Raw genomic sequence first — 71,841 nt, forward strand, 5'->3', positions numbered from 1 at the left:
AAGCATTAAAATTACATTCAAGACACGAATATTTGAGGCAGTATTAAAGCCATGCAATAAACTAAATGGAAATTTTGTTGCATTACTAACTTATCATGTATGTGTACATATTCCCATTCTCTATAGTAGTATATCCTAGCCATTCACCGCACAAAACATACAAGCTTTAATTAAGCTTAGGAGGTTTGGTGGGGGAGCACTCCTGTGATGGAAGATGCAGACAATTTTCAAAACGATAAGTACTTATGTTAATTAATATTTTTTGCGGGGGAAAAGCAATTCATTACTTAAGTAATAATGTTCTTATAATCATTCATGATGATAGTGCTAATCTCCTAAGGACTATTTGCTAACCAACATGTCGTTTTTTGTTGTTGACGTCCAATGGCTGCCATGGCAGGCTCAGCCCGGTTCTCTATTCTCTTGATTTTTCTTATTTTAGCTTGCCTCTTCTTCAACGGTTCTGCTATTATAGCCATCTGATACATATTCCTCGAACGATCAAGTGACCCTGCATTCAAGTATATTACCGCGGGATGCTCTATGCAAGCTTTAACTAAAAATAAAATGCTATTTGTATCACATAAATCAATATATTTAGCTTCCAAAGAGACAACTTTGATGAATTCAGTAATAAGGTTGCTTGAGATTAGACCCCAAACTCTTCCACAACCAAGGTTAATGGTACTAGTGGAGGTCAATATTGGTTAACCGATTATCCCAGTCACGCATTCAATCAACCATCATTGTGTTTTGGCACCGTGAACTATCAGCTGAGCATGACGGGAGCATGTATTACATATATTTCAGACCAATGATGCTGCGATTACCTCAGGCCCAAATATTTGTTGCCTGGAATTCATGTACTTTTAACAGGAAAACTTCGCCGAAGTTGGTCAATCTCTCCTAATCAATCCTTTCAAAAAAAATTGTATATACCCCTGCACTTCGATCATAACAACCTCTTGCATCCGTACTTCGCATAATCCACTTGAAGCAAGAAGAAAAAACATGAACGCATTTACAAAAAAAAGGATCACTCGCCAATTATTCCCTGGCATCCACTCTTTGAGATCCATGGATGCAAAAGGAGAATAGATTAGAACAAACTCAATCCGTTAGGGACGATAACTCACACAAGTGAAATAATCCGGAATGAGATCCGAAGAAATATATATGTACGGAATTACAATGCGCAACACGATGCTGTACATGAGGAAGAGCTCCCGGTTGTTGCGCACTGTGAGACATGTGAATATACCATCGGATCAATAAGACTGTACAATACTAGTGGGTTTTAGAGCTTATCCAGGTCCCAATGAACATGGCAATAATTTGGGGATTTGGGGGCTTTGATCCGAACGCATATTTCTTTGGACAATGCTAACTTCTAAACGTTCTGATTTTAGTGAAAGATCTGAACGGCTCGTTCCTCACGTGATCGCTATCGTCCCACTCTCAATTCCACCGATTTTTTTGCTTCTCTCAAAATCAATTCAATAGCTATCGAGCCCAATAACCAACTAAGCCACATTTAGTTGTTGTTTATTATACGTAAACAAGGGTATTTGAACCTTTCTTTTTTCTTTCATATCAGCAACAATAATAATTTTTGGCTTGGTAGCTTTGGCATGACCGGCGCGATAACTATGAGATGAGCAACATGATAACTATACCATGATAAGCCTCTTAACTACAGTATGAGAAGGTTAATGACTATATCATGAGAAGCATGATAACTTTAGCATGGGGCAGTATGGTAACTTTACACTGGGGTATGTTTCAACAACTTTTTTCCCTGGATGAAAGTTACCATGGTGTTTAAACTTAAGACATTAGGTCTGTGGTGTGTAAAATTACCATAATTTTACATGGAAATAGCAAGAGAAATTATGTTTCAACGTTTTTTCCTCGAAGTCAAAGTTACCATGATAGTTGAACCTAAGTTATGAGGTCCCCGGTGCATAAATGACCATGCTATTTACATAGTAGTTATTGGGGCATGTTTCAAAAAAAAATTCCCATGGGTAAAAAGCATGTAAGTTATCGGGTGTTTGTTGTGTAAATTACCATGCTATTTACACTTAAGTTGTCAGTGCATATTTATACAATTTTTTCCGCCTATGATGAAAAGTTATCAATGTGTTTATATGTAAGTTATCAGGTCTGTGGTGCATAAATTTCCATCTTATTTACACAAAAGTTACTGGGGGTATGTTTCAACCACTTGGCTAAGTTTAGGGGACGTGCCAGACGACGCGATAGTCACGATTAGGATATACGGATTTCTTGATTTCATTTAGAGTGAAAAACACTGGCGTTAGGCGACGGCTGTATTTTGCGATTTTAGATTATTTCCCTTTTTCCTCTATAGATTACTTTTAGCGGAAGTTTTAATCATTGTTTTTGTAGAAATCAGTTGTTTCTCATTCTTCTCTGCAGTAGCACTTTTAATGCAACCATTTGTAATGTGCAACTACATTGATTGTTTGTTCCTAGCTTGATGTTAAAGAAACCCACCATGGATCTACAGACAGATACATGCAGTATACTAATTCTAGCCTTTGCAATGTTCGAATTCACATTCAGAATCGTGCATGGCATAATATTCACATATGCTCCAGCAACATTTGTAAGACTTTTCTTGGGAAAGACTTCATTTCCCCGAACAAAAAGGATTTTTTTGTAAGACTTCAGTGATAAACCGTGTGTTTTCTTAAGTAAAAACAGTTCTTCTCTTTAAAAAATGGATTGTTACTTGTGAGTTGCTGGAAATTAGTTTTTCCTAACTCAATCAGGTTATATTGTATATAGTTTTTTATATGTGCAATTAGTAAATTGTTGTCAGACACAAAAAATGAACGCTAAAGATAACCGGTAATACTTCCTTTTGCAAACTCCTAAACTCGCTGGGAAGCTTGCTGAAACTATCTCCTAACTTTGGCGGCCATAAATTCGGCGTTTGCTCCCTTCTGTATAATCCAACTATAGTTGCTTTGACGCGCGCATCCTTTTCATGTCCGGGTATTTGAACTCACGTCAGATTGTTGTTTCGTACCATAGACGAAATCTAAGTGTTGCATCGTAGAGTGATAGTAGCTCGCTCGATCGGTGATCAAGTTCAACCGGTGCGCGCCGAGGCCTGGCAGAAGACGTCAGTGGCATGGAAGATGTATAATTTTCCGAATCCTGATTTCTTCGTGTTCTTCTTTGCTGAACAGAGCACTACTAAAATTTCAGATTTCCCAGTAGGCAAATTTGACAAATTTGACCTATAGACGAAATCAAATCACAGAATGAACTGTCCGTGAAACTATTTCACGCGGCTGACCCGTGGCGCCTAGCTCTCAGGCGCTGCATTAGTGCAACGCCTGGGAGGTAGGCGCTGCACTAGTGCAACGCCTAGGAGCTAGGCGCTACACTGTATAGTGTGGCGCCTACCTCTCAGACGCTGCACACTGACTTAGTAATTTTCTGATCACACGGGTGCGACGCTGGCCGTGTAGCGCCTATCTGTGAGGCGTTGCACAGTGTAGTGTGGCGCCTTCGTGTCGGGTGTCACACAAAAAGGTCAGCCGCGTGAAATAGTTTCACGGATAGTTCATTCTGTGATTTGATTTCGTCTATAGGTCAAATTTGTCAAATTTGCCTTCCGAGTCCCGGTGAGATGTGACATCAGAACAATCTTGACAAGCGATAGCCTCTAAGTATTATACTCGAAGTCACACTTATCACTTATATTTCTTTTCAGTGACGAAACCATGATTATTATTATTATTATTATTATATTATTTTTGCATGAAAACCAAGATTATTGTATCGCCTTTCTTATTCATGTACAAATTTATCTTTGCTAGCCCTGGACGAATGCAGCCAATGGATATGTTTTCATATTTGTTGTACATTCGAGAGCGGCATTAGAAAGGACGTGCTCCATGGAGCCACTTTTTTGAAAAATAATAATCAAAACACATTTAAAAGTTTTAATAAGTAATTCTACAAATACATATGCTTGTTCTTCAAGTATGTAGTCAATAATTTGCATGCTACACCAAAAAGACAAATATTTGGCCCAAATACAACAAAGGAAAGCCCATTTTAATCTATGTATTTGTATTTTCTTTCTACATCACATATGAGCATTTGTGTTATAAAAAATGGGGCTCATATGTGTTCATGACAAATACTATATGTCTATGTGTACTTCTCTTTCAGATTTTTTGAAGGTGTGAAATAGTATTTTTCGTCAAAAATAAATAAATAAAGAGCTCCATGTAGCTCGGCCGCTGCATGCACTTTTCGTTGTACATACTCCTTGTACACCAGTGGTAGTACATACAACGGTACGCAACTCAACCAACGCCTTTTGCAACTACACTGTTCACGTGCTACATCATTATGCTTGGAAACCAAGCAAAAAAGTAAACAAATACGAACGCGTACAGGGATGAGCAGTGATCGTATCTTGTATAATGGTGTCAGGTCACCGTCGGTACGCGGCGTATCACTCGAGTCGTCGACGGGTAGACCGTACATGTCAATCCTTGCATATGCACAGGCGCGTCTCCATATATGGTCCTGCTTCTTTCCAGGAGCGACCAACTAATTAACATGCCTGCACAGTGCATATCGTGATTTATCTATATTTCGGTGTATGGTAGAATGCCAAAAAGGCAGAAGCGTGAGCGCGTGTTGTGTCAATTAATCATGCGAAGACGCTTTTACACGTATTTTTTCTCTTAGATTAACTCAAATGATAAGTGCCACACGACAATCACGTTCGGCCACTTTGCAAGAAATGATCTCCTCTTGGAGTATACAGAGACCACACGACGTGTTCCCTTGTAGGTTTACCATGTGATTCCGGGCTTTGAACAGTATTGCTCCCTAGCTAGCTAGGATAAACCGTTATTGCGCACATACGTCCATCTGCACCGACGATACACATGGACAGGAGACGACTCACAAGACAAAGGCATGGTCGATCAGCGGTCACGTCCGGACGTGGCGCTAGCTGCCTCTTCCCTGCCCCGCTCCCGCTCCACGACGAGCGGGCCGGCGAGCGACGACGAAAACGTCAATGAGCTCGCTCGCTCGGCGGTCGGTCGGAGTACGCTGTGTCGACGCACTCGAGTGCATGCGCGCGCGTTTCATCCTGTGCACGCGCGTTTCATCCTGTGCACGCGCGCGCCCGGTCTCGGCGGCGAACTGGCGGTGATGATGACGGCGCGGCACGGGGCCGCTCCCTGCGAGAAGTGGTGTTGGTCAGTAGGGGGCAGCGGAGCCTGTTCATCCCTGATTGCCGCTTTGCCTGGTGAGTGAGGTGCTATACATTATGGATACCCACTCGTTCCCAAGTGTTGTTAGCGTGTACCGATCAGATTCAGGTGGGTGACCGAAAGCAGAGGCTGGGAATAAGCGCGCGTTCCCGTCGCTGCGCTTGATCATTGCTTTTTTTCTTTTTCTTTTTTCTCTCTATGACTCTATCCTCTCAGCAATCGCTTTGTTAACTGCAATAGACGTTTGTACCTGCGCTCTAGTCTCATGATAGTCGGTGGACAGCGGGAAAATATCCAGTGCTACGGGAGCACCTCACATTATGTGCTTCCGCGCGTTCTCGGCCGTCGATCTGAGATCCAACGGACATCATCACGGGATGTGGACTAAAGTGTCATTTTGAGAATGTTTGAGGGATTTTCGCAAAACATTCATGTTGGATTTGTCTTTTTTGTTTCTCAATGTGCATTTCGAATTTTGATTTAAATTTTCTAGGGATTGTACATTGATGTGATGCTAACATCCATTTTTTTTTTGAATTTGTTGAAACATTTATATATGCGTTTTGAAAACTGGGAGCACCTAATGTGAGATGCTCCCGTAGCAGCAGATATTCACCCGATGGACGGTGATAGAACTGTGACCTGTTTTGCTGGGCCACCAGGACCTAGATGAAATCCGGTGCAGCCCCCAAAGAGTCGCGAATTCCAGGACCAGGTGACCCAATCCAGCAGCCCGAATAGCCAGCCACGCGTCCACGAAACGAGGAACACCACGGCCTCGGCCAACAAAACTCGAAATCACTAATTAAGAGATACCCTTTGCAAAGGTCATTTCCACCTCTATGGTGTTAACAAGTGACGTACCATATGTACGACATTTATCACAAGTTGAGAGGAGTATATTTTTTTCTTGAGCATTCATTTTTTTATAATGTTCTCTTGAACGTAGGTAAAAAAACATGAAAATGAATCACAAACGACTAACAAAAACATTGCAACCTCCGAAAACTAAAAGAAAAACAACCAAAATGGGTGCATGGAAATACCGCATTCCCGTGAGGCACGCCCAGTGTGCGACATGTGGTAGCGCTGGGGCACATCCACGAGCGTCCGCCTGAGTAGCCCCTGAAGTGGTATGTGCTGATTACTGATAAGGATGGCAATTTTCCCATGGGTACGGGTACCTGCGGATACCATATCCGCATGGGCAGGATATAGGCACAATTTTATACCCATGGGTAGTACCTGTACCCTACCCGTTAAGTCATGGGTAGGATACGGGTATAGCTTTGTACCCATGGGTATGCCCATATCCTACCCATTTATACTGACATGTGGACACTTCACATATGCGCAAGGGTCGGTACCGTCAAAGGAGCTGAGCGACCCAACTACTCCCACAATTAAGCCACGCATCATCACACAAAATCTTCTCATCTCTGTCGAATGTTTTTTTTGTCAAATTAGCTATCAATAAATGTAAAATTGTGAATAAGTTGTGTACTGTTTGATCTACCCGTTGGGTACCCAATGGGTATGGGTACCTGTCGGGTATGGATACAGGTAAAGTTTCATACCCATGGGTACGGGTATGAATAGAAATTTGTATCCATTGACTACACGGATACGAGTATGGTATTACTCTACCCGCTTCATACCCTACCCATTGCCATCCTTAATTACTGACTCCATTGAGAGCTAGCAAATCCTATTTTCACACTCGTGGTGTTAAAAAAAGGGCAAATCATGCATAGCAATTTGGGCCGCTATAGTACGCACTAAATCTAAATGGACTGCGTCGGGGTCCTATTTGACACAAAACGCGTCATATAGGAGCTCCCTTTTTTTTTGGTTTATGCCACGGGCTAGTGGTTCCATGCGGCTTCCTTTTCTGTTTGTCTGTGTTTTTTGTTCTTTTCCCTTTTCATGTGTTTTTTGTGGTTTCAATATGTCTTTTCAATTTTAGTCTTTATTCCTTTTTAATCCAATAACATTCTTTAAAATACGTTTTTTAAATTCCTGAACAGCAAATTTCAAGTATATTTTTTTAATCCAAGAATATTTTCTGAAAGCATGTATATTATTTTTACTCAAGAGTATTTTCTAGAAACATGGATCTTTTTTAAAAATTAAACAATTTCAAAATTCAAGATATTTGTATGAAAATAGTTTTCTTATTTGAAGATTTTTTAGGAAACTTGTAAGTTTTTTTATTATTATTATTTTATTATGAGTTAAGAAAATTACAATATTTTTTAAAATTTGAAGGAATTTTTAACCTTTGTACTCAAGGCAGTGTTTTCCAAAATCGGCTAGAAAACCAAACACACGTAAAGAAAATTATTGTGACTCACTACTGTGTGAAACGCCAAATATGGGCGGCCTAGTCGCTGGCCCTCTGTGTGTCTGCTCGACATTTGTACTCATAGAGTGTCGAAGAGGGATACTCTCGAGCGCAGATGTTCTATCGACTAACATAGATCTCACTAAAGGTTTTACCCCCGCGTTGTAGCTACTGGACCAGCCGATTTTCATCTCTTTTTCCCTTCGCTAGGTTTCGATTTATTTTTCGCTGACTTCGTTAGTTCTTGCTCAAGTTTTTTCTTTTCCTTTTTTTCTTTGTTTTCTTTGTTCTTCGCCTTTTTTGATTTCTTTTTTTTCATCGGTTTCCTCATTTCTTCCATCGTTTCTCACCCGTTTTCCTTTTTTGTTTTATTTGTTCTTTCTCGGTGTTATAATTTTTCTTTTTTGTTTGTTTGTTTCTTTAGTTTTCTTTTATTGTTTTTTTGGGTTTTCATTTGTTTTCCTTTATTTATTTATTGGTATTCATCATCTTGCTTTTTGTTTCTTTCTCGGTTTCCATTCTTTCGAATTGGTGTTGTCAGTTTTTTTAATTTTGTGTATTTCTTTTTGTTTTTGGTCTTACTTTTTTTTTGTTTCTTGTCCTTTTTCATCGTTTTCTTTTTCTTTCAACACATGTTAACATTTTCAGTACACATTCAATATTTTTCTATACATCTGAAACATTTTTTATATACATGATTAACATTTTTTGAGAACTTATAGTTTCTTATGTCTACTTTTTCACATACTCATTGTATGGATATATCTAATGCATTTTATTAAAACATGCTTAATATTATTCAAATACAAGTTTAACATTTTTGAATACGTGGTTAATATTTTTATACACAGATGTAACATTTTTTCAAATGATTAATTAACATTTTTCAAATACAAGATTTTTTTAATACATGGTCAATATTTTATCTATGAACATTTGTTTTTCAAATGCTTGATTAACATTTTTGAAATACAATATTACCTACATTGTCAACTGTTTTTTATACACATTTAATATTTCCAAATGCTTATTAACATTTTTCAAACACTTTATTAACATTTTGTAAAATGTTTGATTAATATTTTCTAAATACATGATCAACTTTTTCACACACGTTGTATATTTTTTCATATACGTGTGAAACATTTTTTATATACACATTTAACATTTTTCAATTGCTTGGTTAACATTTGTTTCAAATGTTTTATGTAATAAATTTTATTTATAATATTTGCAAGTATAAGCAATAGTAAAAAGGAAAGCAAAAAACAAAAAACAAAAAAGAGACTGTGGCCTCCAGCGCACCTGGGCCGGCCTATCTCGCGCTGTCCTTGACGCGAGGGTTCCCTATGTCTCGCAATAAGCGAGACATAGGGTCGCCCGTGACTTTCCTCTGCCACCTCCTCTCTCCCTTTTCTCAGCGGCGGACCAGGGTTTCCCTCCCCTCTCTCGGCGCGCGCGCTATCCCCTCGTGGCCTCGATGGGGGCGGGGCGGGGCGGCTACAGGATTCCTTCTTCTTCGGTTGGCGGTTGGCGTGGCGTTGTAGGTGAGTCTTGAACTGATCTCCGACGAAAACCTAACTGTCGGTTGCATAGATCTGTGGCTGTCTGCTGTCTGCAACTCTATCTAAATAGTAGCTGTGGTAAGTGAACCCCCTGTGATGTGCTTGAGGCAGCTCCGTAGCTGCTTGCTTAGTAATTCACCTCAATCATTGTTATGCCTATACTGTTCCCTTGGTCGGAAAATTGGAAACCTTGTTTGCAGCTATTAGCAGCGCATACATAGATAGCCGATTTTGAGTTCTCAAATGAATTCATAGGAAATTTATAATTTTATTTTGCTGTTTGCCTGATTTGAAGAACATTTGGACCACATGTTATCTGTCTCACTCGTTTTTGTAGGTCACAACCCTTCCTTCACTGCACTATGGATACACATGCATATACTTCTTCCGCGTTGGAGGTACTTGCTCTTCTTACATGCATGTGACTATGTGAGATACTAAGAAGGGCGATAATGAGTAGGGCGTTTCGGTGCCCAGGCTCATCTGCACCCGGTTAGAAAAAAATTCAAACAAAATTCAAAAAATTCCAAACAAATTTGTGCGGTAGACAATTTGATGCGTGAGGCCCGCTCCAAATTTCAAGTCATTTGGACATCTGAGGAGCTCTCAGCAAAAAAGACAAATCGGGCCAAAACAGTACATGAACAGTAAAAAAATTACAGACCCCCAATTTGTCTTTTTTGCTGAGAGCTCCTCAGATGTCTAAATGATGTGAAAATTGGAGCGGACCTCGCGCATCAAATTGTCTACCGCACAATTTTTTTTGGAATTTTTTGATTTTTTCTAGTATTTGTTTTGATTTGTTTCGTCAGCGCGGGTGCAGATGAGCTCGGGTGCAGAGATGGATTTTCGGATAATTTACTACTAGAACTTGTTATCATGCGTGTTAACGACTGTCTGAGCTTTGTTTTTTCCGCAATGATTCCGTTACTCTCACTGCTGCTTTTATAGTCTTATTTACGCTGCTAGTTTATTCTTTCCGTATGCATACAATTGATGGTCCCATCCTCACGTAATAAGCACTGCAGTTTTTTCTCTGTCTAATATTCTTATTAATGTTTGTGCATCCTATTATGGGCCAAAATATTGGTGTGAGTCCAATTTACAAAATATCACATTCTTCTCTGTTTAATGATGGCTGTGTAACAACAAAGAAGTTTTTTTTATTGAGCCTTGTTTGGAAATTCTGCATGTAACAGCAGTTGATTTCTTTAATACCAGTTATACGCAAAAAATGTTGTATGGAGAAAATAATGTCATTCGGTCTTAACTGGCTTGCTCCGATTCACATATGCGCAACGGACCGTTGGAATGGTTGTGAACATTTGTTTACCATGAACCTGTTCAGTATTGTCAATTCTGGCTATCCACAAACTATATGGCATGCCAAACTATATCACCCAATCATCAGCCCTTGTAAGTGGAAACTTGTTGGCAGGACTAGTGTCGATAGGTCAGCAGTTTTCAGCATAACGTTATTTGTAGTGGAACAGACTTGTCGTGCACTTGGTGCTTTGTTGTTCCGGAGTAAATGCCACCTTTCTGCGGCACGGTAGCCTTATTTTCATTGATATATTGGTTCAATTCCTGCTGCAAGGCTTTGGTAGTCTTTTAGTTTCTTAACTGCTCCATGTGATCATTGGAAGATTTTGATTTACTGTACAACATGCAGTTGCTAAATGATAACTGATATTTGCAATTGTTGTGTTACAGGAAGAACAGGAGGCTTCTCGGAAGTTAAGGTTGCATTTTAGTGAGATAGAAGCAGTGCAAAAACAAAATCAAACTGTATGTTACCCATCCGTTCCACCTCTCTTTTTTCCCTATCTGCTTTAAAAGTAATGGAACCGTGTTATTTGCAATCCAATGCGCAATGAGGAATGAGAGAACAGCCAAAATATCACTAGTGAAAACGAAAAGTTCCAAAATACCACTAGTGAAAACCAAAGTGCCAAAACCCATATCAGTTTTTTCATGGCAAAATACCACTGGTTACTAATTGAAACTATCATGCTCAAAGAAAGACATATATGCCCTTGCACAATGTTTTGTTCATCAATACAAAGTATCTATCTCATACCAAATATGTAGGTGCTGCTGATTTTAATTTATCTAGCTGCCATGATGGAGTTCAATGAATGAGTATCTGCATACACGTATGCAACTTCTATCATGGCAACCTCCAATCCCACTTCATTTTCTGTTAGGCTTGAGTTTTGTCAGCTTCGTGGTCATGGCATGCGTTGTAGTTGTGGTCTGCTTGTTGCTCCTCTTGTCCCCGTCAACTCCGGGCTACCACTATCCACACCCAGTCCGATAGGGGTGTTGCGGCGGCGTCTCGGACGGCCGGCCCTTGGGCGCGGCGGTGCGTGGATGCTGCGGCGGCTGCGTGGCGAAGGTGGCGGGGCGGGCCGGTGCGGCGTGATGGCGGGGCGGCTGGTGTCGGTTCCGTCAGATCTGGCGCTTGGAGTCGCGGGCTGTGAGCAGCGAGGACCGGTGTCCTCCGTCGTGGCGGCGATGGCGTCGGCGTGATTGAGGCAGCGGTGTGGCGGCGGTCCTTTTTCTCTTGTCGCATCACAGCAAAGATCTGCATGATCGGTCCTCCTCGATCTGCATGCTTCCTGTGGGTGTAGACTTATCTAAATTTAGGACCCAAATGTGCATTTTCGTACTTATAGGACCCAGCTGACACACTTCAAATACTTTTAGGATCTCCGATGCATTTTGCGCTTTTTATTAGATAAGGCCTCTAATACACCGAATATTTGAGTTCTCAAAGGTTCGCTTTCTCAATGTCCCAAGGGCTTAAGTGGCTAAATCTTGCCTTTTGCAGTTGGAGATAATAGCATACTACACTGAAAATTTTGTTAATTGGTCCTTTATAATCTTATTACTGCTCTAACTTTGTTCTTCCGTTGACTGTATTACAGCAAAATGAGCCAACGTTATTTCTCGACTGTCTTGTGTATGGAGAAACATCATCACTGGGCACTGATAACAAAATATGGATAGGTGCAGAGACGAGTGACGGTATAAACTTTAAAATCTCATTATGCACTGAAGCACCGCCTGTTTTTTCTCATCTCTTTCTTAAGACGGATGATGCAGTGGCTGTTACCCCCACCAGCACCGTGTTTCGTGACGGTGTGAAAAAGAAGTTGCGTGCTGAAGCCCTGGCATCTTGTTACAATGCTATTCTGATGCAGACTATTGTTGATACTCAGACCTATCCTTATTTCTATCACGATTATTTTTTGCTTAAGAATGATGTGCCATCTCCAGTTATATCTCGTCTTCCTGAGATTCCTGGTGGTCCTGACCTTAATTTTGGCCTCCTGCATCAGAGTGGTCATTACACAGTGGCTGTGTTGAAGGAAGGCATGCCATTGACAACTGCAAGGTCTTCTTCCGTATATGAAAGGAGTATGGCAACTGAAGGTCCGCCATGTGTATGCATCTTATCTACGTCAACAGGAGAATGGAAAACTAAGAGTGTCTCTCTCCCTGATTATCTTACTTCCTGGATGGGACATTCATACAGTGCTTGCAAATGAAAATAGTTTTTGGTGGGTGGATTTGTGCTGTGGAATCCTCTCTTATGATCTTGACCAGCACCAATCTGCTCTTGGGTTCATCCCAGTTCCAACAGCATGTTTAGAGGATGGGTACAGACAAGATCGTTTTGTCAGCATCAGCACAGGAGAACTTAGGTTTGTCCATATCTTTAGGAAAGACGATCTTTTCTGTGATTATGGTATCAAGTCACAGCAGTGCGAAGATTATGTCAAGACTTGGAGTTGGAGAGATGGGCAGCGGGTTGAAGAGTGCGAGATGAAATTTGCAGATTTTTGGGAAGGCACAAGCTATTCTTCAAGTCGTCTACCGAAGTTTGTACCATCATATCCTACTGTTGATCCTTGCAATCATAATCTGGTAAACTTTTACTTACCAACTGGCCAACGTTTTGATGGTCATGTAATTTGTGTCGATTTGCCCTCTATGGAGATCAAATACTGTGGCAAAGTACGCGAGGGCTTACTTCACGGGCTACGCCTAGAAATATTTGAGTTTTCAGGTGTTTGGAATGTGTATGAACTTTTTTTCCCACCCACATGATTTACTTGCCTTTGCCATGATGCACTTTTGATCTCAAATTTTTGTAAGTTGTATAACGCTGCTGCTCATTATTGCAGAAGAAGGAGCAAAGGAGGATCAGCAGCAGCAGGAGTCCTGGGAGAGGTAAAGAGACTGCACTGAAAACAAAGCATCGTCGGCTGGAGGCCTAATTGGACCATTCTTATCCTGCTTTGAGTTGGCCCAAACAGCACACGGGAAAACGGGCTAGGCCCATTGAATAATGTCTTCTAAAAAAAGTGATAAACAAAAAAAATTATATAGTACAGAAAAATACAGGGAAACAAAAATTTGCAACGTGCCATGCTCTATTATATAAAAGTTTCCATGTTATACAATTTGAAACTGGGAAAAAGTTATGAATTTTTAAACATGCCACGCGGCAAAATTTACACATGTTTTGTAATGTACATACGACAATAAATTTCATGTTTTAAGATGGAAAATTTCTTGCATTTTGGTGTATATGACAAGGCAATTTTCGGAATTTTTTCTAATAGTCAGTTGGCAAATTTTAGATTTTTTATTTTTAATAATTTTTTCTACACATGGCAAATTTAGAATTTTTCTCCTGGTCACAAGGAAATTTAATGGCAAATTTAGTTCTTGTAATTTTCCTATGGCAAGCTTGCGTTCTTTTTCCCCCAGAACCATGACAATTTTGGAAAACGTTTCTACTTTGTCACATGGCAATTTTACATTCTTTTTTGCTTTTTGCTAAATTTGTAATGAAGTTAACACGAGGGAATTTCTTTTAAGTAAATTACCAAAAACTGAATTTGCCAAGGCGGTGAAATTAAATTTGCCATGGTCCAGAGAAAAACTAAATTGCAATGGCTCTTGAAATAAATTTGCCATGGTCTGTCAATGCAAATTGCCATGATCTAGCAATGCAATTTTCATAAAATTTTGACTTTTTTTACCATGGATGTAAAACTTGCCATGGTCTAGCAAGGCAATTTGCCATGGCCCTGAAAAGTTTGAATGTAAAATTTGTTTAATTCTTTATCAGATCATAAAAACCTACTTTTCAAAGATTAACTAATCTAAAGAAAAAACAAACAAGGAATTATCCCCTCTTCTTATATTACTGCTTTTCACTTTGTTCATTGGATTCATAGGCCGTGGTGAAGGAAAAAGTCAATCATGGCAAGATTTTGAAAAAATTGTAACAAGTCACACAATTAAGCGAAAATTGCTCCTTAGAATTATTTTTTTGTCTTTCTGGCATTTCTTACAAAGACGAGAGGGAAAAGAAAGAAATTGCAATAAGAAACACAAATGGAAGGAAAATAAATACCTTGTGCCCTGAGAAATGAAAGAAAACATAAAGAAATGATACAAATGGGTAGGCCAAGTGTAAATAATCAGGTACTTGGCTTATATTATTTGCACCTAAAATAAAGGAAACCCTATACTGGAAGCCAAGTCGTCGTTACAAAACACTCGGCAAATACGCCCAGCCGTCACGGAGCGTGCTGTCCATGCCGAGTGCTTTTTAGTCTGCGCTCAGCAAAGTCCGCTCGGTCAATTTACACCGAGTGTTCTCTGTATGATACTCGGTATATAGCCTGTATGCCGAGTGCCCGAGAAATTACACTTGGCATGTCCACATACTAGGCGAAGTGTGTTTTTCCCGTAGTGTCCGTTGCTGTATTGCAGATTGCAATCGCCAAATGAGACGCAGTTCAGAAATCAGAAGCTACTTTTTCCTTGCTCTCATTTCTGAAGCTCCTTTCTCCTGCAACTTGGTTTAATCACATTGTTCCAGGCGACACTCAAGTGTGAATATTCGTCTTCTAAAAGAACAGTGTGAGTATGTGCGGCTAGTTTTTCTTTTTTCAGAAGAAAGATAAGAAGCCAGGAGCAGCTCCACTCAACTTATTCAGCACTGGCTTCTCCGGTTTCTGCTGAAAAAAAAGAGAAGTTATGTACACTGATACAGATGGCCGAATCTAAGGATTTTCTCTTGACTGTCTCCCGAATCAGCAAACCATGACTAGAAACAATCTCGACTTATTCAGTGCTTGCTTCTTCTTTCTACTCTAGCTAGTCCATGACAGGAGATAAGTGTTAAAACTGACAAGGTCTTGCAAGATTTGCTGGAAGACCATGAGCACAGAGAACACCCCCATCCCCACCAGCACAGGCTTTGCAGTTGCACCGGTGAAGTTCACTCTTTCTTTGCCAGCCGTGGATGCTGCTTCTACTTGTCCAAGCCCAACTTTTTGATCGGATAATTTGGAGCCAATAGACCAGGCCATCAATGGGGGGAGAACACCGTACAAGATGGTCATGCAGTAGCCCCCCTGAACATGTGGAAATCAGACGAGCAAGCTGTCAATCAATCAATCAATAATTCATGACTAGAAATTTTGCTTATGTGTTACTCCTCCGCCAAGCCGCGGCTCAGGAGCTGAAGGGTGCGTGCATGCTTTGATGTAAACTTACGGCGATGTCAGTGGCTATGGAGAATGAATCTGGAACAGCAGCTGCTATGAGCATGGTTGGGACAACCACCACCCCTGTGGCAACGAAGCTGAGCCTGTTGCTTTCCAGCAATGTTGGCCAGCCAAGCTGGCTAGATCCTTCTTCCTCAGAAGCGTCCTCGTCAATCTGTGCCTGCACTTTGTCAGAGCACTTTTAACAGATGGTTCTCCATGTAATTTGATTAGTGGTAAAAAATGCTAGTAGGTCGAAGCATACATCTCCCTCGGCTGAGGATAGACTGGTGGTCATCTGCTCGATGAAGAACTGCGACGCTGCAAGCAGGGTCCCGATGAGAGACGTCCCGACAGCCAGGAGCGAGAAGGTCTCGACCACCGCGTAGCTCCACCTACACAAAAGAAGTGCATGATTCGCCGACGGGGTTGGATTCATTGCCTCCAGCGAGACGGCATGCATGCAGATCGCTGAACGCTGACAGATGGAGGATGTACGCGCCCGTCCTTGGGTACGGCGGCGGTGCTTACTCTGTCTCCAGCATGTCGAGGATGCCGAGGCCGTTGGGGTCCGTGGAGGAGGCGGAGAGGGTGAGCGCGACGTCGTCCCACACGAGCAGGGAGACGAGCGGCACCAGGCTCCCGACGAGGATGGAGAGCCGGATCCTCGCGAGGTCCCCCTCCAGGTACGCGCAGATCACTGCATGCGCCAACCGCAATGCATTATGTTCAGTACTGGCTTGGTTTGGTACTACTGTCTGGTGGCAGCTGGAGCATGTGTGGAAGTCAATGCGCACAGTGCATGTGGTTTCTCTTGGGTACGTACGTACCTGGCGCGATGTCGTGGTAGACCAGCGTGAAGATGATCACCGGCAGCGTCGCTGGAACCTGCTCCCAGTGGGCGTTCGCTGGCAGGCTCAGGCCGCCGCCGAACGCCACCGCAGAGACTTCAATCGTCAGCAGTAGCCCTGCATCAGCAGGCAGATCAGGGCGATGATGGTGATGGTGATACACACCAGTACCCAAGACTTGTTGCCATTTTGTAAGGTGTATCTGCTATTCTAGTCTGGGTTGGGACGCTACGATATGAATTCCATGTGCAATGCTAGATGGAAATGTTGAGACGGCAGAGAAAGCAACGGGCTGGCCGGCTCAGAGCCAAGATTTGTCCTCCGCTCCTAGGTGTTAATGCAGATCTCAGTAGTGATATATCCGCTCTTAGTACTACAGTGCTACTACTACTCTACTAGGGTACTGGCCGTTCATCCAAGTGACAACTCACATACACTATACGTAGTACTACACTGGCACTGGTAGCTGTTGCGTACGTGCGAGCGAACAGTACCTATCATGAAGAAGGTGAGCACTTGGTTCACTTTGGCCGTGACGCCCGTGCCACCGGCGGCGATGAGGAGCGCGAGGGCGGCGGTGAAGGCGGCGCCAGAGACGGGCTCGGGCACGCCGATCGCGCGGGAGAGCACCTCGCCGGACTTGGACGTGTAGGCGACCATGGAAGTGTAGGACAGGAACAGGTAGGCGGTGGCGGCCAGGTTCCCTCCCCACTCGCCAAGCGTCGCCTGCGCCATGCTCTTCATGGATATCACCTCCAGGCCTGCGCCATCGCCGCCGTCTTTCTTGCTCTTCCGACGCAGGTGGACGTTGATCTCGGCGATGAGGAGCGCTTCGGCCACCAGGAAGGCCCAGCAGACCACCATGCACACGGCGCTTGGAACGAAACCCTGTGAATTGCCGCAGTAGTAGCATTATTAAGGACAATTCTGTTCTGTCATACTGATACTGCCTTCATTCACAACATATACACTTGCTTCACTGCTTATTACTCGATGAAAGGAAGAAAAAATGCGAGTGAAATTATGTGGCAGCATTGCAGTTCGTACTAGGTCAAATACTTGACGCGGCTCGTTGTTCTGTTGCTGGGTATCGTATTTTCAGATCGCGAAAGCTCAAGTTGGAACAATTTAAGCAGACAGAGATTGATCCCGCCAGCCAACAATGACGAATGAGACACCGATTGAATGCACACAGCAACGCCAGTTGGCGGTCATGGCGAGCAGGTACATGTGGCTGCTCTCAGATGTGTTCAATGAAAACTTCCATATGGGGGCCTCCGCGCTGCGGCAATTCGCTGTGCTGATATGGGTGGTAGATGCGCCATTACTCCATAAAATGCTGCCCTTCAGGGATCGTTGTAGGTGGGACTGTGCATGTGTGGGCGAGCCTCAGAGGACAGTATAATAATTTCGACATTTCATTCAGTACACAATTTACTGGCCTCCATCGTTGGCTGACTAATTCTGTTGTGCCGCTGTAGATCTCACGCTTGACCATTCACCGGTGAAATTCTCTACGCGGCGGAATAAAGGGAAGAGAAACTCACCGCGGGCGCGGTGCTCTGCGGCACGGCAAGGATGCCTGACCCGATGCTTGTCCCCACTATGAGCGCAGCGGCACCAGCCACGCTCCCTCTCTTCGCCCCGCCACCTCGTGGTGGCGGTGACGCTCCGACGGCATCCTGCAGCGGCGGCGCTCGGTCGCCATCTCCTGCCACCGGGCCGCCGCGAGCTCTCACCGCGACGGCCCGCGGCCTCTTGCCCGCAGCGGCGCCGCACCGTGTGTCGCTGCCGCCGCGGAAGCAAAGGCCTCTGGATAGGCTGGACGGGACGTGGCGGTGGAGCTTGGCCGGGCAGAGCGCGCGCCTGATGACGATGCCCTGCATTCGGCCGAGCTATGGCTGGCTTGATGGCGGGCTCGGAGTGGGATTCCGGATTCGATCTGGTGGTGGTATATTCATCTCATCACTGGAGTGGCATACAGAATCTTGAGCTCGAGTGGCTGCGGTCGTCGTCCGCGGAAAAGCTGAAGCTGTGGTGCACAGGGCGAGGGCCGAGCGGACGCTAGTCGGAGAGATTCTGGACCGTGCATGTCTCAACCTTTGCACCGTACGGCAAATTTGACAATTTTGACCTATAATCGAAAGCAAATCACAGAATGAACTGCTTGCGAAACTATTTCACACCCCTGACCCTTTTGTGTAGCGCCCGCCACGCCGGCGCCACACCCTACGGTGCAGCGCCTAGCTCCGGGGCGTTGCACCACTGTCCACCGTGGCAGCCCACGGGCCCGCACCCAGCAGTGCAACGCCTCCGAGCTAGGCGCTGCACCTGTACAGTGCAGCGCCTGCGGGCTAGGCGCTGCACTATGACTTATATGCAAACGCGCCAGCCCTCTCCTCCCCCACCCTCCCCATTGGCAGTTACAGAAAAAAGGGCGGCGGCCATCTGCACTCCCCCTCTCAATCCCCTCTCCCAAATCCTTCCGATCCGACGATTTGGTCCGTGCATTTGTTCACCAATCCATCGTGGAAGGTACTCTCCTCCGATCCCCTTCGTTCTATCCATAGAAAATATTATATTTTGAAGAATTGGGGAACCCTTGTTTGAATCTTGCATGTATTAGATTTGGGCAACTTTTGTTTGAATCTTGCATATATTAGATTTGGGGAACCCTTGTTAGATTAGAATGTGGTTTGGATAGATAGGTTGACATGTTATTTATATAGTTTGGATACATAGATTGACATGTTTTTTGTATGGAGAAGTAGATTGACATGTTATTTGTATGGAGAAGTAGATTGACATGTTATAGTTTGGATACATAGATTGACATGTTATTTGTATGAAGTAGGCCCAAGTAGGGGGAAGCACCATATGCTTTGGATCTTGCATGTAGTAGGCCTACTTTAGTTTTTTTGAATTGAAAAGATAATCGTGTTGACAAGAATGCTTTGTTGAAATTGTTAGGATGGTTTGGCTTCTCGATGATCACTGGGACCATCAACACCGGTCGTACGCTATGTCGGTGCAGCAGCGGGTAATACTGAAAGTGGCCGGTGTTATGAATTTCGTATGTTTGTTCAAACACAAATGCCCCATATGTAATGTTATGATTTGTTTGTTTGTAGGAGCTTGCACCTCTGAAGCTTCGGTCTCACGGGATCAGCCTTGGAGGGATGAGCTATGATGAGCGGTACACACCTTATGTTAGGGAGGCAGGACTTCTCCCTTTCATTGAGTTGGTCCGCCGGTCGACGCCACCCAACAATGCTGCAGCACTCACCGCGCTTATTGATCATTGGAGGCCGGAGACACACACTTTCCATCTTCGGACCGGGGAGATGACCGTGACGCTGCAGGATATCGCTATGATCACGGGTCTTCCTATCGATGGCAATCCTTTATGTATGAACACCGATTCTGAAGGGTGGCGCGCGCAGATGCAAGCCCTTATCGGTATGGTTCCTCCGGAGCCTCGGGAGCCAGAAAGGGAAGATAAGAAGAAGGAAAGAGTCGCAGCGGGCGCTACTTTCACGTGGATATCATCGCACTTCGCTCATTGCCCCGATGATGCTAATGAGGACATGGTGAAGACTTATGCTCGTGTCTACATGTGGTACGTGGTATCGAGGACAATGTTTGCTGATGGCACAGGCAAGAATGCTCCATGGATGTGGCTGAAGGCGTTGACCGTCTTCGATAGCAAATGGAGTTGGGGTTCGGCGACACTAGCTTACTTGTATCGACAGGTATGAAGTTGTTTCCTTTTCACTTCATTGATACATTATCAATGCGCTCTTGCGGCAAATTTGACCATGTTCTTTTTTGTGTGCAGTTGGACGATGCCAGTTGTAGGCACACTGGAGGTATTGGTGGTTGTCTGCTCACACTTTCCATATAGAGCTGGGAGCGTCTGCCGGTTGGACGACCTAAGACCGTGAAGTACGAGGATTGGGACGATAAAGACGACCCACTACGGCTCCCCACTAGGGGGGAGAGTGGGAGAGGGGGCAAAGCTTGGGGAGAGAGTGAGAGAGTGTGTGGTGGGGGGGTGGGGGAGGGGGGCCCAGCCAAGTGGCTGGATAAGTCACAGTGCAGCGCCTAGCCGCTCGGCGCTGCACATTACACGTGCAACGCCTAGCGGCTAGGCGCTGCACATTACAGATGCAACGCCTAGCTCGGAGGCGTTGCATGGCTGGGTGCGGGCCCGTGGGCTGCCACGGTGGACAGAGGTGCAACGCCGCGGAGCTAGGCGCTGCACCGTAGGGTGTGGCGCCGGCGTGGCGGGCGCTACACAAAAGGGTTAGGGGTGTGAAATAGTTTCGAACCCAGTTCATTCTGTGAATTTATTTCGTTTCGAGGTCAAAATTGTCAAATTTGCCGCACCGTACGGGAAAAGGATGTGATGTCTGCTACCCGACAGACCGGGAAGAAGATTTTTATTGTGCGTGTCCAGCGGTAGGGAATTTTATTCAAGCGAAACAGCCCCAGCAGTATCGGGAAGGAGCCCACCAAGTTGTGGGTCGAGAGTGGGAACCCGTGAGATGAGGAGGACCTCAACTTTTTCTACGCCTGTACCACCATCACGGTTGAGAATGGTGCGAAGACTCCATTTTGGGACTCCCTTTGGCTCCTTGGTCGCAAGCCCAAAGACATTGCTCTGCTCATTTACGAGACTTCCTCCCGGAAGCGTTGGAAGGTACAGGAGGCCCTCAAGGACAACGCGTGGATCCTCAAAATCAGACCGCCCGCATCGGTTTTCATCGAGCATGTTGCGCAGTTCTTCACCCTTTGGATGCTACTGCACGAGGTGCACCTGGATGAGCTCACTGAGGATGACATCCTATGGAAGCACACGAAATCTGGGCACTACTCCACGGCCTCCGCTTACAGGGCACAATATTTGGGCTTGGTCCTCTCCCCAATGGACCAAATGGTTTGGAAGGCTTGGGCCCCATCGAAAGTCAAGTTCTTTGCTTGGCTCGCGCTTCAGGATAGGATCTAGACTGCCGACAGATTGGAGAAGCGAGGATGGCCTAACTGTGGCCCTTGCCCCTTGTGCCGACCGGTGCAGGAATGTGGCCCTCATCTTTTTTTCAGATGCCGCTTCACTCTCAGGCTTTGGAACATGGCTATTCAGAAATTTCGCATCCACGACATGGACACGTCCACATGGCACTTGTTCGACTCCATTCAGGCCTAGTGGGCGAGCACATGCACCACGGGCACCACCGACAGAAAAGCAAAGGCATCGATCACCATGCTAGTGTCATGGGTCATCTGGAATGAGCGCAACGCAAGAGTGTTCAGGCAAAAGAGCGCACCTCCACAAATCTTGCTCAACATCATTGTAGACGAGGCAAACCTTTGGATCAAAGCTGGGGCAAAGAAACTAGGGTTTTTTTATTGCGAGAATAATTGTCATGCGGTAACTTGGGTGTGTGTTGTAACAAACTCTCTCTCCTCCTTATTTAATATATGAGACAAATCTTTTGCCTCCGTTTAAAAAAAAAGTCTAGTCGCAAGAAAGTTAGGAGTAAGCTCTAACCAGCAGCTCGTCAATTACATACTGAATAGTAAAAGAACTAAAATGATGGGAGAATATCCAGTGCCACCATCCATCACATACTCCCATGATACCACATTTCAAAACTTTTATTTATTTATTTTTTCTGAAAAAAATCTGAATTTTTGTGTGGATGTTCATGAGATGTGTCTACCACCTTAAAAATTCAGATCTAAATTCGAATCATACATCGAGAAACAAAAAAAGACAAATCTAGGTGTGAATAGTTTTTTTGGCTTTTATCTTTTTGTGACACTATTCATGGTGGATTAGTCTTTTTTATTCCTCCATGTGTATTTGGAATTTGGAACTGAAATTTTTATGAGTTGTAGACTCATGTCTCATAAACATCCATAAAAAGAATCAGATTTTTTGAAACATTTTAATTGTAGTTTTGGAATGTGGTATCACATGAGCATGTAATGTACACACTGGATATTTACCCACATTTCATTCAATTGATATATTGAGGTGGTAAGATAACATTGAAGAAATATTTGGTCTCTGCATAGCACGATACACACATCCAACGTGTCCAATACAACCAGAAAATAAAAGAGCGTTTTACAGCAACCAGCCTAACATGGGGTAGATCCTATTCAGAGATTACACCATCATCCATGAAGGAAAAAAAACCTCCCTTACCATATGCCCCAGCTGGGTAAACGCCATCATAAAAAGGTCTCTGTCCTCCGGCCTCTATAGGATAGACGAAGTACCGGGCCATCACGTACATGCATGAATAATCCTACACATGTGATGAAACACAATTATTATTAAAAACCACATCATTCCTAATAAGTCATAGCACCCAACATAAGTCAGCCGCCCCTACAATAATATGCGTAGAAACTTTTTTTTAATACCCCGCAACCAATTGCTGAACATATTACGTACACCACGTGGGGGGGGGGGGTAAAGATTTGAAGCTACTTGAACTATGACCCACATTACACGAGCAAACTTACACTAAAAAAATAACTCGTCATATTGGCAGAAGATACATGTCTTTCTACCTTGCCAATTGCGGCATGCTAGGTTATCTCTAGTTAAGATCACACCCCTGTTTATTAACCAGGGGAATATCTTCACTTGAAGAGGAATTTTGAACTTCCACGGTTTGTTGTTATCAACCAGAACGCTATGGGCAGTCACATCATACAAGGACTTGGTAGAAAACCCGTTGTTGTACTGCAAGTTCCACCGTAACTCGTCCGGTTCGTTTGATAGGTGAATGGGCTCCAGACGCGTGAGCATTTGATATCCCTCAAGTGCACAGGGTTTATGAAAGAGCACGGTGCCCCCATGTTTGGTTTGGTAATTGATGACAATCCCTATGGACTAATGGTTGCCTTGAGTTACATTTGAAGGGTTTGTCCATAGGCTTTGCTTTAAGATCATTCGTTGGTTTCAAGGCTATAAGTAGAAGATTATGTGTTGACCAAGGTGGTATTCAAGGATTTATCCAAAGATTGGTCATGTGAGAGTTGAGCTTATTGCAAGCATGTCTTGAAGAAGAAGTTTGTGTGAACATTCATGTTTACCTTCAAGACATCTTCTTTATGAAGAGAGATGATATCACACAAAGCATAGAAGATGTACCGAGTGGGATCAAGTGATCCCATGGTATGGTAAGCATTGTCCATTACGCTTTGTGTACTAACCCATGATCCATGTGAGTTTTCCTCGTGGGGTTAGGTATGTTTCCATGGGCGTGCATCAAAACGAAGATATCATATAACCCATGGAGGATGACATCAAGTGGTGATCATCATCAAGATTGCGGTGAGCAGGTTCAAGTGGAGCATCACAAAGAGAGCATGCTTGAAGCTTGCGGCCCATTGTGGTGACAATGGACTTGTGAAGATGTGCCGAAGAGTGGCTCACCCATAGTGGAGTATGAGGGAGCGATCTACTAATCTTCATCGAACATGCGCAATCAAGAAAGGTGGTCCAACTTGAGGAGCACAAGATCATCATCATCGAGCTCAAGTGGATTATGTGCAAGACAAAGGTTTGTCCTTGATAGGTGATACGTCTCCAACGTACCTATAATTTATGAAGTATTCATGTTGTTATTTTATCATTCTTGGATGTTTTACAATCATTTTATAGCAACTTTATATCATTTTTTGAGACTAACCTATTGACCCAGTTCCCAGTGGCCAGTGCCAGTTGCTGTTTTTTGCTTATTTTTTACATCGCAGGAAATCAATATCGAACGGAGTCCAAACACCGCGAAACTTTTTGGAGATTTTTTATGGACTAGAACACCCAGGATGCGCCAGAGCAGCACCTTGGGATTGCCGGGGGGGGGGGGCACAACCCACCAGGGCGCGCCTCGGGGCCCAGGCGCGCCCAGGTGGGTTGTGCCCACCTGGGTGGCCTCCCGCACCCCCTCTTTGCCCTATAAATTCACAAATATTCCAAAACCCTTCGGGGTTAACCTAGATCAGAAGTTCCGCCGCTGCAAGGCTCTGTAGCCACGAGAAACCAATCTAGACCCTTTCCGGCACCCTGCCGGAGGGGGGAATCATCACCGGTGGCCATCTTCATCATCCCGGCGGCCACCACGATGAGGAGGGAGTAGTCCACCCTCGGGGCTGAAGGTTTGTACCAGTAGCCATGTGTTTAATCTCTCTCTCTCTCTCTCTCGTGTTCTTGAGATGTCACGATCTTGATGTATCGCAGACTTTTTTAATATAGTCGGATCATATGGTGTTTTCCCCTCTCTATCTTGTTGTGATGAATTGAGTTTTTCCCTTTGAGATTTCGTTGTTATCAGATTGAATACTTTTATGGATTTGAGAACACTTGATATATGTCTTGCAATTGAATACTCGTGGTGACAATGGGGTATCATATTGATTCACTTGATATATGTTTTGGCACTCAACTCGCGGATCTGAGGTGACATTGGGGTAATCTATGCATAGGGGTTGATGCATGTTCTTGTCTTTGTTTCTCCGGTAGAAATCTTGGGGCACTCTTTGAAGTTCTTTGTGTTGGATTGAGTATTATGAATATGAATTTGCGTTGGTGTTATTTTAGTACGAACTCTAGGATAGATCGAATGGAAAGAATAGCTTTATGTTATTTTAGTACGAACTCTTGAATAGATCAAACGGAAAGAATAGCTTTGAGGTGGTTTCGTACCCTACAAACAATTTATTCTTATGTTCTCCGCTAGATAGGAACTTTGGAGTGATTCTTCATCGCACTTTGAGGGATGGTTATATGATCCATTATATTAGCATTGTTGAGAGATTTCACTAGCGAAAGTACGGACCCTAGGCCTCATTTTAAAGCATTGCAATACCGTTTTTGTGCCCGTTTACTATTTGCTACCTTGCTGTTTTTATTTATTCAGATTATAAAAATATATTACTACCATCAATATTACACTTTTATCACCATCTCTTCGCCGAACTAGTGCACCTATACAATTTGCCATTGTATTGGATGGGGACACAAGAGATTTCTTGTATTTGGTTGCAGGGTCGTTTGAGAGAGACTATCTTCATCCTACGCCTCCGACGGATTGATAAACCTTAGGTCATCCACTTGAAGGAAAATTGCTACTGTCCCAAAAAACTCTGCGCTTGGAGGCCCAACACGTATCTACAAGAATAAAGTTGCGTAGTAGACATCAAGCTCTTTTCTGGCGCCATTGCTGAGGAGGTGAGTGCATGAAGGTATATCTTTAGATCATGCAATTGAATCTTTTAGTTTCTTGTTTTATCACTAGTTTGGTTTATAAAATAAAACTACATAAAAAATGGAATTGAGGTTGCATCATATTATTGATCATCTTTATAATATCTTTCTTGAAAATGATGGAAAGGAAAATTGTGCTCAATTGATAGAAGAAGAATTCTATAAAATGTTTGACAAAAAATCTTTGAATGATGAGCATGATTGCAATGTTGTTAGTATGAATTCTTTGAATATTCATGATGCTAATGATATTGAAAGTTACAAGCTTGGGGATGCTATATTTGATGAAGATGATATTTTTACTCCCCCAAGTTTTGATGAGAAAAATTATTATGATGAAAGCATGCCTCCTATTTATGATGATTATATTGATGAAAGTGGGTTTGGAAGAGTGCCAACTCTAGGTACTAATGATCCCACTATTTTGGAGGGTGTTGAATCTTATTGTAATAATTATGAAAGTGGATTTGGAGAGGTCATGACTTTATTTAGTGATGAATCCACTATTTCGAAAGAGGTTTCAATTGATTATTATGAGAACAAAGTTGCAATCTATGATGATTATGGTGATGATATGTATGCTATAAAGAATAATGATAACCATGAAACTTGTCATCATGATTTTAATTTTCAATCCCATGATAGTTATTTTGTTGAGTTTGCTCCCACTACTATTCATGAGAATAAATTTGCTTATGTGGAGAGTAAGAAAATTTCTATGCTTATGTATCATGAAAAGAATGCTTTATGTGATGGTTATATTGTTGAATTCATTCATGATGCCACTGAAAATTATTGTGAGGGAGGTACATATGCTTCTACATATTGCAATAATATCAAGTTTCCTCTCTATGTGTTGAAATTTTTGAAGTTACGCTTGTTTTGCCTTCCCATCCTAGTTGATTCTTGTTCCTATAAGTTGTTTGCTCACAAAATCCCCATGCGTAGGAAGTGGGTTAGACTTAAATGTGCTAGTCATATGCTTCATGATGCTCTCTTTGTGTTTCAATTCTTATCTTTTATGTGAGCATAATTGAAATCATCATGCCTAGCTAAAAGGCATTAAAGAAAGGCGCTTGTTGGGAGACAACCCGACACTTTTACCTACTGTTTTTGTGTGTTCACATGATTATGCTACTGTATTGATCATGTTTTATTGCTTTTGTTTCAATAAAGTGCCAAGTAAAGCCTTTGGGATCATGTTGGGTGATAGTTGATTTGATCTTGCTGAAAAACTGAAACTTTTGCGCTCACGAAAATAAGTCTCATTATTAACAGAAAGGTGCTTTTGAGTTGAATATTTTTGCAGAAGTTTAATATACAAATTGCTCACGTGGTCCTAATTTTTTCATAATTTTTGGAGTAGCAGAAGTATGGTAGTTATCTAGATCATTACAGACTGTTCTGTTTTTGACAGATTCTGTTTTCAATGTATAGTTTGCTTGCTTTCTAGTTTCTGTGGCTTATATTGCTCAATATAAATTGTGGAAATGATATGATACAGTAGGCATTGTGTGGAAACAGTTATGAATCTTGTCTTTGATAGTACCAAAGTGAAATGGTTTGCTCTTTATCATACTAACCTATCTCACGAAGTTTTGTTAAGTTTTTGTAATTGAAGTTTTCAAGTTTTGGGTGAGATATTGATATGAGGAGAATAAGGAGTGACAAGACCCTAATATTGGGGATGCCCAAGGCACCCCAAGTTAATATCCAAGAAATATCCAAGCAACTAAGCTTGGGGATGCCCCGGAAGGCATCCCCTCTTTCGTCTTCAACATTATCGGTAACCTCACTTGGAGCTATGTTTTCATTCGTCACATGATATGAGTTTTACTTGGAGCGTGAAAGGATCGAGAAGAGGTGTCTAGAGGGGGGTGAATAGACACTTAGTAGGAAAAGTTGCAGTTTTTAATTTCTTTAAGTTGAAGTGGAGTTTTAGCACAAGTTTAAACATTCACAATACATATCAAGCAAGCATGACAAGAGTATATGAGCAGCGGAAAGTAAATCATGCAAGTTGCAAGAATGTAAAGGGATGGGATTTGAGTGTGCAAACGCAATTGGAGACATGGAGATTTTTATCCGTGGTTCCGATAGGTGGTGCTATTGTACATCCACGTTGATGGAGACTTTAACCCACGAAGGGTAACGGTTGCGCGAGTCCACGGAAGGCTCCACCCATGAAGGGTCCACGAAGAAGCAACCTTGTCTATCCCACCATGGCCATCGCCCACGAAGGACTTGCCTCACTAGGGTAGATCTTCATGAAGTAGGCGATCTCCTTGCCCGTACAAACTCCTTGGTTCAACTCCACAATCTTGACGGAGGCTCCCAAGTGACACCTAACCAATCTAGGAGACACCACTCTCCAAGGCGTGGTTGTTCAGTATGCACATTCCAGTCTCTGAAGATTCTTGGCTGGGGATTTTAACTACTGTCGCGCGCCTGATAACAGAAGTAGGCCGGGTGGCAATGCCAACGATATGTTGATCTTCAATGATTTTATCCGCACCCAGTCGCTAGTTGAACTACCCATCAAGGGTAGGACGTACACGTGGAGTAACATGCAGGATGACCCTTTGCTGGTGCAATTAGATTGGTTTTTTTCCTCAGTGCACTGGACTTCTTCCTACCCTAATACCACTGTATCGCCCTTGGGCAAGCCTGCTTCAGATCACGTCCCTGCGTCATTGGCATTGATTTGTGCATCCCAAAAAGCAAGGTGTTTCATTTTGAAAACTACTGGATACAACATTCAGGGTTTCACGAGATAGTGCAATGCTCTTGGAGCCAACCTTGTCATGCGGCTAACTCAGCGGCTTTGATCTGTAGAAAGCTAAAGAAGCTGCGTTACGCTTTAAAGTCCCGGAGCAAGAAAATCTCGAGGTTATCAATTCTTATTGATAATTCCAATGAAGCTCTTCTGAATTTGGACACTTTAGAGGATAAAAGACCTCTTACTATTCCAGAAACCAATTTCAGAATTATTCTCAAGGCTCACCTCCTCAGGTTACTGGAGTATAAACGCATGTATTGGCAGAAAAGATGTACAGTTCGGAGATTTCAAGTTGGGGATGGTAACACGAAATTCTTTCATGCAGTGGCCACAGAGAGTTACCGCAAGAACTCAATATCAACACTCAAACTTGATGATGGTACGCTGATTGATGACCATGTGGGTAAAGAGTCCTTGCTGTTCTCTTCCTATAAACAGCGACTAGGCTCTTCTGCCCCTCCAAACATGCACTTCAACTTACATCACATCATCAAGAAAGTGGAGGGGCTTGATGAATTGACAACTCCTTTCACCACGGATGAAATTGACCTAGTGGTCAAGGAGATGCCCGTGGATAGAGCGCCGGGGCCAGATGGATTCAACGGTTGCTTCCTGAAGTCATGTTGGAATATTATAAAACATGACTTTTATAAGCTTGTTATGGATTTTTATGAGGGGGATCTAGACCTCGAAAGCATTAATACTGGGTTCATTACACTGATTCCTAAATGCCACTCCCCGGAAATAGTAAATGACTACCGACCGATCACCCTACTGAATTGTTGTCTGAAGATCATTACCAAGCTGCTTGCGAATCGTCTACAGAGGATCATCTTGCACATTATTCATAGAAAGCAATACGGGTTCCTCAAGTGTAGATCGATTCAGGACTGCTTGGCATGGGCTTTCGGGTACACTCATCAATGTCAAGCGTCGGGGAGAAAGGTCTTGCTGCTGAAGCTAGATTTCGCCAAGGCGTTTGATACTATCGAACATGCCCCTATGATAGAGATCATGAGAGCGATGGGGTTCAATGAGAAATGGCTAAACTGGATTGCTTGTATCTTTAAATCAGGAAAATCTTCGGTCCTGCTCACTGGCACGCCAGGGAGGCAGTTCGCTTGCAAACGGGGAGTGCGCCAAGGGGACCCTCTTTCGCCGCTCATTTTTGTCCTAGCGGCTGACCTGTTGCAATTTGCCATCAACCATGCCTTCCGCGAGGGGATACTTCAGAAACCAATCCCATCAGCTGAGAAAGACTACCTAGTAATTCAGTATGCGGACGACACGATTGTCTTCCTCCCAGCTGAGAAGGAGCAGGTCGAGACTCTGAAAAAACTCCTGTTGGACTATGCGGCTTCCATTAGGTTGTGACTCAATTTTCAGAAATCTACCCTGATCCCGATTAATGTTACACCCGCTGAGGCACTGGCTTTTGCTGACATGTTTGGTTGTGTTGTGGGGAAAATGCCATTCACATATTTAGGACTCCCGCTTGGGACTACTAAACCCACAATAATGGACTTCATGCCTCTTGTGACGTCTGTTGAGAGAAGAGTTTCTGTGGCCGGTAACTTGCTAGACTACGGATCAAAACTCACCTATGTTAATTCGGTGGTGTCATCGCTTATGGTGTATGCCATGTGTTCCATCAGGATCCCTCCCAAGATAGTGGAACATCTGGATAAAATCCGTAGACATTGCTTCTGGAGCAAGAAGACGGAGAATGGGACGAAAAACACTTCTCTTGCCTCCTGGGAGCTCGTTTGCCGCCCCAAGGCTGTAGGGGGGCTTGGGATCGTGGATCTTAAAATTCAGAATCAAGGTCTTTTGCTCAAACAGCTATACAAGTTTTATAATAAGCTGGATGTGCCGTGGGTGAACCTGGTATGGAGTTCATATTACTTAGTCGATGTACCACATGCTTCGGAACCGTGTGGCTCCTTCTGGTGGCGGGATCTCATGCAGTTATCGGACATCTTCAGAGGAGTGACTGAGATCAAAATTGGGGATGGTAGTACGGCCTTATTCTGGAAGGATCTCTGGAGTGATCAGCCTCTTGAGACCTCATACCCGAGGGCATTTTCATTTGCTAGAGAGGAGGATGTGTCAGTACAGAAACTGTTGAGGTCCAGCACCATTGGTGAGGCTTTTCACATACCGTTCTCTCCCCAAGCAAGAGTGGAAGTTGAGGAGATTCAGGCATTAACTGCGGGGTTTAATCCTGAGAGTGACAGAACCGTCAAGTGGTGCTGTGTCTGGGATGCTAGAGGGCTGGGAACATTCAAATCAAGTGACTATTATAAGTTCTGCTTTAAGGATGTTCCTGTGGATGCAGTTTTTCCTTGGATCTGGGAATCCAAATGCACAAACAAGTGGAAAGTTTCTGCCTGGCTGCTGTTTGCAGATCGTCTGAATACACGAAACATGCTGAGGAGGAGACAATACAAGCTGGAAGGTGATGTGTACACCTGCTTGCTTTGTGACTCGCCCCCGGAGGAGACGGTGGCCCACCTGTTCTTGAAATGTCCATTCGCAACCAAGTGTTGGGATGCGATTGGGATGCGCTGGCACGATTCTCAATGCAGGCTGGATCTCATCCATGGGGGAAAAAGGTCCTGGGGGAGACCGTTATTCATGGAAACTTTCATCATCGCAACATGGGGTGTGTGGAAAGAGAGGAATAATAAGCATTTTAGGAATGTGATGCCCTCGCTGGAGTCTTGGAGGGACAGATTCAAAAATGACATGTCCATGATGGTACATCGCACGAGAGACTCTCTCCACCCCTTCATCAGAGGATTGGTGGCCGCCATCTGACTTCTACCCTCTAGTCTGTTTTTAGTCTGTTTTGTTACCTCTTTGTTACAGTAGTTTGTCTTTTAATACCCAGAGTTCTAACTTGTATTTATGGGGCCACACCTCCCCTGATCCTGGTGTTGTTTTAATTTAAAAGTCAGTAGGAGCCTCTCCTACTGTCAGTGAGCTTTCAAAAAAAAGGTAATAGATGGTGTGTTGATGATGAACTCCTTGCTCTTGTGCTTCAAATGATAGTCTCCCCAACACTCAGCTCTCTCTCATAGGATTGGATTTGGTGGAAAGAGGGTTTGAGTGGAAAGCAACTTGGGGAAGGCTAGAGATCAAGATTTATGTGGTTGGAATGGAATAACTTGACCTCAACACAAGTGTAGGTGGTTCTCTCTCAGAAAATGTATGTTGGAAGTGTAGGCATGTTCTGATGGCTTTCCTCACGAATGAAGAGTGGTTGGAGGGGTATATATAGCCTCCACACAAAATCTAACCGTTACACACAAATCACCAAACTCGGTGGGACCGAATCAGAAAACTCGGTCAGACCGATTTAGTTCAAAATGTGAACGTTAGGATTTTCGGTGGGACCGACATGATCAACTCGGTAGGACCGATGTGCTAGGGTTAGGGTAAAGCCTCATCTCGGTTGGACCGATTACACAACTCGGTGGGACCAATTTGGGTAATGAGCAAAACAGAGAGTTGGCCAAGCAAAATCGGTGAGACCGATTGCATATTTCGGTGAGACCGAAATTACTGCAATAGGCAACAGAGAGTTGGCAAGCCCATCTCGGTGAGACCGAGATCCCATCGGTGAGACCGAATTGACTAGGGTTTCTGGCAGTGGCTATGTCAAGTGAACTCGGTGGCGCCGGATAGGAAATTTCGGTGGGGCCGAGTTTGACTTTTGGTTTGGGACATATGTGGATGTGAGAAAATGGTTGAGGGCTTTGGAGCATATCACTAAGCACTTTGAGCAAGCAAGCCATTAAGCAACACCTCATCCCCTTTTAATAGTATTGGCTTTCCTATGGACTCAATGTGATCTTGGATCACTAAAATAGAAAATGTAGAGTCATGAGCTTTGAGCTTGAGCCAATCCTTTGTCCTTATCATCTTGGAGGGGTTCCACATCCTCTAGTCCACGCCACTGCATTGTTGAACTTATCTGAACCATACTAGATGAAAACATTAGTCCAACAAGAGATATGTTGACATTAATTACCAAAATCACCCAGGGAGCACTTGTGCTTTCAATCTCCCCCTTTTTGGTAATTGATGACAACATACATCAAAGCTTTAGATAAAGATATAGAGAATAACCAGTAAGGCTTTGGAAAGACATGTAACATGCATAGGCTCCCCCTATATGTATGCAATCATGCAAATATGGAGTATAGGAGCATGTGAATGCATAAGCATGACAGAGTAAGCAATGTGTTACATGTATCTTGGCTATATGCATCAGAGCAAAAGATGTGAATGTTGGAAATGTACCTTCATGCTCATGAGTCCTTCTTGCAAAGAGTATGTACATCAGCAAGAAATCCTCATCCACATGAGTGTGATGCATATACTTACCTTGTGGTCTTGAGTTGGCTTAGGAAGGAATGAACCTGAGTAAACAAGGTTAGATAACACAGATACATCTACAAGCCAGAGCAAACAAAAGAAACCACAAGAGTACCAAGACTGGGATGACATGTAGAGAGTGAGTACTGAGTACTCCATTGGATGTAGACATGTCCCCAAAGGTAAAAGATATGCAATGAATTCAAAGATTTCCTTCCCTTAGATGTCATGCTCCCCCTGAATCTTGTATGAGAGATGCTGGGAGAAGATAGGGAACTGAATAGAAAATCACAGCAAAGAAAATTAGCAAACATGAACATGTCTTTTCCCCTCTAAAGACATGTGACTTCTCTCATCTTTGAATACCAGGCATCTGGGGCTTTTGATGTGATTTCTCTCTTCCCCTTTTTGAAGAATTAAGCTTTGATGTGATCTCTCTCTCCCCCTTTGACATCAATTTCCAAGAAGGGTTCTTCTGGAGTGTGAGTCAAAATAGGTTTGGTCCTTGAGTCATAGAGCAAAGCAGCATATAGAGTGTGAAGCTGGTAGAGGATAAGAATCATCGAGTGGAGCTGGAAAAAAAATGCAGGAACAAGTGGCAAATGGTATTTTCTGCATTGAAATCGGTAACGCCGAGTTATCTACTTTGGTGGCACCGAATGGTTTGGTTTGACCGAACTTGACAGACCGGTGTGACCAAGTTCAACACAGAGAGAAACACTTGTCACCTTAGCTCGCTCGGCAAATAAGATCTCACAAAGATTTGCAATGAATTGGATGCAAAAAAACAGAGAAAGGAAAATCTAGATGAAGTTTTTTTGATAAAGGAAAGGGAATAAATATGCAAAGGACAAATGAAAAAACTCAGAGAAACACTAGAGAACTTCATCTAGAATTGGGCGGTGACAAGGTCACCTATGTTAGATTATATTGACTAAGGAGTCAAGTGAGAACACTTGATCATAAGTCATACTCATCGTTTAAGCTCAAAATGGGGTTACCATTTTTCGTTTAAGCATTTGATGTATTCACATCTTGTTGAGTTGCTTTGACCTATGACTTGAGGTAAAGCTTCTCTAAGATGAAATGACATACCTTGGGTGGTGGTGTTGATCTTAGTCATGTAGTTGAACTTGTGTGGGTTGCTTGAGGTTGATGTAGCTCATCAAGAGTTGGGAGCACCACTTGGAAGTGAGTTCATCTACCTACATGGGTTAGTTTTGCAAGGAAGAGCACTTGTGTATCCAAAATGACAATCATGAAATTTGATACCAAATGAAATTTGATATATAGAATTTGTCAAAGGATATGTTGAAGGGTTCCAAGCTTCCTTGTCTTCAACCACCATTGTGTAGAGACTTGGTGATGTAGAGATTGCTCAAGTTGTAAGTGATTTGCAATCTCATAGATTTAGATTCATTCAAGTACCTACAAGGTAGATAGCATGCAAGGGCGCAGGTATATCCAAGACATATGATCATCATCATAAGATAAGTATCAAGGATTAGTCATGGGCTCATGCCTTGCATGTATCCAAATGGAGTTCCTACTCCAAGTTTGAAGCATCAATGATGTTCAATTCACCTCTCAAACGGCAAAAGACTTTCTCATCAAGCGGTTTGGTGAATATATCCACCAATTGCTTATCGGTACGAACATGCTTGAGATCAATGTCCCTTTTAGCAACATGATCTCGAATGAAATGATGACGAACTTCAATATGCTTAGTTCGAGAATGTTGCACGGGGTTGTGAGCAATCTTAATAGCACTCTCATTGTCACAAAGCAATGGAACATGTTTCACATTGATCCCATAATCTTTAAGAGTTTGGTTCATCCAAAGTAATTGAGCGCAACATGAACCGACGGCAATGTATTCCGCTTCGGCGGTGGATAAGGATACCGAGTTTTGTTTCTTGGAGGACCAAGACACAAGAGATCTACCAAGAAATTGACAAGTACCCGAAGTGGACTTTCTATCAACTTTGTCTCTGGCATAGTCCGAGTCGGAATAGCCAACAAGATCAAAAGAGGACCTCTTAGGATACCAAATGCCAAAATTTGGTGTATGTATTAAGTATCTCACTATCCTTTTCACAGCCTTAAGATGACATTCTTTGGGGGCCGCTTGGTATCGTGCACACATACACACACTTAGCATAATATCGGGACGGGAGGCACATAGATATAACAATGATCCAATCATAGAGCGGTAAACCTTTTGGTCAACCGTTTTGCCGTCCTTGGTCAAATCAAGATGTCCACTAGTTGGCATGGGAGTTTTCATACCTTTGCTTTCTTGCATGTTGAACTTCTTGAATAAGTCCTTGGTGTACTTTGTTTGAGAAACAAAGGTGCCTTCCTTAGTTTGCTTGATTTGCAACCCAAGAAAGAACTTGAGTTCACTCATCATAGACATCTCAAACTTCTTTGACATTAGCTTTCCAAACTTCTCACTAAAATGAGGGTTAGTCGAACCAAATATGATATCATCAACATAAATTTGGCATACAAATAATTCACCATTAACCCTTTTAGTGAAAAGAGTAGAATCTATCTTTCCAATCTCAAAGCCTTTCTCAATAAGGAACTTGGTCAAGCATTTATACCATGCTCTAGGAGCTTGTTTAAGACCATAAAGAGCTTTGTGAAGTTTGTAAACATGATCAGGTTTCTTAGGATTGACAAAGCCGGGAGGTTGTTTAATATAAACTTCCTCCTCAATTTCACCATTTAGAAAAGCACTTTTAATGTCCATTTGGTATAAAGTGATATCATGGTGATTAGCATAGGCAAGTAAGATGCGGATGGACTCAAGTCTAGCAACGGGGGCATATGTCTCACCGTAGTCCATACCTTCGACTTGAGTGTAGCCTTGGGCGACGAGACGAGCTTTGTTGCAGACGACTTGACCATCTTCGTCTTGCTTCTTGCGAAACACCCATTTGGTACCAATGATGTTGTGGTTGTTGTCGGGCTTCTCGACCAATGTCCACACTTGATTTCTCTCAAAGTTGTGTAGCTCTTCATGCATGGCGTTTATCCAATCCGGATCTTCCAATGCTTCTTCAACCTTCCTAGGTTCAATGCTCGAGATGAATGAATAATGTTCACAAAAATTAGCCAAACGAGTTTTAGAGCGAGTGATTCTCCCGGTTTGGATATCATTGAAGATTTGTTCAACGAGATGATCTCTTGAGACTCTTGCTCGAACTCGTGGGAGCTTTTGCTTGGGTCGGGGTGGAACATCCTCTTCATCATCTTGTCCTTCTTCTTGGCCTTCTTCATTTTTGACGTTGTCGTTCTCTTGTCGTGGTGGAGAAGGAGGTTGATGAGGTTCATCTTGGTGTACTTCCTCGTTTTCTTCATCTTGATGTGTCCCACTCGTGGATGCTTCCATGTCAACTCTTGGTTCACCTTGTCGTGAGGTAGAAGCTTCCACTTGTACGGATGAGGTACTCTCCTTCACCTCCGTTGGTCGAATCTTTCCAATAGACAAGTCTTGGATTGCTTCCGAAGGGTCTTTATCTCCTACATCAATTGGCAATTGCTCTACTTGCGAGTCGTTAGATTCATCAAACTTCACATCTACCATCTCTTCAACCTTTCGGGTGAAATTGTTGTAGACACGGTAAGTGTGAGAGTTTGAGCCATAACCAAGTAGGAATCCTTCATGAGATTTAGGAGCAAATTTAGAATGATGATGCTTATCAAGAATGTAGCACTTTGAGCCGAATACTCGAAAGTATCCAACTTGGGGTTTGTTACCGGTGAGGAGCTCGTATGCTGTCTTGTCGAGTAGCTTGTGAAGATACAAGCGATTTGTTGCATGAAAAGCTGTCTCAACCGCTTCCGCCCAAAAGTGTTTCGGAGTCTTGTACTCATCAAGCATCGTTCTTGCCATCTCAATAAGAGTTCGGTTGTTCCTCTCAACAACTCCATTTTGTTGAGGTGTGTACGTAGCCGAGAACTCGTGTGAAATCCCTTCCTCGTCAAGAAAGATGTCCACATTTGCGTTCTTGAACTCCGTTCCATTGTCGTTGCGAACCTTCTTGATCTTCACTTCAAATTGATTTTGGGCCTTCCTAGCGAAGCTCTTGAAGATCTTTTGGACCTGCGATTTATCATCAAGAAAGAACACCCACGTAAATCTTGAAAAATCATCAACTATGACTAGACCAAATGAGTTACCACCGAGACTCTTGTAAGCATTGGGACCAACGAGATCCATATGAAGTAGCTGAAGGAAATATGCCCTAGAGGCAATAATAAAGTATTATTTATTTCCTTATATCATGATAAATGTTTATTATTCATGCTAGAATTGTATTAACCGGAAACATGATACATGTGTGAATACATAGACAAACAGTGTGTCACTAGTATGCCTCTACTTGACTAGCTCGTTAATCAAAGATGGTTATGTTTCCTAGCCATAGACATGAGTTGTCATTTGATTAACGAGATCACCTCATTAGGAGAATGACGTGATTGACATGACCCATTCAGTTAGCTTAGCACCCGATCGTTTAGTATGTTGCTATTGCTTTCTTCATGACTTATACATGTTCCTTTGACTATGAGATTATGCAACTCCCGTTTACCGGAGGAACACTTTGTGTGCTACCAAACGTCACAACGTAAATGGGTGATTATGAAGGTGCTCTACAGGTGTCTCCAAAGGTACTTGTTGGGTTGGCGTATTTCGAGATTAGGATTTGTCACTCCGATTGTCGGAGAGGTATCTCTGGGCCCACTCGGTAATGCACATCACTATAAGCCTTGCAAGCATTGTGACTAATGAGTTAGTTGCGGGATCATGTGTTACGGAAGGAGTAAAGAGACTTGCCGGTAACGAGATTGAACTAGGTATCGAGATACCGACAATCGAATCTCGGGCAAGTAACATACCGATGACAAAGGGAACAACGTATGTTGTTATGCGGTCTGACCGATAAAGATCTTCGTAGAATATGTGGGAGCCAATATGGGCATCCAGGTCCCGCTATTGGTTATTGACCGGAGAGGTGTCTCGGTCATGTCTACATAGTTCTCGAACCCGTAGGGTCTGCACGCTTAACGTTACGATGACCGTTATATTATGAGTTTATATGTTTTGATGTACCGAAGGTTGTTCGGAGTCCCGGATGTGATCACGGATATGACGAGGAGTCTCGAAATGGTCGAGACATAAAGATTGATATATTGGACGACTATATTCGGACACCGGAAGTGTTCCGGAGAAGTTTCGGATTAAACCGGAGTGCCGGAGGGTTACCGGAACCCCCCGGGGAAGTATTGGGCCTTAGTGGGCCTTTAGGGGAGAGAGAGGGCAGCAGCCAGGAGGTGGTGCGCCCCCTCCCAGGAGGAATCCTAGTTGGACTAGGAGAGGGGGCGCAGCCCCCTTTCCCTCTCCCTCTCCCTCTCTTTCCTTCCCCCCTCTTTTCCTAGCAGGACTAGGAAAGGGGAGTCCTACTCCTACTAGGAGGAGGACTCCCCCCTCTCTCCTTGGCGCGCCTAGGGCAGCCGGCCTCCCCCTTGCTCCTTTATATACGGGGGCAGGGGGGCACCTCTAAACACACTTGATATACGATATTTTTGCCGTGTGCGGTGCCCCCCTCCACCATATTACACCTCGATAATACCGTTGCGGAGCTTAGGCGAAGCCCTGCGTCGGTGGAACATCATCATCGTCACCATGCCGTCGTGCTGACGAAACTCTCCCTCAACACTCGGCTGGATCGGAGTTCGAGGGACGTCATCGAGCTGAACGTGTGTAGAACTCGGAGGTGCCGTGCGTTCGGTACTTGATCGGTCGGATCGTGAAGACGTACGACTACATCAACCGCGTTGTTATAACGTTTCCGCTGTCGGTCTACGAGTGTACGTGGACAACACTCTCCCCTCTCGTTGCTATGCATCACCCTGATCTTGCGTGTGCGTAGGAAATTTTTTGAAATTACTACGTTCCCCAAAAGTGGCATCCGAGCCTGGTTTTATGCGTTGATGCTATGCACGAGTAGAACACAAGTGAGTTGTGGGCGATATAAGTCATACTGCTTACCAGCATGTCATACTTTGGTTCAGCGGTATTGTGAGATGAAGCGGCCCGGACCGACATTACGCGTACGCTTACGCGAGACTGGTTTCACCGTTCGGAGCACTCGTTGCTTAAAGGTGACTGGCGGGTGTCTGTCTCTCTCACTTTAGTTGAACCGAGTGTGGCTACGCCCGGTCCTTGCGAAGGTTAAAACAGCACCAACTTGACAAACTATCGTTGTGGTTTTGATGCGTAGGTAAGAACGGTTCTTGCTAAGCCCGTAGCAGCCACGTAAAACTTGCAACAACAAAGTAGAGGACGTCTAACTTGTTTTTGCAGGGCATGTTGTGATGTGATATGGTCAAGACATGATGTGATATAATTTGTTGTATGAGATGATCATGTTTTGTAGCCGAGTTATCGGCAACTGGCAGGAGCCATAAGGTTGTCGCTTTATTGTATGAGATGCAATCACCATGTAATAGTTTTACTTTATCACTAAGCAGTAGCGATAGTCGTAAAAGCAATTAGTTGGCGAGACGACAACGATACTACGATGGAGATCAAGATGTCGCGCCGGTGACGATGGTGATCATGACGGTGCTTCGGAGATGGAGATCACAAGCACGGTGCTTCGGAGATGGAGATCACAAGCACAAGATGATGATGGCCATATCATATCACTTATATTGATTGCATGTGATGTTAATCCTTTATGCATCTTATCTTGCTTTGATTGACGGTAGCATTATAAGATGATCTCTCACTAAAATTTCAAGATAAAGTGTTCTCCCTGAGTATGCACCGTTGCGAAAGTTCTTCGTGCTGAGACACCACGTGTTAATCGGGTGTGTTAGGCTCTACGTTCAAATACAACGGGTGCAAAACAGTTGCACACGCGGAATACTCAGGTTAAACTTGACGAGCCTAGCATATACAGATATGGCCTCGGAACACAGAGACCGAAAGGTCGAGCGTGAATCATATAGTAGATATGATCAACATAGTGATGTTCACCATTGAAACTACTCCATCTCACGTGTTAATCGGACATGGTTTAGTTGCTTTGGATCACGTAATCACTTAGATGATTAGAGGGATGTCTATCTAAGTGGGAGTTCTTAAGTAATATGATTAATTGAACTTAAATTTATCATGAACTTAGTACCTGATAGTATCTTGCTTGTCTATGTTAATTGTAGATAAATGGCCCGTGCTGTTGTTCCGTTGAATTTTAATGCGTTCCTTGAGAAAGCTAAGTTGAAAGATGATGGTAGCAATTACACGGACTGGGTCCGTAACTTGAGGATTATCCTCATTGCTGCACAGAAGAATTACGTCCTAGAAGCACCGCTAGGTGCCAGGCCTCCTACAAGAGCAACGCCAGAAGTTATGAACGTCTGGCAGAGCAAAGCTGATGACTACTCAATAGTTTAGTGTGCCATGCTTTACGGCTTAGAACCGGGTCTTCAACGACGTTTTGAACGTCATGGAGCATATGAGATGTTCCAGGAGTTGAAGTTAATATTTCAAGCAAATGCCCGGATTGAGAGATATGAAGTCTCCAATAAGTTCTATAGCTGCAAGATGGAAGAGAATAGTTCTGTCAGTGAGCATATACTCAGAATGTCTGGGTATAATAATCACTTGATTCAACTGGGAGTTCAACTTCCGGATGATTGCGTCATTGACAGAATTCTTCAATCACTGCCACCAAGCTACAAGAGCTTCGTGATGAACTGTAACATGCAAGGGATGGATAAGACAATTCCCGAGCTCTTCGCAATGCTAAAGGCAGCGGAGGTAGAAATCAAAAAGGAGCATCAAGTGTTGATGGTCAGTAAAACCACTAGTTTCAAGAAAAAGGGCAAAGGGAAGAAGAAAGGGAACTTCAAGAAGAACAGCAAGCAAGTTGCTGTTCAGGAGAAGAAATCCAAATCTGGACCTAAGCCTGAAACTGAGTGCTTCTACTGTAAGCAGACTAGTCACTGGAAGCGGAACTGCCCCAAGTATTTGGCGGATAAGAAGGATGGCAAGGTTAACAAAGGTATATGTGATATACATGTTATTGATGTGTACCTTACTAATACTCGCAGTAGCACCTGGGTATTTGATATTGGTTCTGTTGCTAATATTTGCAACTCGAAACAGGGGCTACAGATTAAGCGAAGATTGGCTAAGGATGAGGTGACGATGCGCGTGGGAAATGGTTCCAAAGTCGATGTGATCGCCGTCGGCACGCTACCTCTACATCTAGCTTCGGTATTAGTTTTAGACCTAAATAATTGTTATTTGGCGCCAGCGTTGAGCATGAACATTATATCTGGATCTTGTTTAATGCGAGACGGTTATTCATTTAAATCAGAGAATAATGGTTGTTCTATTTACATGAATAATATCTTTTATGGTCATGCACCCTTGAAGAGTGGTCTATTTTTTGAATCTCGATAGTAGTGATACACATATTCATAATGTCGAATCCAAAAGATGCAGAGTTAATAATGACAGTGCAACTTATTTGTGGCACTGCCGTTTGGGTCATATCGGTGTAAAGCGCATGAAGAAACTCCATACTGATGGAATTTTGGAATCACTTGATTTTGAATCACTTGGTACTTGCGAACCATGCCTCATGGGCAAGATGACCAAAACACCGTTCTCCGGAACTATGGAGAGAGCAACAGATTTGTTGGAAATCATACATACAGATGTATGTGGTCCGATGAATATTGAGGCTCGTGGCGGATATCGTTATTTTCTCACCTTCACAAATGATTTGAGCAGATATGGGTATATCTACTTAATGAAACATAAGTCTGAAACATTTGAAAAGTTCAAAGAATTTCAGAGTGAAGTTGAAAATCATTGTAACAAGAAAATAAAATTTCTACGATATGATCGTGGAGGAGAATATTTGAGTTACGAGTTTGGTCTACATTTGAAACAATGCGGAATAGTTTCGCAACTCATGCCACCCGGAACACCACAGCGTAATGGTGTGTCCGAACGTCGTAATCGTACTTTATTAGATATGGTGCGATCTATGATGTCTCTTACTGATTTACCGTTATCGTTTTGGGGTTATGCTTTAGAGACGGCTGCATTCACTCTAAATAGGACACCATCGAAATCCGTTGATACGACGCCTTATGAACTATGGTTTGGCAAGAAACCAAAGTTGTCGTATCTTAAAGTTTGGGGTTGCGATGCTTATGTGAAGAAACTTCAACCTGATAAGCTCGAACCTAAATCGGAGAAATGTGTCTTCATAGGATACCCAAAAGAGACTGCTGGGTACACCTTCTATCACAAATCCGAAGGCAAGATATTCGTTGCTAGGAATGGATCCTTTCTAGAGAAGGAGTTTCTCTCGAAATATGTGAGTGGGAGGAAAGTAGAACTTGATGAGGTAACTGTACCTGCTCCCTTATTGGAAAGTAGATCATCGCAGAAATCAGTTTCTGCGACACCTACACCAATTAGTGAGGAAGTTAATGATAATGATCATGAAACTTCAGATCAAGTTATTACTGAACCTCGTAGATCAACTAGATCAAGATCCGCACCAGAGTGGTACGGCAATCCTGTTCTGGAGGTCATGTTACTAGACCATGACGAACCTACGAACTATGAAGAAGCGATGGTGAGCCCAGATTCCGCAAAATGGCTTGAAGCCATGAAATCCGAGATGGGATCCATGTATGAGAACAAAGTATGGACTTTGGTTGACTTGCCCGATGGTCGGCAAGCCATTGAAAATAAATGGATCTTCAAGAAGAAGACTGACGCTGATGGTAATGTTACTGTCTATAAAGCTCAACTTGTTGCAAAAGGTTTTCGACAAGTTCAAGGGATTGACTACGATGAGACCTTCTCACCCGTAGCGATGCTTAAGTCTGTCCGAATCATGTTAGCAATTGCCGCATTTTATGATTATGAAATTTGGCAAATGGATGTTAAAACTGCATTCCTGAATGGATTTCTGGAAGAAGAGTTGTATATGATGCAACCGGAAGGTTTTGTCGATCCAAAGGGAGCTAACAAAGTGTGCAAGCTCCAGCGATCCATTTATGGACTGGTGCAAGCCTCTCGGAGTTGGAATAAACGCTTTGATAGTGTGATCAAAGCATTTGGTTTTATACAGACTTTTGGAGAAGCCTGTATTTACAAGAAAGTGAGTGGGAGCTCAGTAGCATTTCTGATATTATATGTGGATGACATATTACTGATTGGAAATGATATAGAATTTCTGGATAGCATAAAGGGATATTTGAATAAGAGTTTTTCAATGAAAGACCTCGGTGAAGCTGCATATATATTAGGCATTAAGATCTATAGAGATAGATCAAGACGCTTAATTGGACTTTCACAAAGCACATACCTTGACAAAGTTTTGAAGAAGTTCAAAATGGATCAAGCAAAGAAAGGGTTCTTGCCTGTACTACAAGGTGTGAGATTGAGTAAGACTCAATGCCCGACCATTGCAGAAGATAGAGAGAAGATGAAAGATGTTCCCTATGCTTCATCCATAGGCTCTATCATGTATGCTATGCTGTGTACCAGGCCTGATGTGTGCCTTGCTATAAGTCTAGCAGGGAGGTACCAAAGTAATCCAGGAGTGGATCACTGGACAGCGGTCAAGAACATCCTGAAATACCTGAAAAGGACTAAGGATATGTTTCTCATTTATGGAGGCGACAAAGAGCTCATCGTAAATGGTTACGTTGATGCAAGCTTTGACACTGATCCGGACGATTCTAAATCGCAAACCGGATACGTATTTACATTGAACGGTGGAGCTGTCAGTTGGTGCAGTTCTAAGCAAAGTGTCATGGCGGGATGTACGTGTGAAGCGGAATACATAGCTGCTACGGAAGCAGCAAATGAAGGAGTCTGGATGAAGGAGTTCATAACCGATCTAGGTGTCATACCTAGTGCATCGGGACCAATGAAAATCTTTTGTGACAATACTGGTGCAATTGCCTTAGCAAAGGAATCCAGATTTCACAAGAGAACCAAGCACATCAAAAGACGCTTCAATTCCATCCGGGATTTAGTCCAGGTGGGAGACATAGAAATTTGCAAGATACATACGGATCTGAATGTTGCAGACCCATTGACTAAGCCTCTTCCACGAGCAAAACATGATCAGCACCAAGACTCCATGGGTGTGAGAATCAGTACTGTGTAATCTAGATTATTGACTCTAGTGCAAGTGGGAGACTGAAGGAAATATGCCCTAGAGGCAATAATAAAGTATTATTTATTTCCTTATATCATGATAAATGTTTATTATTCATGCTAGAATTTTATTAACCGGAAACATGATACATGTGTGAATACATAGACAAACAGTGTGTCACTAGTATGCCTCTACTTGACTAGCTCGTTAATCAAAGATGGTTATGTTTCCTAGCCATAGACATGAGTTGTCATTTGATTAACGAGATCACCTCATTAGGAGAATGACGTGATTGACATGACCCATTCAGTTAGCTTAGCACCCGATCGTTTAGTATGTTGCTATTGCTTTCTTCATGACTTATACATGTTCCTTTGACTATGAGATTATGCAACTCCCGTTTACCGGAGGAACACTTTGTGTGCTACCAAACGTCACAACGTAAATGGGTGATTAGAAAGGTGCTCTACAGGTGTCTCCAAAGGTACTTGTTGGGTTGGCGTATTTCGAGATTAGGATTTGCCACTCCGATTGTCGGAGAGGTATCTCTGGGCCCACTCGGTAATGCACATCACTATAAGCCTTGCAAGCATTGTGACTAATGAGTTAGTTGTGGGATGATGTGTTACGGAACGAGTAAAGAGACTTGCCGGTAACGAGATTGAACTAGGTATCGAGATACCGACGATCGAATCTCGGGCAAGTAACATACCGATGACAAAGGGAACAACGTATGTTGTTATGCGGTCTGACCGATAAAGATCTTCGTAGAATATGTGGGAGCCAATATGGGCATCCAGGTCCCGCTATTGGTTATTGACCGGAGAGGTGTCTCGGTCATGTCTACATAGTTCTCGAACCCGTAGGGTCCGCACGCTTAACGTTACGATGACCGTTATATTATGAGTTTATATGTTTTGATGTACCGAAGGTTGTTCGGAGTCCCGGATGTGATCACGGACATGACGAGGAGTCTCAAAATGGTCGAGACATAAAGATTGATATATTGGACGACTATATTCGAACACCGGAAGTGTTCCGGAGAAGTTTCGGATTAAACCGGAGTGCCGGAGGGTTACCGGAACCCCCGGGGAAGTATTGGGCCTTAGTGGGCCTTGAGGGGAGAGAGAGGGCAGCAGCCAGGAGGTGGTGCGCCCCCTCCCAGGAGGAATCCTAGTTGGACTAGGAGAGGGGGGCGCAGCCCCCTTTCCCTCTCCCTCTCCCTCTCTTTCCTTCCCCCCCTCTTTTCCTAGTAGGACTAGGAAAGGGGAGTCCTACTCCTACTAGGAGGAGGACTCCCCCCTCTCTCCTTGGCGCGCCTAGGGCAGCCGGCCTCCCCCTTGCTCCTTTATATACGGGGGCAGGGGGCACCTCTAAACACACTTGATATACGATATTTTAGCCGTGTGCGGTGCCCCCCTCCACCATATTACACCTCGATAATACCGTTGCGGAGCTTAGGCGAAGCCCTGCGTCGGTGGAACATCATCATCGTCACCACGCCGTCGTGCTGACGAAACTCTCCCTCAACACTCGGCTGGATCGGAGTTCGAGGGACGTCATCGAGCTGAACGTGTGTAGAACTCGGAGGTGCCGTGTGTTCGGTACTTGATCGGTCGGATCGTGAAGACGTACGACTACATCAACCGCGTTGTTATAATGCTTCCGCTGTCAGTCTACGAGGGTATGTGGACAACACTCTCCCCTCTCGTTGCTATGCATCACCATGATCTTGTGTGTGCGTAGGAATTTTTTTGAAATTACTACGTTCCCCAACAGTAGCCACTATCAAGGACCCATTCCTTTCCTCCAGCCATGTAGCCGCGAAGATTGGCCATAAGACCAAAGTGTCTCATCGCATCATCAAGATCATAGTCACCATCATCATTCTCATCATAGTATCCATGTTCATCCTCGTCATGTGATGGATCAATTCCTAGAGAGAGTGATTCATTAGAAGTATGACCGTAGAAATATTCATCTCTATGAATCCTAATGACTTCGGAAATGATATTGCTAATAATTCCAACATCTCCTTTGGCACGCATGACATCACGAAGCTCAAATAGGCACTCATCAAACTTAGGATCACTAGTACTCATCCTATTCAAGGCAATAGACTTATGGAGAATCTCATCTAGATTTTTCAAGGAATAATTTGGGAATCGTTCCTCTAGAAATCTCCATATGGTGTAAGCACAATCTAGAGCAGGTAAGCTAGCAATCAAGTTTTTAGGCAATCCTTTTTACAATAAGATTAATAGTTCTAAGATTGCGAATCATGTCAAGATCCTCATCGGATGTGGGATGCAAAGGATCAACAAAGCGAGCACAACGAGTAGTAATGTACTTGGTTAAATGATATTCATTGAAAATCTCAAGCATCTCATTTTCCACTCATGAAAGTACTCTCCATCAAGTATAGGCACTCTATGTCTAAGACTCCCCAATGTAGACTCATCCATATTCGTCCAAAGGTGTTTAAACCAAAGCAATGGAGACCAAAGCTCTGATACCAATTGAAAGGATCGAGAAGAGGTGTCTAGAGGGGGGTGAATAGACACTCAGTAGGAAAAGTTGTAGTTTTTAATTTCTTTAAGTTGAAGTGGAGTTATAGCACAAGTTTAAACATTCACAATACATATCAAGCAAGCATGAGAAGAGTATATGAGCAGCGGAAAGTAAATCATGCAAGTAGCAAGAATGTAAAGGGATGGTATTTGAGTGTGCAAACTCAATTGGAGACACGGAGATATTTATCCGTGGTTCCGATAGGTGGTGCTATCGTACATCCACGTTGATGGAGACTCCATCCCACAAAGGGTAATGGTTGCACGAGTCCACGGAGGGCTCCACCCATGAAGGGTCCACGAAGAAGCAACCTTGTCTATCCCACCATGGCCATCGCCCACGAAGGACTTGCTTCACTAGGGTAGATCTTCATGAAGTAGGCGATCTCCTTGCCTGTACAAACTCCTTGGTTCAACTCCACAATCTTGACGGAGGATCCCAAGTGACACCTAACCAATCTAGGAGACACCACTCTCCAAAAGGTAATAGATGGTGTGTTGATGATGAACTCCTTGCTCTTGTGCTTCAAATGATAGTCTCCCCAACACTCAGCTCTCTCTCATAGGATTGGATTTGGTGGAAAGAGGGTTTGAGTGGAAAGCAACTTGGGGAAGGCTAGAGATCATGATTTATGTGGTTGGAATGGAATAACTTGACCTCAACACAAGTGTAGGTGGTTCTCTCTCAGAAAATGTATGTTGGAAGTGTAGGCATGTTCTGATGACTTTCCTCTAGAATGAAGAGTGGTGGAGGGGTATATATAGCCTCCACACAAAATCTAACCGTTACACACAAATCACCAAACTCGGTGGGACCGAATCAGAAAACTCGGTCAGACCGATTTAATTCAAAATGTGAATGTTATGATTTTCGGTGGGACCGACATGATCAACTCGGTAGGACCGATGTGCTAGGGTTAGGGTAAAGCCTCATCTCGGTTGGACCGATTACACAAACTCGGTGGGACCAATTTGGGTAATTAGCAAAACAGAGAGTTGGACAAGCAAGCTTGGTGAGATCGATTGCGTATTTCGGTGAGACCGAAATTACTGCAATAGGCAACAGAGAGTTGGCAAGCCCATCTCGGTGAGACCGAGATCCCATCGGTGAGACCGAATTGACTAGGGTTTCTGGCAGTGGCTATGTCAAGTGAACTCGGTGGCGCCGGATAGGAAATTTTGGTGGGGCCGAGTTTGACTTTTGGTTTGGGACATATGTGGATGTGAGAAAATGGTTGAGGGCTTTGGAGCATATCACTAAGCACTTTGAGCAAGCAAGCCATTAAGCAACACCTCATCCCCTTTTAATAGTATTGGCTTTCCTATGGACTCAATGTGATCTTGGATCACTAAAATAGAAAATGTAGAGTCCTGAGCTTTGAGATTGAGCCAATCCTTTGTCCTTATCATCTTGGAGGGGTTCCACATCCTCTAGTCCACGCCACTCCATTGTTGAACTTATCTGAACCATACTAGATGAAAACATTGGTCCAACAAGAGATATGTTGACATTAATTACCAAAATCACCCAGGGAGCACTTGTGCTTTTAGAGCGTCAATTTATTTTGTTAGGATTTGCTTGCTGTTATTTAGAATAATGTCTTCCATCTTTTATTTCAATAAAAGTGGCATATATAGCCTTGCCATGCTTATTTTACAAGTCTAGATGTTGTTGTTTGAAAACAGGAAGTTTACCGCTGTTGCAAAAATTCCCTAGAAAAGTCAGAATGTGATAAAATGTTGAAACTTTTTGCAAAATAAGCTCTGATAAATTTTCTACAGTGTGGCAAATTTTAGTAACTTTTGGAGTTATGGAAGTATTGATACTCTTGCATACTTTAGAGACTGTACTGTTTTGGCAGATTGCTGTTATGTTTGCATTGTTTGCATATGTTTGCTTGTTTAATGATTCTATTTGAGGATAGGAGTATTAAATATGCAGAGGCATTTAGTATGCAATGTTGAATAATAATTTTAGTGATTTGCTACAGTAGAGAATGATAAAGTTTTTGCATTGGTTTATACTAACTTATCTCACGAGTTCTTGTTGAGTTTTGTGTGGATGAAGTTTTTAAGATTTAGGGAAATCGTGATATAAAAGGAATTAAGGAGACACAAAAGCTCAAGCTTGGGGATGCCCAAGGCATCCCAAGATAATATTTCAAGAAGTCTCAAGCATCTAAGCTTGGGGATGCCCCGGTAGGCATCCCACCTTTTTTCAACAACAATTATCGGTTAGTATCGATTGAGCCTTAGTTTTTGCTTCTTCACATGAGTTGTGCTATCCTTGAAATGTCATTTTATTTTGTTTTTGCTTGCTGTTTTAATAAAATACTTAGATCTGGAAGTTTTTAAATAAAATAGAGTCCCCAAATAGTTGCCTGGGAGGCTAGATAAGCGGCATTCACATCCCGTCAACGAAGCTCTTTTTCTATGGAATTACTCTTGTGCTTCATTTTTATCCTGTGAGTAAATTGTTGAATAAATTGAATGTCATGAAGTTGAAATCATATCATGCCTAGTGGTAGCTTCACATTGGGTTTAGAAAGTGAAATCTTTTGAGGCTTGACAATCACAATATTGGTCATACAAGCAATTAACGAATAATTAGTATAAGGAAGAGAACTTTCACATGCAAATACACTATCGTGGAAATCTTTTGTGATTGTGAGCCCCCATCAAAATATTATATGCCAAAATTGTTGACGTTGGACAAGGAAGACAACGTGATGATTTATGTTTGTTCATATTCAACAAGTGGTGCTTGCCCCCCATCTTTGCTAGCCAAAAATTCCGCACCAAGTAGAGATACTACTTGTGCATCCAAAAACCCTTAAACCCAAATCTTATCTTCAAGAGTCCACCATACCTACCTAAGGATTGAGCAAGATCCTTCAAGTAAGTTGTCATCGGTGCAATAAGGCAATAAAAATTGCTTCTAAAAGTGTGTGATCATTTAGTGTAAGAGAAAATTGAGCATTGTACGAACTTGTGATGGCAAAGAATAAAAGCGACAGACTGCATAATAAATGTTGCTATCATAAGGGGCAATATAACGTGACGTTCTTTTGCACTAAGGGGTTGAGCATACAAACAAATAAGCGCATGACAACCTCTGCTTCCCTTTGTGAAGGGCCTATCTTTTACTTTTCAGTATTTACTTTTATGCAAAGAGTCAAAGTTTTTCTCTCTATTACTTTTTATTTTCTCTTTTGGCAAGCATCATGTGGTGTGGAAAGATCTAGGCACATATATCCAGTTGGATATGGGTAGCATGAGTTATTATTGTTGACATCACCCTTGAGGTGAATACGTTGGGAGGCGAAAGTATAAGCCCCTATCTTTCTATGTGTCCGGTTGAAACGTTTTGCTCATGTGTATGTGGTGAGTGTTAGCAATCATAGAAGACTATATGATGGTTGAGTATGTGGAGCTCTTACTTAGACTCTGTTGAATAAGTTGAATTACAATTGCTTGGTGACTAAGAACATAGGTTGTTGAGTTTCAAGAGAATTCATTGTTTAAACCTTAACATGTGAATTGGTTGCTACTATAACGTGAGAAATTTTATGAGAAAGAATTGTTGTTATGATGCTAGGAAAAGTGATTGAAATTATCATTGATCAAACTTATGCACTTTGCTAGCATTCACACTTCATAAATTATTTCTTTTATCATTTACCTACTCGTGGACGAGTAGGAATTAAGCTTGTTGATGCTGATGCGTCTCCAACGTATCTATAATTTATGAAGTATTCATGCTGTTATTTTATCATTCTTGGATGTTTTACAATCATTTTATAGCAACTTTATACCATTTTTTGGGACTAACCTATTGACCCAGTGCCCAGTGCCAGTTGCTGTTTTTTGCTTGTTTTTTACATCACAGGAAATCAATATCAAACGGAGTCCAAACACCGCAAAACTTTTTGGAGATTATTTATGGACCAGAACACCCAGGATGGGCCAGAGCAGCACCTAGGGGGTGCCCTGAGGGGGGCACAACTCACTAGGGCGCGCCTGGGGGCCCAGGCGCGCCCAGGTGGGTTGTGCCCACCTCGGTGGCCTCCCGCACCCCCTCTTTGCCCTATAAATTCACAAATATTCCAAAACCCTTCGGGGTTAACCTAGATCAGAAGTTCCACCACCGCAAGGCTCTGTAGCCACGAGAAAACAATCTAGACCCTTTCTGGCACCCTGCCGTAGGGGGGAATCATGATCGGTGGCCATCTTCATCATACCGGCGGCCACCACGATGAGGAGGGAGTAGTCCACCCTCGGGGCTGAGGGTTTGTACGAGTAGCTATGTGTTTAATCTCTCTCTCTCTCATGTTCTTGAGATGTCACGATCTTGATATCGCGGGCTTTGTTAATATAGTCGGATCATATGGTGTTTTCCCCTCTCTATCTTGTTGTGATGAATTGAGTTTTTCCCTTTGAGATTTCGTTGTTATCGGATTGAATACTTTTATGGATTTGAGAACACTTGATATATGTCTCGCAATTGAATACTCGTGGTGAGAATGGGGTATCATATTGATTCACTTGATATATGTTTTGGCACTCAACTCGCGGATTCCCGAGGTGACATTGGGGTAATCTATGCATAAGGGTTGATGCACGTTCTTGTCTTTGTTTCTCCGGTAGAAATCTTGGGGCACTCTTTGAAGTTCTTTGTGTTGGATTGAGTATTATGAATATGAATTTGCGTTGGTGTTATTTTAGTATGAACTCTAGGATAGATAGAACGGAAAGAATAGCTTTATGTTATTTTAGTACGAACTCTTGAATAGATCGAACAGAAAGAATAGCTTTGAGGTGGTTTCGTACCCTACAAACAATTTATTCTTATGTTCTCCGGTAGATAGGAACTTTGGAGTGATTCTTCATCGCACTTTGAGGGATGTTTATATGATCCAATTATATTAGCATTGTTGAGAGATTGCACTAGTGAAAGTACGGACCCTAGGCCTCATTTTAAAGCATTGCAATACCGTTTTTGTGCCCGTTTACTATTTGCTACCTTGCTGTTTTTATTTATTCAGATTATAAAAATTTATTTCTACCATCAATATTACACTTTTATCACCATCTCTTCGCTGAACTAGTGCACCTATACAATTTGCCATTGTATTGGGTGTGTTGGGGACACAAGAGATTTCTTGTATTTGGTTGCAGGGTCGTTTGAGAGAGACTATCTTCATCCTACGCCTCACATGGATTGATAAACCTTAGGTCATCCACTTGAGGGAAAATTGCTACTGTCGTACAAAACTCTGCGCTTGGAGGCCCAACACGTGTCTATAAGAATAAAGTTGCGTAGTAGACATCAATAGGTATTCTATTTACCGGTCTCATGGTGTTAGTTGAGAGACCGGGTATTGGATCGATAGCCGTACTATCAAGGGGCTCTCTCTAGTGAGTAGCTTGATCAGATCATTTGTAGAGAGCTCAAACCATTGCATCCTTGGCACCATCTTTCTTGGTTCTTATTTGGCTTTTCTCTATGTGAGGTTTCAGAGTTGGTGTTCGTCTTTTTGTCAAACTCAAGCTCATCAAAAACGGAGTTCACATGTATCTTCTATTGCGTTTTTGATGTTGGAGTTTTAGTCGGTTCATATGTTGGGAAGGTCCTCTTCCTTATCCTATTTGGCATCTATTATCCATCACTAGTTTTTAATATATCACGTCTCTGTTCGATAATAATTATCGTCATCTATCCAACAAGTTTGAGTTTGCTGATTTCGGAGCCCGTATGCAAGAGTTATCACAGTTTCGGTCTTAATTATTTCTTCTGTTTTGCTTGGGCGTTTTTGCAGCATCCAAGCGGTAGTACCGCATGGTACCACGGTAGTACCGTGTGGTACCACGGTACTACCGCTTCATGCGGTACTCCCGTTGTGGTCTACCGCAGCTACTTCCCCTTGGGCAAATGCTTCTGGAACTCATCACGAATTTCATGGTAGTAGAGTGGTAGTACCGCTCTGGCAGAACTACCGCCCTTGTTTTTCTGTCTCGTTGGGTTGCTTTGACCATGCTAAGCAGTAGTACCACTGCCCCAAGCAGTAGTACCGCTTGAGCACGACCAGTGGGCATAATGGTTGGATTTGGGGGGACCTATTTAAGAGGGTCTTCTTCCCTAATGGTTCTTATCCTTTGAACTCGTGTTTGCCCTCCATTGTTGACCTTCTTTGAGCTTGCTATCTCTCAATCCCTCCAATGATTCTTGCTAGTTCTTGAGAAAGTGAGGGGGAGATCTAGATCTACATTTCCACCAATCACTTTCTCCTCTATGTGAGGGGAACCCCTTGGATCTAGATCTTAGAGTTCTTTGTGTTCTCTTCTTCGTTCTTCCTCTCATTTTCCTCCATAGCATTAGTTGTCGTGGTGCGATTTAGGAGAGAAGGACTTGGGCACCCCGTGTGCCCTTGCAATTGCATTTGCTGCATAGGTTTGAGTTCTCCATGATGACACGTGGAAGTGAAGTTTGAGTAGCTTATTTATCGGGGGGATGAACCCCGGGCAGGCAACGGACCCGGATCCTTTTCAAAAATTTCAGGGCCGGCATCGCCCCTCAATCCGGCTCGTACTTGGCCGGGTTCCTCAACCCCGACAAGACTGCAACACGGCCAAGTCTGCTAGCGCATACTGGCCGAACCCGACAAACCAAAGCTTCTCCAACAAGCCAGCACCCTCATGGCGTGTTCTTCAACCCGGCCAAGGGCCAGCTCCCTTCCCATCCAAGGTGTACGACGGAACAAGTCTTCGTAGAGGGGACGAGCATGGCTACAGTGGCCCACCAACTCCGCTGACCGGCAGGAGCGTGGCTACAGTGGCCCACCTCCTCTGCTGACTAAGGCCGGCGTGGCAACAGTGCGCCCCTCGTCCTGCTGACGCAAGCCGATGGCGACTAGGCGGGGCGCCACTATAGCCAGGCTGGCCCAACCACTCCATGACGCGCGACAAAACGGAGAACAGTGCCCCCTGGCGCACGGGGCCCGTGCCCGGAGAACCTAGCGAATCCTGGTACCCGGCGGGTCTCAGCTCCGGCTTCCCAGACGCTGACAACCCGACCCCATGGCTTTGTAACTTTACCATTGTAACCCTAGGGGGTTGACCTATAAAACCCCTAAGGAGGCCTCCATATGCAGCCACGTCGATCACCAGTAGAATACACACATACACAAGGAGAAGGAGCAGCCTAAGCCTTGGCATGTCTTCCTTCCTCCCCCAAACAGCTCTAGGAGCAACTTTGTACTACCACACATATAAACCACTATCGGCAGGACTAGGGGTGTTCTCTCTTTGAAGAGCCCCGAACCTGGGTATGTCTTGCGTCCCGCGCTCGCTCATGCCGACCTGGCCTCTGGAACCCACAGGCGCCCTCGAGCCTGTCCCTCTCTTTAGCCATCCTTTGGCATCTGCCGTGCGCCCACCACGACAGTTGGCGCCCACCATGGGGCAGCTCGAGGTCCTGGCCGGAGACATGTTCCAGACGGGGCGCTTCCCTGATTCCGGTGAGCCCGCCGAGCGCTGCGCGTTCCCCGAGCCCGTCGCACTCATAGCCGACATCATCGACGCGCTCACCGCCTCCTTCGCCGTGCTGCGCATCTCCGACGCGCCCGCGGCCGATGAGTACCCCAGCGGGGTGCTCAACATTTCCGACTCACCTGTCCCCCTCGGCGACGAGGCTTCCGCCGGGGTGGCAGATCTCTGTGTCTGGGTGGAGGTGTTCGCCACCGACACCGGCTCCACCTCGTCCAGTGCTGTGAGGAAGGCCGTCGAGGCCAAGGCCGCAGTGGATCGCGCGAACACGCCCAACCCGTTGCTCACCACGATGCAGAACCTCTGTGTCCCCATCAGCATCGACGTCAACGCCACCAACACCGCCGAGGCCTTGGCTCAGCTCGAGGAGGAGCGCAAGCGCCTACTGGACGTGTCTGAGACGCTCGCTGCCACACAACGTCGTCTGGATTCCGCTCAGCGGGAGCGCGACTCCGTGTACGGCTTCACGCCAACCACCGCCGAGCCCAGTCGGGTTGCCGAGGTACGGGCCCGTGGCAGCACCATCGGCCGTGCCCTTGGCGCGGTCCCAACCGTCTAGAACACCCCTCCCAAGAACATGCGCGCGACACAGGCAGCCGCGCCCGTCTGCCTTCAGTCGCCCGGCTCCCCGTGGGATGGATGAGGCCGGGCCACGGGGAGCCGGGTCGACTGAAGGCGGACGGGCGCGGCGGCTGGATTGCGGGGGACAGAAGGCGGACAGGCTTGCGTCCGGGCCAGAACACGGCGTCCTCGCCGCCCGACAAAGCTCATTCCGCCGCATCCGGACCCAGCGCAACCGCGCCCCAACGGCCAGCGCTCCGGAAGACCGGCACCGCCAAGATCCTCCCCCGCAATCCAGCCGCCGCGCCCGTCCGCCTTCAGTCGACCCGGCTCCCCGTGGCCCGGACGCAAGCTGGCTAGGCCCGCGTGCCATTGACAATGCCGACGCTCGCCATCGCCTCGACCAGCTCGCTCTCTGCTTGGAACTATAGGAATACAACGTTGTTGGGCCGGCTTGTTTCGGCCCACGCATCCGGGATGAGCCCTTGCACAAAGGGTTCACGCTCCCCCGCGACACCCCCAAGTACGACGGCACCGTCAAGCCGGAGGACTGGCCCATCGACTACACCACCGCCATCGGCATGCGGGCGGCAATCGCTGCCTTGCCGTGCGCTACGCCCCGCTCATGCTCCAGGGTTCAGCCCGCACGTGGATGAACAGCCTACCTGCCGGTAGCATCAACGCGTGGGTGGACTTCGAGCAGGCCTTCGTATGCAACTTCATCGGCACCTACAAGCATCCCGGCCGGCCCAGTTAGCTCGCCATGTGCGTGTAGGGGCCGGCGGAAACCGTCCGCGAGTACCTCGCGCGCTGGACCGAGCTCTGTAACAGCTGCGAAGGCGTCCACGAGGTCCAGACCATCCAGTACTTCACTAGCGGTTGCCGGGATGGCACCCTCCTCAAGCACAAGCTCCTACGCTCCGAGTCGATCACCATGGCCGTGCTCATGGTCATCACGGACAAGTACGCCAACACCGACTCCGCCATGAAGATCCAGGTGGTGCTGGACGAAGCCGGCAAGGTGAAGCCAGCACCACCCCCAAGTCGGCTGGCGAGAGCAGCCGCCAGTAGAACAACCAGCAGAACAACAAGCACAGGGCCGACCGGCCGGCCCAGTGCTACGACAACCACCTCATCGTGGCCGCCGAGCAGGCGCCCGCAACCGAGCCGGCCGCCGAACACCGGCAAGCCAGCAAGACGGCATGGCAACCCGCCATGAGCTTCGAGGAGATGCTCGACGCTCCCTACAAGCACCACAGAGGCACAAGGCCGTCCACGCACACGCTCCTGCAGTGCGCCATCACCAAGTGCATCATGAGGAGCGACATCCCGCCACCTCCAGCTCTGGCTCCAGGAGCAGGGCCGCCGGCTCCGCCTCCTCCGCCTCGCCCCTGGCCAACGGCGGGATGCACGATGATGTCTACCCCAACTAGAACGCAAGCTATGTCATCTTCACTAGCCTTGGCGACGACAAGCGTAGCGAGCGCCTGCTCCGGCAGGAGGTGAACACCGTCGTCCCGGCCGTGCCGGAATACATGCACTGGTCGGAGCGTCCGATCAGCTGGACCCGGGAGGACCACCCGGCCGTCATGCCGAACCCGGCTGGCTACGCCCTCGTCCTTGACCCCACCATCATCGCAACCCGGCGCACCTGCAAGTTCTCGTGAGTCCTCATTGTTGGCGGCAGCAGCATCAACATCCTCTACCGCGACACCATGACCAAGCTTGGTCTCGAGGCCAAGGTCTAGAACCATCCCAGGCGATCTTTCACAGCATCGTGCCAGGCCTCTCCTGCTCCCCCATTGGCCGGGGCCAGCTCGACGTCCTGTTCAGCACAAGTGACCACTTTCGGCGCGAGCCGATCTAGTTCAAGGTGGTGGACCTGTCCAGCGCGTACCACGCGCCGCTAGGCCGGCCTGCGCTCACCAAGTTCATGGCAGTTCCCCACTACGCCTACCTGAAGATGAAGTTGCTGGGTCCTAAGGGCCTCATCATCGTCGTCGGTGACTACTGCAAGTCCCTAGAGTGCGCTCAAGCCGGCGCCAAGCTGGCCGAATCGCTGGTAATAGCCGAGGAGCAGCGCCAGCTCGACCGGATTGTCGCGCTAGCCAATGAGACGCCAGCTGTGCCGGCTTTGGCCAAGGAGCCGGCTGGCGAGGCTTCGTTCCAGCCGTCCAAGGAGACCAAGAAGGTCAAGCTGAAACCGGAAGACCCTAGTTGCAGCAAGTACGTCATCGTGGGCACCCGTCTCGACAATAAATAGGAAGGTGAGCTCGTCGACTTCCTCCTTGAGAATCGGGATATCTTTGCATGGACCCCAAAGGACATGCCGGGAATTCCGAGGAAGTACGCCGAGCACAAACTTCACGTCCACAAGGACGCCAAGCCTGTCCGTCAACCCCTACGTCGCTTTTCAGAAGAGAAGAGAAGAACCATCGGTGAAGAGGTCGCCAAGCTACTCGTGGTCGGCTTCATCATAGAAGTGTTCCACCCCGAGTGGCTGGCCAACCCGGTCCTCGTCCTGAAGAAGAACAACACCTGGCGCATGTGCATAGACTACACCAACCTGAACAAGGCTTGCCCCAAGGATCCTTTCGCCCTACCGCAGATCGATCAAGTCATCGACTCCACCGTCGGCTGCGAGCTCCTGTCCTTCCTGGATGCTTACTCCGGCTATCATCAGATCAGGCTAGACCCGGCCGACACCCTGAAGACGTCCTTCATTACGCCCTTCGTGGCGTACTGCTACATTACCATGTCGTTCGGCTTGAAGAATGCCGGCGCCACCTTCCAGCGTTGCATGCAGAAATGCCTGCTAACGCAACTCGGCCGCAACATCCACATCTACGTGGACGACATCATGGTGAAGACCAAGCAGCACCTCACGCTCCTTGACGACCTGAGGGATACCTTTGCCAATCTGCGCAAGTACCAGATCAAGCTCAACCCGGAGAAGTGTGTTTTCGGCGTACCGGACAAGAAGCTACTCGGCTTCCTCGGCTTGGAGTGCGACATTGAGGTGAACCCGGAGAAGATCAAGGCATGCGCAAGCCAACCCGACTGCCAGATGTCCAGAAATTCACCAGCTACTTGGCCTCGGTCAGCCGGTTTCTCAGCCGACTAGGCGAGAGGGCCTTGCCCCTATATCAGCTGATGAAGAAGAAGACGTCGTTCGAGTAAAACGACCAAGCGGATGAAGCTTTCCGGGATCTCAAGCGCATGCTCTCCACCGCACCCGTCCTGGCCGCCCGGCTGACAAGGATTCGCTGTTGCTATACATTGCCGCCACCTCGCGGTCGGTCAAGACGGTGCTGATGGTCGAGCGACCAGAGAAGGGCAATATACAGTCTGTCCAGCGCCCGGTCTACTACCTGAGCGAGGTGCTTCCTGATACGTCTCCAACGTATCTATAATTTTTTATTGTTCCATGCTATTATATTATCAATCTTGGATGTTTTATAATAATATTATAGTCATTTTATATCATTTTTTGGTACTAACCTATTGACATAGTGCCAAGTGCCAGTTGCTGTTTTCTGCATGTTTTTTACATCGCAGGAAATCAATACCAAATGGAGTACAAATGCAATTAAACTTCACGGAGATTTTTTATGGACCAGAAGACACCCAATGGGCCAAGGCTACGCCTGGGGGGTGCTCCGAGGGGAGCACAACCCACCAGGGCGCGCCAGGAGGCCCAGGCGCGTCCTGGTGGGTTGTGCCCACCTCGGGTCCCCCGGACCGCCTCTTTGCTCTATAAATACCCCAATATTCCAAGAACCGTAGGGGAGTCAACGAAAATCAATTCCAACCGCCGGAGAGTCCAGAACCACCAGATCCAATCTAGACACCATCACGGAGGGGTTCACCACTTCCATTGGTGCCTCTCTGATGATGCGTGAGTAGTTCTTTGTAGACCTTCAGGTCCATAGTTAGTAGCAACATGGCTTCCTCTCTCTTGCTGAATTCTCAATACAATGGTCTCTTGGAGATCCATATGATGTAACTCTTTTTGCGGTGTCTTTGTTGGGATCGGATGAACTTTGAGTTTATGATCAGATCTATCTTTTTATATCCATGAAAGTTATTTAAGTTTCTTTGATCTCTTATATGCATGATTCCTTATAGCCTTGTGTTTCTTCTCCGATATTTGGGTTTTGATTGGCCAACTTGATCTATTTATGTTGCAATGGGAAGAGGTGCTTTGTAGTGAGTTCGATCTTACAGTGCTTGATCCCAGTGACAGAAGGGGAACCGACACGTATGTATCGTTGCTACTAAGGATAAAACGATGGGGTCTATCTCTACATAGATAGATCTTGTCTACATCATGTCATTGTTCTTATTGTATTACTCTTTTTCTCCATGAACTTAATACACTAGATGCATGCTGGATAGCGGTCGATGTGTGGAGTAATAGTAGTAGATGCAGGCAGGAGTCGGTCTACTAATCTTGGACGTGATGCCTATATAATGATCATTGCCTGGATACCGTCATGATTATTTAAAGTTTTATCAATTGCCCAACAGTAACTTGTTTACCCACCGTTTGCTATTTTTCTCGAGATAAGCCACTAGTGAAACCTACGGCTCCCGGGTCTCTTTCTCATATTATTTGCCTTTGTGATATACTTTTCCTTTGCTTTTATTGTCAGATCTATTAAAGCAAAAATACAATAATACCTTGCTGCATTTTATTCTTATTTATTTTATTTGGCATTCGATCTATCAATCTACTACAATTTTATTCACGTCCGTTTGCCCATCTTGGGGGCGCCGCTACCCGAAAGGGATTGACAACCCCTTTTACACGTCGGGTTGCGAGTAGTTGTTATTTGTGTACAGGTGCTGTTTACGTTGTGTTGCTTGGTTCTCCTACTGGTTCGATAACCTTGGTTTCATCACTGAGGGAAATACCTACCGCTGATGTGCTACATCATCCCTTCCTCTTTGGGGAAATACCGACGTAGTCCTAGCAGACATCAAAAGGAATTTCTGGCGTCGTTGCCGGGGAGGATCTTCAACATATACCAGGTTCCTAATCACAAATCTCATCTCCTCGCAATTTACATTGTTTGCTATTTGCGTATCGTTTTCCTCTCCCCCACTTCACAAAAATTTGCCGTTTTATTCGCCCTCTTTTTCGTTTGCCATTTTCTTGCCATCCTGTTTTTGAGTGCAATCTTGTTGCATAGTCATCATGACTTAAGAGAACACCAAGTTGTGTGATTTCTCAAATACCAACAACAATGATTTTATTGGCACTCCGATTGCTCCTCCCGCCACTAGTGTGGAGTCTTGTGATATTAATAGTGCTTTGCTGAATCTTGTTATGAAAGATCAATTTTCCGGTACTCCTAATGAGGATGCCGCGTCCCATCTTAATACCTTCATGGAATTATGCGATATGCAAAAGAAAAAAGATGTGGACAATGATGTTGTGAAGATGAAATTATTTCCATTTTCTTTGCGTGGTTCTGCAAAAAATTGTTTTTCTTCTTTGCCTCACAATAGTATCGATTCTTGGAATAAGTGCAAAGATGCTTTTATTACTATGTATTTTCCGCCCGCGAGAATTATTTCCCTTAGAACCCAGATCATGAATTTCAAGCAACTTGAACATGAGCATGTTGCACAATCTTGGGAAAGGATGAAAATGATGCTAAGGAATTGCCCAACTCATGGGTTAAATCTTTGGATGATCATAGAAATTTTTTATGCGGGATTGAATTTTGTTTCTCGTAATCTTCTAGATTCCACCGTGGGTGGTACTTTTATGGAAATTACTTTGGGTAAATCCACCAAATTGCTTGATAAAATTATGGCAAATTATTCACAATGGCATACCGAAAGGGCTCCTACTAGTAAAAAAGTTAATTCGGCTGAAGAAATTTCTTCTTTGAGTGAAAAAGTTGATGCTGTTATGAAATTGGTTGCTAGTAAAAGTGCTCCTATTGATTTTAATGATATGCCTTTGTCTACTTTGATTGAGCAAACTAGTGATGCCATAGATGTGAATTTTATCTCGCGAAATAATTTCAACAACAATGCTTATAGAGGTAATTTTAATCCTAGGCCTTTTCCTAGTAATTCCTCTAATAATTATGGTAATTCCTACAGAAATCAATCTTATAATAATAATAGGAACACCTCTGATCTTGAGAATAATATTAAAGAATTTATCAACATGCAAAAAGTTTTCAACACTTCCATAGAAGAAAAGTTGAATAAGATTGATGATTTTTCTAGAAGTGTTGATAGAATTTCTCATGATGTGGAAAATCTCAAGATGAAATTTTTCGTGCCTAAGGTTGATGAATCAATTAAAGCTCTTTATGTTTCTATGGATGAAAGTAAGAAAAGAACCGCTATGCTTAGAGCTGAAAGAGAATTTTTAGAAAAAGCGTTTTCTAGTGATTACTTTCGCAAAAGTGATGAAGATCTTAAAATGATTGGTGTTTCTTCTATTGATTCCTTGTTTAGTAAAGTTAAGATTGATGAAAAGGGGATTGGATAAGAGTCAACTTTAGCTAGAAGGCGTCCCGATAATTCAGAGGGTGAAAACCTTGTTGAGAAAATTGATAGAAGTGGGTCTGAAGAGGTCAAGACTTTAACTAGTGATGTGCCCACTCTTTTGGATTACAAAGACTTTAATTATGATAGTTGCTCTTTGATTGATTGTATTTATTTGTTGCAATCCAAGATAAATTCACCCCATGCTTATAAACTAAATAAAGCTTTTACTAAACATATTGTTGATGCTATGATGAAAGCTTTTGAAGAAAAATTGGAATTAGAAGTATCAATTCCTAGAAAAGTACAGGATGAATGGGAACCTACTATCAAATTCAAGATTAAAAATTATAAGTGTTTTGCTTTGTGTGACTTGGGTGCTAGTGTTTCTACAATTCCAAAATCTTTATGTGATGTGCTTAGTCTTACCAATCTTGAAGAATGCTCTTTAAACTTGCACTTGGTGGTTCTTCTATTAAAAAGCCTATGGGAAGAATTAATGATGTTCTTATTCTTGCAAATAGGAATTATGTGCCCATAGATTTTATTGTTCTTGATATTGATTGCAATCCGTCTTGTCCAATTATTCTTGGTAGACCGTTTTTACGCACTATCGGTGCCGTGATTGATATGAAAGAAGGCAATATTAAGTTCCAATTTCCTTTGAGGAAAGGTATGGAACACTTCCCTAGAACAATAATTAGGCCACCATATGAATAAATCATGAGGTCATCTTATGGATCTCAAAACAAAGATGACAAAACTTAGATCCTTGCTTTATGCCTAGCTAATGGCGTAAAACTACATCGCTTGTTGGGAGGCAACCCAATGAATAAAATTTATTTTTGCTTTTTGCTTTCTATTCCTGAGTGTTTACACAATTATGCTACTATTATGATTGTGTTTTTTGCGTTTTAATTAGTGTTTGTGCCAAGTAAAGCCTTTAGGATCTTCTTGGGTGATAGTTGTTTGATCTTGCTGAAAAACAGAAACTTTTGCGCTCACGAAAAAAATTGTTAAAAATTACCAGAGCGTGATAAAATGCCAATTCTTTTTGCAGAAGATCAATATACAAATTTCTCAGGTCGTCCTAATTTTTTAGAATTTTTGGAGTTACAGAAGTATTTGAAATAGTCAGATTGCTACAGACTGTTCTGTTTTTGACGATTCTGTTTTCTTTGCTTTGTGTGTTTTGGTGGCTCTATGGTTTTCTTTGATGAGTTTTTGCCATAGAAAAGTTAGAATACCGTAGATATAATGCAAAAATAAAATATGGATTGGTTTGACATAGTACTTATCATGATTTGCTTTCTTATACTAACGGATCTCACGAGGTTTTGTTGAGTTTTGTGTGATTAAAGTTTTCAAGTTTTGGGTTATCTTACGATGGATGAAGGAATAAGGAGTAAGAAGAGCCTAATATTGGGGATGCCCCGGCATCCCAAGCTATTATCGAAAAGAGAGCAAGCAACTAAGCTTGGGGATGCCCCGAGTGGCATCCCCTCTTTCTTCTAACAACCATCGGTATTTTACTCGAAGCTATATTTTTAATCGTCACATACTATGTGTTTTGCTTGGAATGTCTTGTATGATATGAGTCTTTGCTTGTTTTATTTATGTTTTAACTCTTGATTCCTTACTGGACACACCTATGGCAGAGAGCCAAAATTATGTCATGACTTGTTAGAATTGCTCTCTATGCTTCACTTCAATTTTTATGAGCTATGGACTTGCTCTAGTGCTTCACTTATATCTTTTTGAGCACGGTGTGCTTTAGTATTTTTGAAGAAATTCTCTCTTGCTTCACTTAGATTTATTTGAGAGTTAGTAAAAATTTCAAGAAATTCTCTCTTGCTCCACTTAAATTATTTTGAGAGAAAGAAAAATTATGCTCATGATCTTCAGTTATATTTGTTTGAGCTTATCAAAAGCAACACATGGAAATTAGTCCCAAGTGATAGATATCCAAAAAGGATATAATAAAAACTTTCATGAAGATCATTGGACAAAATAAACTTGATTCGTTGTAATAGTTTTGAGATATGATGATGTGATATGTGAGTCATGTTGATGAGTAATTATGCTTTAGCAAGAATATTGATGTTAAGGTTTGTGATTCCCTATGCAAGCACGGAAGTCAATAGTCATGGAATGAAATTATATCCTACTTATGGTGCATTATTCAGTGTTAATTATGCTTAATGCTCGCTTGTGAGATTATTCATTTCTTGGTTGGTCGCTTCTCAATCTTTTGCTAGCCTTCATTTTGCACTAAGTATGATCACTACTTGTGCATCCAAAAACCTTTAAACCAGTTTTGCCACATGAGTCCACTATATCTACCTATATGCGGTATTCTTTTGCCGTTCTAAGCAAATTTGTATGTGCCATCTCTAATTTTCAAAACAAACTTCTCTTTTGTGTGTTCGTACTGCTCGCGGAGCGGTGAGGGGTGGCTAATATTTTCCATGCTAGATGTGTTCTTCTCACGATGAGTGTTTATTCACTTGTCATTACATGAGAGTAAGGCAAAGGTATTAGGGATGCCCAGTCCCGAACTGAAAAATGAATTTACTTTATGTTGTCAAATAATAAATTCCTTGGAAAGTGTTGGTATGGAAGGCAACCGTGGATTTGGCTAGCCATGGAAAGTGAAAGTATGGTGGAAAAAGGAATAAACTTTATTTTCTATTTGGGAACCGCCTATGATATATCTAGCATGGAAAGTGTTGGGAACTCTAAGTCGTTTTCGTTTGTTGGAAAGACACACCTCCCAAAATGTTTTTATCTCTAAGTTTTTCGCTTTGAGCTCTGGCACCTCTACAAATCCCTACTTCCCTCTGCGAAGGGGCTTTCTTTTACTTTATGCAATTTTTATTTTGAATTTGAGTCTCCATCTTCTCTTATAAAAGCACCAACTAGGAGGCAATATGATCGTACTTGAGTATTGGGTGTAGTTAATATGCGAGTGTGTTTCATGAATGGATCAATGATTGAGCATGATGGGCTAGGGATAACTTATTTTAGCGTTGATATTTTGAAAGACATGGTTGCTTGTTGATGCTTGAGTATTTAAGTTATCATGTCAAAACTAGACTATTGCTTTGAATCACATAAAATTCCAAATGTCCATGCTATAAAGAAAACAATATGATATGACATGTTAGGCAGCATTCCACATCAAAAATTCTGGTTTTATCACTTACCTACTCGAGGACGACTAGGAGTTAAGCTTGGGGATGCTGATACGTCTCCAACGTATCTATAATTTTTGATTGTTCCATGCTGTTATATTATCAATCTTGGATGTTTTATAATCATTTTATATCATTTTTTGGTACTAACTTATTGGCATAGTGCCAAGTGCCAGTTGCTGTTTTCTGCATGTTTTTTACATTGCAGGAAATCAATACCAAACGGAGTCCAAATGCAACGAAACTTCACGGAGATTTTTTATGGACCAGAAGACACCCAATGGGCCAAGGCTGCGCCTGGGGGGGGGGGTGCTCCGAGGGGAGCACAACCCACCAGGGCGCGCCACCCAGGCGCCCTGGTGGGTTGTGCCCACCTCGGGTCCCCCCGGACCGCCTCTTTGCTCTATGAATACCTCAATATTCCAGAAACCCTAGGGGAGTCGACGAAAATCAATTCCAGCCACTGAAGAGTCCAGAACCACCAGATCTAATCTAGACACCATCACGGAGGGGTTCACCACTTCCATTGGTGCCTCTCCGATGATGCGTGAGTAGTTCTTTGTAGACCTTCGGGTCCGTAGTTAGTAGCTAGATGGCTTCCTCTCTCTTGCTGAATTCTCTATACAATGGTCTCTTGGAGATCGATATGATGTAACTCTTTTTGCGCTGCGTTTGTTGGGATCAGATGAACTTTGAGTTTATGATCAGATCTATCTTTTCATATCCATGAAAGTTATTTGAGTTTCTTTGATCTCTTATATGCATGATTGCTTATAGCCTTGTATTTCTTCTCTGATATTTGGGTTTTTATTGGCCAACTTGATCTATTTATCTTGCAATGGGAAGAGGTGCTTTGTAGTGGGTTCGATCTTACGGTGCTTGATCCCAGTGACAGAAGGGGAACCAATACGTATGTATCATTGGTACTAAGGATAAAACGATGGGGTCTATCTCTACATAGATAGATCTTCTCTACATCATGTCATCGTTCTTATTGCATTACTCTGTTTCTCCATGAACTTAATACACTAGATGCATGCTGGATAGCGGTCGATGTTTGGAGTAATAGTAGTAGATGCAGGCAGGAGTCGGTCTTCTAATCTTGGATGTGATGCCTATGATCATTGCCTGGATATCGTCATGATTATTTGAAGTTCTATCAATTGCCCAACAATAATTTGTTTACCCACGGCTTGCTAATTTTCTCGAGAGAAGCCACTAGTGAAACCTACGGCCCCCGGGTCTCTTTCTCATATTATTTGCCTTTGCGATCTACTTTTCCTTTGCTTTTATTTTCAGATCTATTAAACCAAAAATACAAAAATACCTTGCTGCGTTTTATTCTCATTTATTTTATTTTGCGTTCGATCTATCAATCTACTACAATTTTATTCATGTCCGTTTGCCCATCTTGGGGGCGCCGTTACCCAAAAGGGATTGACAACCCCTTTTACACGTCGGGTTGCGAGTAGTTGTTATTTGTGTGCGGGTGCTATTTATGTTGTGTTGCTTGGTTCTCCTACTGGTTCGATAACCTTGGTTTCATCACTAAGGGAAATACCTACCGCTGCTGTGCTGCATCATCCCTTCCTCTTTGGGGAAATACCGACGTAGTCCTAGCAGACATCACTTTCCACCTCCAAGCAGAACTACCCGCACTACCAGAAGATGTGTTACAGCGTGTACTTTATTGCCAAGAAGCTGAAGCAGTACTCCAAGAGCACGTTACCGTGGTCAGCACGGCCCCCATCGGCAAGATCATGGTCTGGCGGGATGCCTCTGGCCGGGTTGCCAAGTGGGCCATCGAGCTGGCTGGCCACACCATCCTCTACGAGCCCCGCACCACGATCAAGTCCGAAGCCCTGGCCGACTTCCTCGTCGACTGGATGGAGACCCAGTACCTACCGCCATCGCTAGATTCTACACATTGGCGCATGCACTTCGACGGCTCCAAGATGCGGTCCGGCTTGGGAGCCGGCATCGTGCTGTCTTCCCCGAAGGGCGACCGACTCCGGTACGCGCTCCAGATCCACTTCGCCGCCTCCAACAACGTTGCCGAGTACGAAGCCCTTGTGCATGGCCTCCAGCTTGCCAAGGAACTCGGCATCCAGCGCATTCTATGCTACGGCGATTCGGGCCTGGTGGTGCAACAGTGTTCCGGCGAGTGGGACGCCCGGGACGCCAACATGGCCAGCTACCGTTTCCTGGTCCAGCAGCTTTCAGGCATTTTCGACGGCTGCGAGTTCCTCCACGTCCCGCGCGTAGAAAATGAAGCCGCCGACACGCTAGCCAAGATTGGCTCATTCCGGCAGGCCATACCCTCCGGCGTCTCCCTCGAGCACTTGCGCAAGCCGTCCCCGGATTCTGAGTCCATCTTCCTCCCGGACGACCCTGCAACGCCCCTCCCCAACTCGGACCCGGGGACTGCCGGTCCAAGCTTGGGGGCTGCCATCTCCAACCCGGTCCCGGGGACTGCTGATCCCGGCCCGGGGGCTGCCGTGCTCGACCTGGCCACCCTCGTCCCGGACCCGGTCCCGGGGGCTGCGGAACCCAACCCGGGGGCTGCCGATCCAGGCCCAGGGGCGGCCACGCTCGATCCGGCCGCCGTCATCCCCAACCCGGGGGCTGCCGCCTCCGGCTCGAGGGCTGCCGACCCATAACCTATCTTGGTGGCCGTCTTCACCATGGTGATGGCTCCGTCATGGGCCGAGCCGATCTTAGCGTTCCTGGAGAATGGAGTGCTCCCCATGGACGATACCGAGGCCCGGCAAGTGCAACGCCGGGCGTCCGCCTACAGCATCGTCAACAACGAGCTTGTCAAGTGCAGCGCAACGGGCGTGTTCTAGCACTGCATCAAGCAGGACAAGGGCATAGAGATCCTCCTCGGCATACACCAGGGCAAGTGCGGGCACCATGCCGCCTCCAGGTCCCTGGTAGCCAAGGCCTTCCGCCATGGTTTCTATTGGCCCAAGGCCCTCAAAGACGCCGAGTCACTCATCCTCAAGTGTGATGGATGCCAACTCTTCAGCAAGCGCAGCCACCAGACGGCTTCAGCCCTGCAGACCATCCTGATCACCTGGCCCTTCACGGTCTGGGGACTCGACATGGTGGGACCCTTCAAGACCGCTCGAGGCGGCATGACACGTTTGCTGGTGGTGGTCGACAAGTTTAGCAAGTGGATCCAGGCGCGGCCGATCAAGAAACTGGACGGGCCAACAGCAGTCCGGTTCATAAAAGACATTGTGGTGCGCTACGGCGTCCCAAACAGCATCATCGCGGACAACGGCACCAACTTTGCCAAGGGCGCTTTGGTGCAATACTGCTCCGTCTCCGGCATCCGCCTCGACTTGGCCTCCGTGGCTCATCCTTAGTCCAACGGCCAGGTCGAGCGGGCCAATGGCCTCATCCTGTCCGGCATCAAGCCGCGGCTCGTCGAGCCCCTCATCCGTTCACCCGGCAGCTGGCTTGACAAGCTGTCGGCCGTCCTCTGGAGTCTCCACACAATGCCAAACCGGTCGACCAGGTTCACCCCGTTCTTCCTCGTCTACAGAGCAGAAGCCGTCATCCCGACCGACATCGAGTTCGACTCACCGCGAGTCGTGATGTACACTGAAGCCCAAGCCAAAAAAGCCCGTGAAGACGTCATCGACCTACTCGAAGAAGCACGCCTTTTGGCCCTAGCCGATCCACCGTTTATTAGCAAGGTCTGAGGCACTACCACAGCAAGAAGATCAAGCCCCTCGCGTTCCGCGAAGGAGACCTTATCCTCCAGCTTGTCCAGAAGCAAGCCGGCCAGCACAAGTTGGCCTCCCCATGGGAGGGCCCCTTCATCCCCAGCAAAGCCCTGTGTGAGTGCAATGCCTACTACCTCATTGACGCCCGCAAGCCGAACAAACGCAAGAGAGACACCGTCGGCGAAGAGACAAGCCGCCCCTGGAATGCAGAGCTCCTACGCCCATTTTACGGTTAGCTGTATGCACGCATGTATCACTACCTTTTTTAATCATATGGAAAACTATGGGACCCCCGAACGACGCTCGGGGGCTGCCTTTTCCTGCCAAGTTATTGTGTTCTACACTCTTGTAAATTTTCTTAAACCTCCACCGCCGGGTTGGCTCACTCAACCCGAGGGCTCGGGGGCGGGCCGGCTTGACCACCACCCTCCATCCTCCTTAGCACATCCCGGCGTGTTCGGGTTGCCGAGGCCCTCCACTTCGCCCTACGCCACAGTCCGGCTTTGGCTGTTGGCCGGCAAGAACTATGGGCCAAAGCACCAACACACCGCGAAACACTAAGTTGGGTCTGCCGGATTGGCCAACCCGGTCCCACCGCACTATGTTGCCGCACGACCGGCTGCCGCCAGACGACCCAGTGGGTGTTTTGCTCACGCTCAACATTCGAAGGGCCTAAGTACCGCGCGCTCCTTCCAAGGGTCGAATGTAGGGAAACGTAGCATGCAATTTCAAAAAAATTCCTACGTTCACGCAAGATCTATCTAGGAGATGCATATCAATGAGGGGGGAAGAGTGTGTCCACGTACACTCATAGACCGAAAGCGGAAGCGTTTGACAATGCGGTTGATGTAGTCGAACTTCTTCTAGCTCCGACCGATCAAGTACTGAATGTACAACACCTCCGAGTTCTGCACACGTTCAGTGCGATGATGTCCCTCGCCTTCTTGATCCAGCAAGGTGTCGAGGAAGTAGATGAGTTCCGTCAACTCGACGGCGTGGTGACGGTGATGGTGAAGTGATCCACGCAGGGCTTCGCCTAAGCACCACGAGAATATGACTCGGGGTGCAAACTGTGGAGGGGGGGCGCCGCACACGGCTAGGAATAGATGTTGTGTTTTCTAGTGGTGCCCCCCACATATATATAGGTTGAAGAGAGGAGAGGAAGCCAAGGGGGCGCCCCTAGTAGGAGGAATCCTACTTGGAGTCCTCCCCAATTTGGCCCCCCTTCCTTTTTTGCCGAAGAGAAAAGGGAAGGGGAAGAGAGAAAGGAAGGGGGGGCGAACCCCCCTTGTTCCTTCTCTAATTCGGCCTCCTACCTAAGGGGGGGAGGGAGCCACCCCTTGTGGGCTGGTGTGCTCCCCTCTTATGGCCCATATGGCCCATATCTTCCCCCTGGGGGTTCCGGTAACCCCACCGTTACTCCGATAAATACCCGATACTATCCGGAACACTTCCGGTGTCCGAATACTATCATCCTATATATCAATCTTTACCTCTCTACCATTTCGAGACTCCTCGTCACGTACATGATCTCATCCAGGACTCCGAACAACATTCGGTCACCAAATCACATAACTCATATAATACTAAATCACCATCGAACGTTAAGCGTGCGGACCCTACGGGTTCGAGAACTATGTAGACATGACCGAGACACCTCTCGGGTCGATAACCAATAGCGGAACCTGGATGCTCATATTTGCTCCTACATATTCTACAAAGATCTTTATCGGTCGAACTGTTATGACAACATACGTTATTCCCTTTGTCATCGGTATGTTACTTGCCGGAGATTCGATCATCGGTATCCACATACCTAGTTCAATCTCGTTACCGGCAAGTCTCTTTACTCATTCCATAATACATCATCCTGCAACTAACTCATTAGTTACTTTGCTTGCAAGGCTTCTCATGATGTGCATTACCGAGAGGGCCCAGAGATACCTCTCCGATACTCGGAGTGACAAATCCTAATCTCGATCTATGCCAACCCAACAAAAACCTTCGGAGATACTTGTAGAGCATCTTTATGAACACCCAGTTACGTTGTGACTTTTGATAGCACACAAGGTATTCCCCCGGTATTCGGGAGTTGCATAATCTCATAGTCGAAGGTATATGTATTTGACACGAAGAAAGCAATAGCAATAAATTTGAACAATCAATATGCTATTCTAACGGATGGGTCTTGTCCATCACATCATTCTCCTAATGATGTGATCCCGTTCATCAAATGACAACACATGTCTATGGTTAGGAAACTTAGCCATCTTTGATTAACAAGCTAGTCTAGTAGAGGCTTACTAGGGACACGGTGTTTTGTCTATGTATCCACACATGTATCAAGTTTCCGGTTAATACAATTCTAGCATGAATAATAAACATTTATCATGATATAAGGAAATATAAAATAACAACTTTATTATTGCCTCGAAGTCATTGGCTCGGCCCATTGCTTCGGAGAACGGAGTTTTAGTCATCTTGCCCATGAGGCATGGTTTGCAAGTATCAAATGATTCACAATCAAGTGATTCCAAAAGCCCATCTGCATGGAGTTTCTTCATGCGCTTTACACCAATACGCCTAAACGGCAGTGCCACAAGTATGTTGCACTATCATTATCGACTTTGCATCTTTTGGCATCAATATTATGATTATGTGTATCACTATGATCGAGATTCAATAAACCATTTGCATTGAGTGCATGACCATAGAAGGTTTTATTCATTTAAACAGAACAACAATTATTCTCTGACTTTAAATGAATAACCGTATTGCAATAAACATGATCTAATCATATTCATGCTCAATGCAAACACCTAATAACATTTATTTAGGTTCAACACTAATCCCGAAGGTAGAGGGAGTGTGCGATGGTGATCGTATGAACCTTGGAATCACTTCCAACACTGATCGTCACCTCGCCCTTAACTAGTTTTTGTTTATTCTGCAACTCCTGTTTCGAGTTACTAATCTTAGCAACTGAACCGGTATCAAATACCCAGGGGTTACTATGAACACTAGTAAAGTACACATTAATAACATGTATATCAAATATACCATTGTTCACTTTGCCATCCTTCTTATCCGCCAAATACTTGGGGTAGTTCCGCTTCCAGTGACCATTTCCTTTGCAGTAGAAGCACTCAGTTTCAGGCTTAGGTCTAGCTTTGGGTTTCTTCACGGGAGTGGCAACTTTCTTGTCATTCTTCTTAAAGTTCCCTTTCTTTTCCTTTGCCCTTTTTCTTGAAACTAGTGGTCTTGTTAACCATCAACACTTGATGCTCTTTCATGATTTCTACCTTCGCCGATTTCAGTACCGCGAAGAGCTTGGGAATCTTTTTCGTTATCCCTTGCACATTATAGTTCATCACGAAGTTCTAGTAGCTTGGTGATAGTGACTAGAGAACTCTGTCAATCACTATCTTATCTAGAAGATT

The 71,841-nt window shown here is 44.6% G+C and overlaps 4 protein-coding genes and 1 long non-coding RNA gene across 5 annotated transcripts; 4 read left to right on the forward strand and 1 right to left on the reverse strand.

Annotated features, from left to right (window-relative positions):
• The first annotated feature begins 9,036 nt into the window (after positions 1–9,036).
• On the forward strand, positions 9,037–13,768 carry LOC120963033 (uncharacterized). The gene is made up of 5 exons (XM_040387306.3): positions 9,037–9,170; positions 9,526–9,586; positions 10,902–10,976; positions 12,119–12,218; positions 13,382–13,768. Exons 2-5 carry the CDS (start codon positions 9,551–9,553, stop codon positions 13,429–13,431), a joined length of 261 nt encoding a protein of 86 aa, XP_040243240.2. The 5' UTR covers positions 9,037–9,170; positions 9,526–9,550; the 3' UTR covers positions 13,432–13,768.
• A 1,384-nt stretch (positions 13,769–15,152) lies between these two features.
• On the reverse strand, positions 15,153–18,752 carry LOC109766562 (uncharacterized). The gene is made up of 7 exons (XM_020325345.4): positions 18,162–18,752; positions 17,109–17,502; positions 16,594–16,731; positions 16,295–16,463; positions 16,029–16,158; positions 15,774–15,944; positions 15,153–15,631 (listed from the first exon to the last, which is right to left on the reverse strand). Exons 1-7 carry the CDS (start codon positions 18,498–18,500, stop codon positions 15,368–15,370), a joined length of 1,605 nt encoding a protein of 534 aa, XP_020180934.1. The 5' UTR covers positions 18,501–18,752; the 3' UTR covers positions 15,153–15,367.
• Positions 18,753–19,090: 338 nt separating this feature from the next.
• LOC141021535 (uncharacterized) lies at positions 19,091–20,263 on the forward strand. The gene is made up of 2 exons (XR_012182855.1): positions 19,091–19,654; positions 19,746–20,263. It is a non-coding gene; the product is annotated as an uncharacterized lncRNA (long non-coding RNA).
• Positions 20,264–29,702: 9,439 nt separating this feature from the next.
• LOC141021901 (uncharacterized) lies at positions 29,703–31,499 on the forward strand. Its single transcript, XM_073497755.1, has 3 exons — positions 29,703–29,999; positions 30,522–30,566; positions 30,648–31,499. Exons 1-3 carry the CDS (start codon positions 29,703–29,705, stop codon positions 31,497–31,499), a joined length of 1,194 nt encoding a protein of 397 aa, XP_073353856.1.
• Positions 31,500–56,893: 25,394 nt separating this feature from the next.
• LOC109766567 (uncharacterized) lies at positions 56,894–57,223 on the forward strand. The gene has a single exon (XM_020325351.1). The coding sequence runs from the start codon at positions 56,894–56,896 to the stop codon at positions 57,221–57,223; it is 330 nt and encodes a 109-aa protein (XP_020180940.1).
• The last annotated feature ends 14,618 nt before the right edge of the window (positions 57,224–71,841 follow it).

This window comes from Aegilops tauschii, chromosome 4, assembly GCF_002575655.3.
Source record: "Aegilops tauschii subsp. strangulata cultivar AL8/78 chromosome 4, Aet v6.0, whole genome shotgun sequence".
Classification (NCBI taxonomy): Eukaryota; Viridiplantae; Streptophyta; class Magnoliopsida; order Poales; family Poaceae; genus Aegilops; species Aegilops tauschii.

Coding starts and splice junctions, on each gene's coding strand:
- LOC120963033 (XM_040387306.3), top strand. CDS start 9,551: ATGGATACACATGCATATACTTCTTCCGCGTTGGAG. Junction 9,587..10,901: donor ATACTTCTTCCGCGTTGGAG/GTACTTGCTCTT, acceptor GTTGTGTTACAG/GAAGAACAGGAGGCTTCTCG. Junction 10,977..12,118: donor TGCAAAAACAAAATCAAACT/GTATGTTACCCA, acceptor ACTGTATTACAG/CAAAATGAGCCAACGTTATT.
- LOC109766562 (XM_020325345.4), bottom strand. CDS start 18,500: ATGCAGGGCATCGTCATCAGGCGCGCGCTCTGCCCGGCCAAGCTCCAC. Junction 16,732..17,108: donor GCTCACCTTCTTCATGATAG/GTACTGTTCGCT, acceptor CTGCTGATGCAG/GGCTACTGCTGACGATTGAA. Junction 15,632..15,773: donor CCATAGCCACTGACATCGCC/GTAAGTTTACAT, acceptor CCACATGTTCAG/GGGGGCTACTGCATGACCAT.
- LOC141021901 (XM_073497755.1), top strand. CDS start 29,703: ATGGGGTTCAATGAGAAATGGCTAAACTGGATTGCTTGTATCTTTAAA. Junction 30,000..30,521: donor TCCCAGCTGAGAAGGAGCAG/GTCGAGACTCTG, acceptor TTGCTCAAACAG/CTATACAAGTTTTATAATAA. Junction 30,567..30,647: donor ATGTGCCGTGGGTGAACCTG/GTATGGAGTTCA, acceptor GATCTCATGCAG/TTATCGGACATCTTCAGAGG.
- LOC109766567 (XM_020325351.1), top strand. CDS start 56,894: ATGGCAGTTCCCCACTACGCCTACCTGAAGATGAAGTTGCTGGGTCCT.